At 46.6% G+C, this 72,089-nt stretch overlaps 2 pseudogenes; both read left to right on the forward strand.

Moving 5' to 3' along the window:
- Positions 1-18,511: 18,511 nt before the first annotated feature.
- On the forward strand, positions 18,512-36,556 carry LOC136481775 (uncharacterized; annotated as a pseudogene).
- Positions 36,557-65,861: 29,305 nt separating this feature from the next.
- Positions 65,862-66,859, forward strand: LOC136479686 (probable apyrase 3; annotated as a pseudogene).
- The last annotated feature ends 5,230 nt before the right edge of the window (positions 66,860-72,089 follow it).

A 72,089-nucleotide genomic window follows, 5' to 3' on the forward strand; every position in this document is an offset into this window, starting at 1 on the left:
TTTGCCAGAGACCTCGCCGTCGGCGAGCTTTCACCGGTCAGCGTTGTCCTCTACTTCTGTGCCAATGATATGTGGGGCCCATTGATCTACGGGGCCCAGCAGTCAGTCGCAGCGGGTGTAGTGAGTCGGGTGCACGTAGCGATTTCAACTTTAAATGTTTCCTTTATTTTTTTTAGAAATTGATTCAAGCTTCAAAAATTCATATCTAGATCTAGGAGCGTCCAAATTGAGTGAACCAATTTTTTTGGATTCATTATGAAGTGTACTATTTGATAAAAATATGAAATCTACTGTTTGGGATATTTTTCTGTGAGGGTTAAATTGAGCTAGATAAGTGCTTTTAAAGTTGTTTCCATATTGTAAAATACATATCTTGAGCTAGGGAAGTGCAAAAATTGTCATTCCAATTTTACTGGTCTTGTGTTGACATGATCTAGCTAGGAAAAATGCTAATTCTACACTAGGTATACTTGGAATATGGTCTTCCTATTTAACCTTGATTAATTGCTAGTTTCTAGTGAAAATAAATGAGGTAAAAATACGTAACTAATGATCATGCAAATTTTTACACAATGTTATTGTGCTAGGATGAAAGTAAGAAAAATATGAAATCTATTGTTTGACACTTTTCACTAGGCTAAACTATTTTTGCGAAAATATGCCAATGCAACTTGTCATTTTTGTAGAGATAGCTATACTTATCCAAATAGCATAAAATTTATACAGTAGACTTTTGGGGTCATATGTAGGCTACTATAATTTTCTCGGAATTTACTATGTACTTTTGATATATGTTCCTTATTTCACCTGAGTGTCCAAATGAATTAATAAAGGCATTTAAATAATTTATTTGGGCTTGACCATTATGCTTTCTAAAGTGTATATGATGTATATGAACTATTGGTACCATTGGTTGTGCCTAGATTTAATTGCTTGTATGCAGCAAAATATTAATTGCTCTATAATTCAATTATAGTGATTGTTTTGGACAGTTTCTGTTGTTAAGTAAATTGCATGGGTAAAATGATGTTTGCTGTGAATCTTGTCAATAACAAAGTTGTAGATAACTTACTTATCTTGCTTGTGTCAAATTTTCATGGTAATAGGCTAAATGGTTTGAGAGTTATAGCTGTTGGAAGTTGGTCTCCAGAAATGCTTATTCTTTGAAATTTCTGGATAGATCTGGGAAATTACTTTGTTTGACCTTGATAGCCATTGAATCATCTTGAGATGACTATAAGAAAGTTGTAGGAAGTTTTATAAGCTTTCCAGAAAATCCAATATCATAGTATTTGGTTGAGTAGAACTTCAAATATGGCCAAAATAATTAGTTGTTGTTTACAGTCCAGGAAATGACTAAGTCAAATTGCAATTGTTTGCCTTACATGATGCTTGTGTAGATGCTTAGGCTAATTGAGATGAGTTGTTAGCTATAGGTTCTAATCCTCTTACTGATGATGAACAACTTTACCTTAGGTTACTAGAACTTAGTGAGTGTATATTTCTTGTACTATAGAAGAGATATGCACCTACTCAGTAAAGATCTACTAGAAGAAAGTTATACATCTACTTGGTCAACGAATGTTAAACTTATCATACATCTTGCGGATAACCATGCTCATGAATATATGCTTCATCAGTTCATCTCATCTCTTATGTATTCATGATACTCATTTGTGCATATGCATGCAATAGGTTCTCCGGAAGGAGTGACGCTACTCGAGTTCGAACCCGAGCGTCAGGAGGAGCAGTAGTCAGCCTAGGAGCAGGAGGTTCAGGCAGAAGGAGGAGTCAACGTGGAAGATCTTTCTAAGTGTCCTGAGCACCAACCTTCCTCATTTCTAAAAGGCAAGCCTCCTATGTTTTTACAAATATCACTTGTGTCCTTTATGTTTGATGCATTAGGTTATAGGAGTTGATTGGAAACACTTGCTGCATATATTTTCCTTGTCTAGACAAATATGTCTTGAATCCTTTGTAGGTCTAGGATCGAATATATGCTTAGCCATGCTTAGTTCAGTAGAAGTCAGGTGATTTCCTATCACCTACAAGATATAGGTAGATATCTGATCATGGTTGGCTATAATTGCTATCATAGAAATAACCATGTGTTGATGAATAAAAAGGAGACCAGGCGGGATTGTGATAGAGACACAACAAGGCATGGAGGTCTTGGTGCCTATTTATCCCCATCTGTGTTGGTTAAGGACCAATTCGCTGTACGTCCTCATGTCATGTTGAACGCATGCCTAGCACTTAGTTGGCCGAATAAGTTGTTCTGACCACGAAGCCGAGTAGCTCAACTTAGGTCGGGACCCGGTAAGTGAAAGTGCGCACACTGAAAGAAGTAAGGATGTGTGGGGAGCCAGTGGTGTGAGTCCAAGGGCAGGCTGGGCCTGAACTTCCTGGTAGACTGGTAGTATCCCTGAAGGTGTGGTGCTGATCGAATCCATGACTGTACCTGAATTGTACCAAAGGTGACCCAACGCAACCCCAATGGGGGAAGTATGGGTTTGTGTTAGGAATAACTCCCTAGCTGGTTGAAATCGATTCGAGTCACCGTCTCTCCCGAATAGTGAGAACTTGACTGAGCAGCAGCAACATAGCATTAATTGATGGAACCTGATGGTTATGATGATGCTCAAATTAATACACCGGATATGGTTACTAATGCTTGTTATCTTAATCACGTGATTGCTCTAGGACAGGTGCTAATCTAAAGATGCTTAATTGAATAGGTATTCAATTTGATGCTAAAGATATTAAATCTCCAAGTTATATTACTTAAGCTTTTATGCAAAATGTTGTCAAGCTAACTCCATCGATAAAGCCTTGCATACTCCTTTGTGTCGTATTATTTCTGGTTTATGACAGATAAGTCTAGCTGAGTACATTCTCGTACTTAGGTTTATTCCCTCTTGTTGCAGATGATATGATGTATCATGGGTACTGTAAGAACTGCCTTCATCCTACCATGGATGAGGACTAAACCATGGGGCATGGTACTCCTAAGTTATCCTCTCTGTTATGCTTTTGCTAGAAATGACTGTGGTACTGGCATGTATTTGAACTAAGTGTGATGTTGATGTCAAACTACTTTGCTTCTGCTATTTGAACTTGGTTTGTAATAACTATGTGAACTCCGATGTATGTGAGATACTTGTGAACCATTTGTGAACTGTGATATAACATGTGACTTGTTATGTTGAATCATATACGATCTTGGTTTATATGTTGGTTGGTTTAAGATCCTTCGTGATTTCATTGGATTTCCGGATTTATATGGGCTCAAGTATGATGGTTGATCGCTTCGGTGATTGCTATTATACTTGTGCTCTTATAAATTAGACGGTTCTATTACAAAGCCAACATAGCCTAACACGTAGAGTGTTAGAATAGAGCAGCCAGACGGCGCCCAAGGCTTCTTCAGCTCCATGACACCACCACGGTCCACAACGCATCGCTGCAAGGCTGAAAGGTCCTAATATGGCTAGAGGGGGGGGTGAATAGCCTATTTAAAAATCTACAAATCAACTAGAGCAATTTGATTAGTATGACAAATAGCGTAATGCAAACTTGCTCTAGCTCTACAAGGGTTGCAAGCCACCTATCCAACAATTCTAGTTGCAATGAATACTTAGGCACACAAACTAGCTATGTAATTACTCACTAAGAGCTCTCAACCTTGCTACTATAAAGAGCTCAACTAGATGAATGTAAATAATAAAGCAAGCTCTCAATTCTAATTACACTAAAGAGCTTGTATCAACTAGTTTGCAAGAATGTAAATGAGTGAGTAGAGTGATTATACCGACGTGTAGGGGATGAACCAATCACAAGATGAATATATAGCCAATCACCGGGAGAATGACAAAGAAGAGAGACAATCGATTTTCTCCCGAGGTTCACGTGCTTGCCAACACGCTACGTCCCCGTTGTGTCGACCAACACTTGGTGGTTCGGCGGCTAAGAGGTGTTTCACAAACCTCGTCCACACGATTGGACACCGCAAGAACCGACCCACAAGTGAGGTAACTCAATGACACGAGCAATTTACTAGAGTTACCTTTCGGCGCTCCGCCGGGGAAGGTACAACTCCCCTCACAATCACCGAAGGCGGCCACGGACAATCACCAACTCGTGCCGATCCTTCACCGCTGCTCCAACCGTCTAGGTGGTGGCAACCAGCATGAGAAACAAGCAAAATCCGCAGCGCAACACGAATACCAAGTGCCACTAGATGCAATCACTCAAGCAATGCACTTGAATTCTCTCCCAATCTCACAATGATGATGGATCAATGATGGAGATGAGTGGGAGGGCTTTGGCTAAGCTCACAAGGTTGCTATGTCAATGAAAATATGCAAGAGTTATCCCTTGAACCGGCTATGGGGCTATAAATAGAGCCCCCATCAAATAGAGCCATTGTACCCCTTCACTGGGCAAAACATGCTCTGACCGGACGCTCCGGTCATACCGACCGGACGCTGGCCCTCAGCGTCCGGTCGCCCGATGGACGCCATGCGTCACCAGCTTCAAACGCTGTTTGTCAGATTTCAACGGCTACGAAGCTGATCGAACGCTTCAGTCAAAACTGACCGGACGCTGAAGCCCTAGTGTCCGGTCGTTTCCAGTAAGCTCCCCGAGGCATGTTTTTTTGACCGGACATGTCCGGTCCACCTTGACCGGACGCAGACCAGCGTCCGGTGCTCAACCCTACCCACTGTGCCGTCTGACAGCTCGACCGGACGCAGCCTTTTAGCGTCCGGTCGCTGAGTGACCCAGCGTTCGGTCAGTAGACCGACGCCAGCATCATTTCGACCAACTCCATTTCAACTCTAACTTCTTCACCCTTGCTCAAATGTGCCAACCACCAAGAATTTTGCATCCGGCGCAATAGAAAATAGACATTTCATTTTTCCAAAAGCGCCGAATCCCGCCGAGTTAGCTCAACCCTACAAACACCTTGTGTACATGTGTTAGCATATTTTCACAAATATTTTCAAGGGTGTTAGCACTCCACTAGATCCTAAATGCATATGCAATGAGTTAGAGCATCTAGTGGCACTTTGATAACCGCATTCCGATACGAGTTTCACTCCTCTTAATAGTACGGCTATCTATCCTAAATGTGATCACACTCACTAAGTGTCTTGGTCACTAAAACAAAATGGCTCCTATATTTTATACCTTTGCCTTGAGCCTTTTGTTTTTCTCTTTCTTCTTTTCCAAGTTCAAGCATTTGATCATCACCATGCTATCACCATTGTCATGATCTTTGTCATTGCTTCATCACTTGGAGTAGTGCTACCTATCTCATAATCATCTTGATAAACTAGGTTAGCACTTAGGGTTTCATCAATTAACCAAAACCAAACTAGAGCTTTCAAAGGCCCACCTGGACTTTGACACATGTAGACCATAGACTTGTTCCCCCAAACCACCATATACCTGATCTATCTCATTATATAAAGGATAAGGTCAGACCTAGGAGGGGAAAAAATGACCAACAATGAATCAGAAGAAGATAGATCATTCCATTCCTTGGCCTCGGCTCATCGTCGAGAGCAAGACAACCCACTGATGGGCACCGAGAGCTTCTCCACCACATCACGTTGTCTTCATCATCGAGAGCAAGACAACCCACTGAGAGGAAGGCACCACCAGTGGCGAGGCAACCTTAGGATTAGCACTGAGCTAACCCCTATTGAATCTCTCTCCAAAACCCTATTGTAACCCCTCGATTTTTGGTGCTTTTGAATATAAGGATCATCAGCTGCTGGACGTAGGGCACCGATTGGCTTAAACTAGGATAAACCCTTATGTTCTCTCTGTGATTCTTGTGTTCTTGAGTCCACCTGAGCCACCGAAGACCCATACTCTGACACCGATTCGAACAACAATGCTTGTCGTGGTTTTGACACCACGACAGCTGGCGTGCCAGGTAGGGGGCAGCGCCAAGTGTGATTTTGGCTCTACAGTGGCTAGAGCCACCCGCCTCATCGTCAGAGCAAGTGGCACCACCCAAGACGGTGATTTCTGCTTCCCCAATGAGTTCTCTGTCATGGTCGGTGCCTTCACTCTGGGCCAGGTCCTCAACTTTGGGAGCCTGACCTACGTCGTCCGTGGGGTTGCGCCGGTGGGCAACGAGCTCCCAGCATCGCCCACTCTGCCAGGGCTTCTAGGAGTAGATCTCGAGGTCCTAGCCCAACAAATCCGACGTGGTTTGGGCTTGAACCCCACCATGTCGGGCCACCACCGGATGTTTTACATGCTAGCCAATGTCCACCACCAGATCGCCACTGGTGAGGTGCTCCCGCCGCCTGACCGCTTCTGGCACTACCTCCTAGACCTGCCTTTTGGGATCTAGAGCACGACAGTGTCCTTCCAAATGGAGCTGGAGCACCTCATTAGCCGTGAGGCACCACGAAGTGCCATCCTCTTCGGTGCGGTGGGGACCGACGTACCTTCTCTACTCACCTTCCTCTAGATCCTTTTGGGGAGCGACTCGGAGTATGACTCCGATGATGTCAACTGCAGCGCCCCTCCACGCATGTGCTACCACATTAACACTGAGGTTCTTACCTAGGAGGCGCCCGAGCTCACGCCGCTGGACCAGAGTCCCCGCAGCCACACGACCTACCTCCACTAGAAGGAGGATCGCCTACGGGCTAGTAGGTGGACCTAGAGGCTGTCGAGGTAGAGCTCGAGTGCCAAAGGTAGGACCTTGCATGGCAGCAAGTCGTGCACCCTCTTGGCAACGATGACGATGCTAGCACAGGGGCTCTAGTGGCCTTTGCTTTCCCCGTGCGGCATACAACATGGCGGCTGCCACTTGTAGCCTGGAAGACATCTCCGACATGCTGGACCTGAAGACCAATGAGTGGTTGAATGAGGCAAAGGGGCTCCTTCGCATCGCCCTTGAGCAGCAGGCTGAGAGCTTAGTGTCCTAGTGTCACGCCACGCTCTCTCGGCCGTCCTAGATGATGGCCACTCCCAATAGGGTCTGCTCTAATGCTCACACCCCATAGGTAGGGGGAGCAGCGGTGACACCTCTAACAATAGCTCCGACCGGCCACGGACCCGGGGCGCCATGCGTGAAGGCGTGACCTTTCTCCTCGGCATCCCCCCATGCACCATCGGTTCAGCGATGACTGCAACATCCACGACACCATCGAGGCTAGGCACCATGCTATAGCAATGGGCCTAGATCACTTTGGCCCCCTAGTGTTTGGGACAGTGATCTGGGCGGCTGCCTACCCTAGGCGTTTTCGGCCACCGATGCACATGTCCAAGTATGATGGTGAGACCAACCCGAATCACTGGCTAGAGGATTACTACCTTGCCATGAAGGCTGGGGGATCAGACGACAACTTCACCATCTAGTACCTTCCTCTACTTCTGTCAAGCTTGACTAGAGCTTGGCTCGAGCAGGTCAAGCCTGGCAGCATCCGCTGCTAGGGCGATCTCCTCTTCGTCTTCATCGGCCACTTCCAAGGTATGTTCACTCGACCAAGGAACTCATGGGACCTTCACAACTATAGGCAAAGGCCCGATGAGACCCTTTGAGAGTACATCCAACATTTCTCTAAGAAGCACAACGAGCTCCCCAACGTCACCGACGCCGATGTCATCAATGCCTTCATCTACGGCATGACCTATGAGGCGCTCGTCCACTTGCTTAGTTACAAGACTCCATGCACGATGTGGGAGCTCCTGCATGTCACCACCCAATACGCCACTAGTGAGGAGGTGGTCCATGCCAACTTTAGCGGCAAAGCTAAGGTTGCCGGTCACCTCAGTAGAGGCAATGACGGTGATGATCTTGCCTCACCCTAGCAACACCGTGACAAGAGGAACAAGGACTGAAAGCGCTGTGGGGAGGTGATGGTGGCCACAGCCGACTGTGCCGCTGGACCTCAGCCCCATAGGCAAGGCACACTCCTAGAACACTTCAAGAAGGTGCTCGAGGCCCCCTGCCTGTTCCATGGGGGCATACAAAGCACCTACTCAAGGACTATGCTACCATGAGGGGCTACATCCATGGCACCCTCGACCAATAGGGAAAGGCCCAAAAGCCTATCCTAAAGGTCAACGACCCGGTGGGAGGCACCTAGGAGGAAGACACTGAGTTCCTAGAGGCCGAGCGCTGCCTCATGATCTTTGGGGGCTCCCATGCCTACAAATCCCGGCGACAGTGCTGCATCACCAAACAGGAGGTGAACGCCGTTCACACCCTCACCGCTCCGATGTGGCTTCGATGGTCCTAGACAGCCATCGCCTTCGACATACTCTACGCCAGCACCAAGAAGACCGCCCCAATAGTGTCCCTCATTTGGGGCGCTACCCACTCATGGTCACCATGTGCCTCACCAAGGTGCTAATGGATAGGCGCAGCGGACTCAACATACTCTACGCCAGCACCCTCGACAAAATGGGCATCCCTTGCAGCAACCTGCGCCCTAGCAAGGCATCGTGCCAGGGAAGGAAGTCATGCCCCTCGAGTGCATCCGGCTCAACGTCACCTTTGGCCACCAGGACAACTTCCGTAAGGAGCCACTCACCTTCGAGGTGGTTGACTTCCCTAGTGTCTACCACGCCCTCCTTGGTCGACCGTGCTTTGCCAAGTTCATGGCCATCGCCAACTACACCTACTTGAAGCTCAAGATGCCCAGTCCAAATGGGGTCATCACCGTCAAAGGGAGCTTTGAGCAAGCCTACTATAGTGAGCAGGACTGTGTTGCCCAAGCGGCCATGTTCATCATCCCCTATGACCCCAATGGCTCTGGCCGTGATGCAGGAAAGGTGCCGACGGAGGAAGCAGCCAAGGCAGCAGTGGTGCTCGATCGACTGAGCATCAGCAAGGTGTTCAATGTTCCTGGCGATAGTGGTGGCTCGGTTGGCCCCTTCATCTAGGCGCTCGACCCCTCAAAAGGGGTTGACCCAATCAAGGTGAGTTCTGACCTTTCCCCATGAGGGAAGGCCAACCTCGAGCCATCTGCCCAGAAGCATTGTCTCCCAAGCCATGACCCGCCTACCGACCTCCTTCACCGGCCTATCTCTCCAACAACAAAAACCAAGATAACTCCCATCCTCTTGACCCTCTTCCTTCGCTTGTGTCTATGATTGTCTCCTTTAACCAGAGCCACCAAAGCAGAAGCTTGGCTGCAATAGAGGATCAACTGAGCTAACCACCGGCTGACCTTTCTAAAGGATGACCACTGCAGAAGGTCCCCGAGCGAGGTAAGGATGGGACGGATGGAGCAAGAGGACTGGGTGAGGGATTGGCAAGGCACTAATGGAATGGCCCCGACCGTTGCATTACCAGCTATGTCATCTTTCTCTTCTCTTATGTCCATTCTGTTTTCTTTGTGGGTACCTGCCTGTTTCTTGATCATTCATTGGATCAAGCCACCCTACCACACGATGGTCTGGGGGGGCTAGAAGGGGCATCGCTGAAGGTTCTAAGGCCGGCCCATTGAGCTTCAAGACCGCCCAAAGCACCTAAAGTGCAAGGGATGCTCGGGAGATGAGCCGACGTGGCTGTAGCTGGGACACCCAGAAGCGTCCTGACCGTCTGTATGAGCGATGTCCGAGTACCAATTCCGATCTACTCGTGGTGACCCAACGAGGGAGGTAGCGAGCCCCCGAGTGCCGATAGACGGGCTTGAGAACTATATGAGTGGCTCGATTGGGAAGCCGAGGATCTCCCATCTAGGGGACATGACCAAGGCATGGAACGATCGTAAACCCAGGGTTCTCACGGACTTACCCACTAGCAGCACGGGTGCGGCGATCTTGGCCAATGAGGCCGTCATAGTGACAATCCATCGCAACGAAGGACAAAGTCTCTAAGCACGACTTAAGAGCAATGGGATTACAAATGAAAGTAATTTCATTCCATTGATTGGGAACGACCCGATTACAATATACGGCGGCAAAAACTTCTACCGATCCACCGCCATAGCGGCAAAAGCCGTGGTCCTACGGTTGGAGCTCCCAACTAAGCTTTTGCGGCACACAAAGATGCATAGTGAAGGTAGGACCGACCCCACCTCACCATGGTTAGGAGCTTGCCGAGGAGGAAGACGCCTTCCCAGCCGCTGATCTCCGTCCAGAGCCAATGGCACCTGACCAGGCTTCACCAGCGCAGAGGCCCAGCAAACCCCTGGACAGCTGGCTCTTCCATTGATAAAGCAGAAGGACCTCAGTGACATAAATCGTTGGGATCCTTCCCCTCTCCAAGGAAGACCAGTGGGATAGGAGCTCGGCGGACCCTGGCACAAGGAAAGCATTGGCACTGGCAGCACGTGAAGGGGGATTTGCTATTGCCTAGGCCACCGGCCGCATCAGAGGCGCCGGACTCCCGCCCAGCGCCGTAGTTCTGCATCCCCCTCCACGCCATGCCATCAACTTTGCCTCGGTGGGGTCCTTCCACCCTCAAAGAAGCAATCATCCAACACACCATGACCAGCTCACCCAGAGGGAAGCATCGTACTTCATCATTGCCATTACTGCCAATGAAGATGGATCTGAAAGGAAGAAGAGAAGGGGCCAAAGGAAGGGATTGAAGATGTCGCATCCCCCAGGGCTCCCCTTTATAGCCTAGACGATGCGCTATGAGCGGCTTTGGGCCCTTCGATCAGCCATCAATAGCCTAAAGGGGACCTGAGGAATCGGCCAAGCATCTCCTCAATCCCTGTAGCACGCCCCCCGACAGTTACGTGATGACAGTCGTGCAATAAAGGCAAAGTCGGGGAACCACTAACAAAGAGTCAAGTCTTCACTTCGCTTTCCACCACGTGCGCCGCCCACTATGCGCATGCCTCCTCTAAGACTTGAGGGGATCCGACTCCCCTTGGGCCCACCAGCTATCATCGATGGCCTGGATCCATGCACACCAAGTGCTATGGCTCCCCCTCCGCCAGATCTGCTCCATGTGGCCCCGATGTCCCATCACCCAAACGAAGTGGGACAGCGTGGGGGTGCATGCCTTAACTCCTCTAGGCACGATGGCCTGGACACCATCAACCACCTGTGCAAGACGTCAACAGAAAGGACATGCCTAGAAGCCGCCACTCTCACTGATAGGGAAGCCCCACAATGGTCTCGGGGGCTACGCCAGCTGCCTAGATAGAGCAACTCGACCTCCCGATCGACGGGCACTTGGGTGACGCATCCCCCGAAAAAGAAAACCAACCAACTCCCCGGAGTTAGGGCAGGAGCAGCTAAGCAGTGGGCCCAACGAGGGCCACCATCTAAGGCTCGACGCACTCTCTGCACCCCTATCTATGGCTATAGAGTGTGTAGAGGGTCGGCCCCAGAAGGTCGGCTCATGAGGATCGAGACCTACTACCACAGCCCATAGAAGGGCGTGGTGATCCCAATGATCAAATGGCCTTGAGCCATAGTCTAGACGCTCTCAATCACCCGACCCACGGCAGGCTCCGATCAAAAAGGAGGGTGCCTCTAGGCTTAAGATCAGCAACTCCCAAACGAGTTCGCTAAGCCCTTGCTCGAGTCGAAGACCTATATGATAGACTCACGAAGGGATGAGCACCATCATCACTTGGCCCCGACAGCCGAGCAACGCCCATCACATTGGAGAAGAAGGCCCCAAGCAGGACACAACACCCTTGTCAGTGGAAGCCATCCTCGCTAAGGAGGGTTCGGTCACTAGAAGATCAAATTTAGCCCTTCGTCGCCATCACATCGAGTGAGGCCACGAAGGGCTCGGGGGCTCCTGACGAGATCCTAACATATGGATATGCTAAGCCTCGGGTCCAGTAGTTCCCAAACGAAGAAGACCCCCTGACCGGCCCCTCCAAGATTGCTCGGGGGCTCGGGGGCTATACCCATTGGGTACGCTCGCGCACACCCTCTGGAGAAGAAACCATGTCGAGCCTGACTACGACGCAACCTCTGCTTTTGGCTCGAGGGCTCGATGCTAGCCAAGGCCCAGGAATAAGAAGACACACCCCTAGCTACCGAGGCTTGGGGGCTCCCCAGTGCTGCCCCTTGGGCACGGCATTGCCGGCCACTTTCCCGACAAGGTCACACATGAGGTAGGACACAAGAAGATAAAGCTTTCCCGTGGCCTACAGGGGATCAGAGGCCCCTAGGCCCGTGCGTCAGCCCCTGAAGCCAACCTCCTTCACCGCCAAGAAGACTCCAGAAGGTCCACCTAGGGGAGGCCGGTCCAAGCCGACGTAGCCTGACACGCAGAGTGTCAGAACAGAGCAGCCGGATGGCGCCCAAGCCTTCTTTGGCTCCATGACACCACCACGGTCCACACCGTGTCACTGCAAGGCCCTCCTAGACTCTGGCACATGTAGACCATAGACTAGTTCCCCCAAACCGCCATGTACCCAACCTATCTCGTTATATAAGTGATAAGGTTAGAGCGAGGAGGTAAAAAACGACTAACGATGAATCAGAAGAAGATAGATCATTCCATTCCTTGGCCTCGGCTTAGCATCGAGAGCAAGGCAACCCACCGAGGGGCACCGAGAGCTCCTCCACCACATCCCGTCGTCTTCCTCCTCTCCAATGAGGGGAAGGCACCACCGGTGGTAAGGCAACATTAGGATTAGCACTGAGCTAACCCCCTACCAAATCTCTCTCCACAACCCATTTTAACCCCCTGATTTTGGGTGCTTTTGAGTATAAGGATCATTAGCTGCTGGACGTAGGGCATCGATTGGCCCAAACCAGGATAAACCGTTGCGCTCTCTCTATGATTCTTGTGTTCTTGAGTTCACCTGAGCAACCGGAGACCCATCCTCTGACACTGACTCGAACAACAATGCTTTCCATGGTTCTGACCCCGCAACACTGAGTGTGTTTCTTCCCTTCACTATCCGTGGAAGTCATACTACCGGTCCTAACATAAAACCAATAATGCATCCAGTCCTTATTCCACTTATTCTTCTAGGCATAAGAAATCTCTAGCCTCTCGCCCTTCTGTTGCCTCCTAGGCATGAAAGAACAACTTCCATACTGAGCCAAAAGCTGGTCTTCGCCGACTCTCTTAGGCTGTCGTTGGAGCTCGCAATACTCACAGAAGGTACCAATATGTGGCTCCGCAACATAAGACAGGCAGGCCCAACAGAATTTGCTTAAAGTAATAATATCGTTGGGGGTAAGATGATACAACTGTACCTCAAAAGCTTCAAATACATGGTAGAGAAACCGTGCCGCAGGGAAGTGAAGACCGCAAGCAAAGACGTCACGGAACACGACAACGCCAGTAGCCTAAGGCCTAGGCATTGTTTCACCCTGCGGAGGCTTCGCCTTCCCCTTGCCAAAATAGCCCTCCTGCTCTAGAACCTTGACCACATCTGTAGTCATGAGCGAAGGCTTGAAGTCCCATGTCTTGCCCGCACCAACCATGTCTTCAGCTTCCTCGAGAGTGATAAGATCTCCAACGGAGGCCTCAACACCAGCAAGGTCCTCCCCTAATTCAATAGCCTCCATGCTGGCCAGCTTACACTCCTCAAAACGCTGGGACCACCTGCTAGCCCTAACATCAAGAAGGCGATAGTAGGGGCCAAACAGGGAAGCCCGACGGGGATGGGAGGCGGCAAAAGAAGCCACCTCAAAGCGCTATGGAAAGCACAAGGAAGCGAAAGCAGAGTGGAATCAGGCGAAGGCTAAAGTCAAACAAGAGCTTGGAAAAGCACAAGCAAGCGAAAGCGATGGCTCAGATGGGGTGAGGGAGCCTCCACCTAACATGCCCCTATATAGCCCTCGGACAGACGCTTCAACTTCCGCACCCAACTGTCACATCCCAGGGGGGAAGCCTCCGTGGAAAGCCTCCATGGCTCAATGTCAGCAGAGAAATTGAGGATTATGGCCCGCCTACATCAAACCAAACCCTCAAGGGGGAACTGTTGGGATAAAGACATTTGAGCCACGGAGGCTAGCCTGGGCCCTAACCAAAGTAACTAATCAAAATCATGAGATGTGCGTTTTGCAGGACTTTTCAGGAACAAGCCTTCAGCAGTGCCCTCTGGCTGGGTGAAGGTCTAGGAACGATGACGAAGGCCCTCGGAGACGGAGGTTCACAGCCCTGGAACGGTGCGGAGGCCAAGCGACGAAGGCGAAGGCCCGGGCGGCTCGAGCAGGCTGCAGGGCAAGACCGGAGGCATTGAGAACGAAGGTCCTAATTGGCGCAACGGCGCCTCCGCACATTCCAGAATGGAGTCATGATGCTAGCAGGCCACTAATGGGCCTACGGCTAGAGCCTAGGAAACAGAGGCGGTGGAGACAGAGGAGACCGAAACTACCCTCGATAGTTTAAGCTTGCACTAGGATATTCTTGGGAATATGCCATAGCTGGTAAATATGTAAAGGGATACCCAGTGAATGATGCCTTATAAAAGGGGGAGTTAGACCCCATGTAAGTTGGTTGGCGAATGCATTTATATAACCCTAGATTGGGCCTGAGCCCACTTGCTTCATCTCCTTCACTCTGAGCCTCCGTTCGAGGGAAGGCCCCATTCACTTACCCAGCTGGAAACCTACGTTTTCAACAGGTGCCTACAACAATCATGTTATTCCTTAACATTTGGGCCCTGATCGAGAAACATGAAAACATGCATGCGCATCGCCGTCTTGTGCAGCATTCAAGTCAGAGACAGCCCATGTCTAAGGTAACACATTATTAGCTGGGTACCAAGGACGACGTACAGCAAGTAGTAGCGCAAAAGTTTCAATTTTTGTTATGATCACTTGATAACATGCTCTGGGTTTGCAAGACTTTCAACGTTTTACCCAACGACAGCTTCGTGCTATTGCACTGTTTTGAGTGATGTACTGGGTACTGACCCCGTCTGTAGTGCAAGTAATTAGACTACGTGCTATGTTTGCATGCCATGTCTGTCGCCTCTAGTCAATAATGACCTTGAGACCTCTAGAATGATGTCGTTGAAGTCGGTTTAACTAATGTGTGTCCGTGGCAAGGACCAGGGTTATTAACTGGCATAATATCATTTACTGTAACAAACAATATATATCTTGATCCCAATTTCTAGTAAAAATAAAAACCGTAGAACCTCATCACCCTCACTAGAGGTCCAGTAAAAGATAGAGAGAATTCCTTATTTGACACCGAAGAAATGACCCGTTCCTTTCTTGGCCCTCGAAAAATTTTCGTTCCCTATTTGACACCGAGTTCAATTTTCGTTCCTTCCGTAACACTCCGTCGCGTTTTCCATTCGGCCACCGTTAATTGCGCTGTGAAAAGACAATTTTGCCCCTGTGGGCCCCACCACCCTTCTCCCTCCTCTCCTCCAGGCCGCCGTGTCCTCCCCCAGTCCGCGGCCGCACCACCTGAGGAGAAGGCCGCCGGCCGTCCCTGCCACCCATGGGCCCGCCGAGCCCATCCACGGGCAGCCGTCGACGCTCGCTGGATCCGCTGCCAGGGTGCATCCTCCACCGTCGAGCCGAATCCGGCTTCCCCACCAACAGATCCAGCCGCTGCCGCGCCCGTGCCCGCCCTCGATTTGCCGCCGGCGAGCTCGCCAGATCCGTGGGTGGATTCGCGCGCCCTGAGGCCGGATCCGCGAGCCCCGAGGCCAGATCTCGCCGGACTCCACCGTCGTCGTCGCGGCCGCCTGCTCCACCGCGCCACCGTCGTCGCCACTTCTAGTCCACCGCCGGTTGCCCGAGGCAGGATCCGCGCGCCCCGAGGCCAGATCCGTGCGCCCCGAGGCTGGATCTGCTGGATCCGCACGCCCCGAGGCCGGATCCGCGCGCCCCGAGGTCGGATCTCGCCGGACTCCACCGTCGTCGTCGCGGCCGCCTGCTCCACCGCGCCACCGTCGTCGCCGCTTCTAGTCCACCGTCGGTCGCCATCGAGGAGAGGGAGGAGCGCGGAAGGGAGGGGCGCCACCGCGCCTAGGGAAGGGAGGCGCACCGCCGCGCCTAGGGAAGGGAGGAGCGTCGCCGCGCCATGGGAAGGGAGGACCACCGCCGTGCTCGGGAGGGAGAGGGGCTCGGAATGGAGAGTTGGAGGGAGGGAGAGAGAGTGGAGAGAGGGAGAGAGTGGAGGGCGCCATCGGGAGGGACGGGCGCGTCTGCGCGACTGCGGGGAGACGGAGGGAGCGAGGCGACTGCCTGGAGGAGGAGAGGAGGGAGAAGGGTGGTGGGGCCCACAGGGGCAAAATCGTCTTTTCACAGCGCAGTTAACGGTGGCCGGATGGAAAACGCGACGGAGTGTCACGGAAGGAACGAAAGTTGAACTCGGTGTCAAATAGGGAACGAAAATTTTTCGAGGGCCAAGAAAGGAACGGGTCATTTCTTCAGTGTCAAATAAGGAATTCTCTCTAAAAGATACCATTTGGAACTTTCGGCCAGAGCATCTAACTTTCACCTTTCCCTCCAAATTAACAGCCTATTCACTTGTTGTTTTCAGCCAGAGCATATCAGCCAGTCAATAGTGTTTTTCTCTCACAACAAACCAGCACCAGCCGGGCTTATCGGTCCAGCAACCAACCAGCGAACGGGCTGTAAAGCACACCAATTGCATGCATGTGGTTGCAGTGCCTTGTGCTACCTGTTTAAGTACCTTGACCAATACGAACGACCCTTCATCGAAAAGGTCCTAATGGTCCTTCTCCTTCTGACGTGGCATGATTACTCGGCTTGGAGCCTCGTTGGCACACATGTATGTGCAATGAGAAGCCATTATGCCCTAAACCCCACAGGGAGAAGGACAAGTGCCCCGAAAGCCCTCATTTAGGCCCTGTTTGGCATGACTCCAACTCTGGGTGGAGCTGCTCCACTCCAGAACTCCAGGTGGAGCCAGCTCTAGGTGGAGTCGGAGCTCTAGGTGGAGTCGGAGCTGCAAAAGAGGTGCTCCAAAACTCCACCTCTATTTGCACTACAGCTCCATGGAGTTAGCAGCTCCATGGAGTTGGCAGCTCCATGGAGTTTTGGAGTTGGGGTGTTTGGCTGGAAAATTGGCTGGAGTTGCTGGAGTTCAGCTCCAGAGCCATGCCAAACACCCCCTTAACCCCTTCTTTTTCATCACTTTTTTTTTTGCATCATCAGATATAGTTTGGTCACCTAATAAAAGCCCAATTCTTTCCTTTGCAGAGTAGGTTTGCCAACAAGTAAGTGCATGCCAACATACCATGTGCAGAAACCTTCCCTTTGCTTCGTCCCTTTATGATCACCAAAGGCAAATGATCTATTTTTTTTCTTGGGGCAATTTGTACTACGGTAACAGCACACGCAACCACTGAAAAACTTACAAACAACTTCTGTACAAAAAGGATTACTTAAATACTGCATATGGACTGGAGAAATTTTCTCGCTATATCACTCAACCACTAAAAACCTACAAACAACATTATTGTGTACAGATCAGAGGTGCTTAAAAACATCTCAAGGACTCGGCTAAGTTTTACTATTTGCAAATGTATGTACATAACGAAAATTCTTGAAGCAACCACTACATACAAAGTCTCATTTCCTAGGTTAGAGAGAAGGGGGAATTTTCAGTGCTTACCACTCATTCATATGCTAAGCTGAAAAATAACTCTTAGTTTAGTGCATACAATTCATCATTTTGTTTTATCACCATGTACAATTCCTATGCCACCACCTTTTTTTCTAAAAAAAAGTCCCACTTTGGACTCTTTTGGCTCTCTTCTCCGTGCTTTGCTTTCTTTCCTTCTTCATAAAATACTCCATCTGTCTAAAAAAGAATGACATTGTAGCATTCATAATTTGTTGGACAAAAAAAATTGTCATTTCAGCATTACACCATCACGGTGGCCCCAACTCTTTAGTTTACCTTCAAATTATGCTACAGGAGGATACTAATTATGGGGCATCGTGCCAACTAATTGAATGGCATCTCCTTAATTATATGCATGCACCGGTAATATCTGGGAGATGGGTAAGCCTTAGGAATGGCAACTACTGACAGTAACAGATAGGGCACCCAAGTCATTTTTCTGGTCTCAGCTACTCCATCCATTCTAAATTACAAGACGTTAAAATATTTCATAATTTGTAATAAATTTAGCGTATTTTAATTTGGAACAAAAGGACTGATACTCTGTAGGAGTATGATACTATAGTTGCCAAAGTGATTGGCACAAGAGAGAAGTAAAAACTAACACACTCCGGCCGATTCGGTAAGGACCGTTATGAGTATGAAAAGAATTTCCCTTGCTGGCTGACCGACAAGGCCTCCATATAATATGCATACATGGCAAAACAAAAAAGGAAAAAAAATAGCCCATAGCTCCATCCATGTGATTCTCCCATGCATGCATTCTTCTCCATCCGTTTCCCCATGCTCTGCTCTGCCCCTGCTGCGCTTGCGCTTGCGCTTGCGCTTGACTCCACCACCGCCCTCTCTGTCAGCACTGCCGCTCTCCATGTGCCCCAATCACTGCATCTGCTGCCTCCACCACCACCACCTCCGTTTCGTCCCCAGCCTCATAAAACCCACCTCTATCTCAAGTCTCCATTCCTTCCGTTCCATTCCAATTTCCAACACCAACACACACCTTTCAAGCTTCACCGGCCTAGCCTATAAAGCTCCATTTATTTCGTCGTCCCTCAAATCTCCTCATCTCTGTCTCGCGTCACTAAAGAAAAGAAGACAGAAATCCGGCAGCAGTGCTCATGTGTTCCATATTTCCCTCGCATTCAGTCGTCGGGGTATCGTCGCAGGCGCAAGGCGGCGGCGGCGGCGGCAGTGGGTATCAAGAGCCCTGAGAGCAGAGCCAGCAGCGGCGGCAGCTCTCTGCCCTCCCCTTCTGCAGCACCTGCCTGCTCCAGATCATGGTGACATTCTATTCTGAGACCAAAATCATTTCGCATTCCATCTTGTCCATCTTCTTTTGTTCTTCCTAATTGATTACATATATAGGCCTATTCGCTCTAATCATCGCCTAAGTAAAGTAGTATGATCGATCACATAGCTAGCTAGCTAGCTAGGTGAGGATGAAGAAATCAATGTTTAATTACAGTGTTCATTCGATCACTTGGTGGTGGTCAAATGAAGTAGCCTGATGATGTGCATGCTATGCAATTAGGTCTATAAGCGAGGATTCGTTGCGGAGGTACGTGAGCTACGCGAGCGAGAGCTGCATCCAGGAGCTGCTGGCGGCGTCCGACTCTGGCCGCGGGGGCGCCGACGGTGACGGCGACGACGGGTGGAAGGTGTTGGTGTACCACAACGGCGTGGAGATATCCAAGCGGCGGACGGGGCCCGCGCACGTCTTCCGGAGCCGCTGGCTGCTGCAGGACGTCTCGCCGGAGCAGTTCATGGCCGTCGCCAACGCCGTCGACGCCGCCAAGGTACCATACCATCCTGCGTATATATTAATTACTCTACGATTTCTTTTTTCATTTCCATTTCAAGTAGCTAGGAGTAACTTCTTACTTACTTTAGGTCAAAAAGCTGATAAAGTGATCATTAACACAACGGAAGGTTTCCGCAAATCGAAGACTTTGGGTTCCATCCATATCTGGGCCATGTTTAGATTAAAAAAAAATTTCAAACCGATGAATAGTAACACTTTCGTCTTATTTGGTAAATATTGTCCAATCGTGGACCAACTAAGCTCAAAAGATTCATCTCGTGATTTCCAACTAAACTGTGCAATTAGTTATTTTTTTTACTTATATTTAATGCTCCATGCAAGCAGCTAAAAATTGATGTGACGGAAAGAGAGTGAAAAAACTTGGAATTTGGAGGTGATCTCAACAAGGCCCTATTTGCCATGGGCCGTGCTTGTGGTTGTGGTTAATTAAAAGCTAGCGACCTGCTTTAGGTAGTAACTTTGGTCGATCTAGGACTAGCACTTTATGTCCATGTGGCTTGGCTAATCAAAACCGCCTTTCGTTGAATGCAACGCGAGCACTATTTGCTTCATCCGAGTAGGAGTAATATACAAATGTACCCAAAGTCCCAAAGCCAAGTTTGTCCTTAGTTAAACATATTTAGTTTTGATCATACTTAGAAGAGCTTACTAGGACGCAATGTCCCAAAGCCAAAGTCTCATATTTAGTTTTGATCATACTTAGTTAAACAAAATTTTGTCGCGTGATGAGACTCAAATTTCAAAAAATAAAAAACCCTTCAATACGATGTCGGATGAAGATAATTTTTATATGTAAATTGTAGACCTCGATGAGATCTACAACTTTATAGTTTTGAGTTTTTTTTCATTTGAGGACGTTAAGATGCTCGAAAAAATAATATAAAATTTCGGTGTCTCCCGGAAATATCAAAAGTTACTGTTTATCCGCGAAACCGTCCAGAAGGTTGAAAGTTGAACGTTTTTTAGAGTTGGAGGGCCAAAGTTATCCGGTTTTGAAGTTCGAGGTTGAAATGCAGACTTTGGTGAAAGTTGAAGGGTGTAAATTAGACTTTACTCAAAAAAAAAAAAAGTAGTAGCATTTTTGCTGGTAATAAAAAGCTGGCGCCTGGCGGTGCCGCCGGTGAATGAAATACGGTGGTAGCTAGTAGATCAGACGGCAGTAAGTAAATGTGGCTCGTGACTCTTGCCGGTAAATAAATTAAATTAAATTAAAACGCATGCACTGTGGGCGTGGTGAAGGGAAGCCCTGCTGCGACGTACTACACCCGTGATTCTTAAAGCCTTTTTGTAGGGAATCTACGTAGCAGGCAGGCACCGTCCATCCCATTCAACGCCCAACAGTGACCCGAAACTACTCTTACCAATCACCTTGCGACAGCTCTCTTGTTACCTAGCGCCAAAAAAAAAAAAATTGGTTCCGTCCATCGGTCAGTTGTAACAAGAGTTTTGTGAGTGCCCTTTTCAGCTTTATTTAGTTATGGACACTTAGAATATTGTTGGAAACCAGCTTTATGGTGAAGAAACGGCGTTTAGGGTTACGGATTGAAATTTTCTTGTGCACAAAATTTGCAATAACAAATACATATGTACAGTACATGGTAGGGATTGTTTCTTAGCTCTTGTTCGTTGGTCTCGTTCCAGCGAACCAGCCGGCTGATTCTCCTCTAGAGATTCAGCCAGTTTCAGTCGCTACAGTGTTTTTCTCTCACAACAAACCAGCCGGAACAGTATTTTCAGCCAAGTTTTAGACCAGCAAACGAGGATGTGGAGTAAGGTCACTCCTAACAAAAGGCTAAAAGAAGAAAAAACAGTTAAAAACCGGCGCAATGACATGCTCAGCATCTGACACCTGTCCCTAGGGTAGTCGGGTCCCAAACGGCTACTCCTCCTACTTTGTAATAACTGTGTAATAATATAAGAAAACAAAAAAAAATTGGTGAAGCAGGGGTTCTGTTCTGCCGGTGCTGGAGTATTCAATTGGAACAGAGCAGCAGCAGCAGTGAGCATAGTACCAGAAAGCCGTTGTGGTATACCAGGACGGTGGTGTTTCGGAGCAGATGTGTGGGTGATTCTATTCATCACCGACGAGTAAATTTCTAATATTACGCGTCTAACTCGGATGGTGCGTTTAGAGAACACGCGGTTTATACTGGTTTGGGCAGAATATCACTACGTCCAGTTCGTCGCTGCTGCTCGTGTTACTAGCACCAAAAGTTTGTAGTCGGGGTTACAAACGGACGAGGAGGGATAGGTCCCAAGTCTGTAGTGGAAAGAGTGAACGGGTGCCGAGAGCTCGGTTGCCGCTCAGCCGTGTGCTTCTATTGTGTTCTGGTCGGTTCGATGGGTTCGTGATGATTTGATCGGGTCTGGCCTGGATCGATCATATGCCCGTCCTGGGATGTCCTGCTTTCCCTTTTATAGACCAAGGGAAAAATATGAGTTATAGTGGAGGAAAAGAGAAGAAACGAGAGGGAAAGAGCGGCCTTCAGGACCGCCGGATCATTCTTATCCTTCATGCGGGTCCCGCCGACCCTGTAGATGTCGACAGGGACGGCTCCACGTCGTGGCCCTGTCCGTCACTGGTGCCATGTGCAGGCGTCGTCTGTCGGTCATGGCGCTCCACTCCGTCCTGGCGGACGTCGTGGTGAACTGACACGCCTGTCAATGTTCATACGAGGGTTAGGCAGAATAGCACTGGTACGCCCAATGCTGTTCCTGATGTGAGTCCTCGGGTATGGCCCATTGTGACTGCGGGTTACATCGGGGCGTGCCGATCGCCTCCCTGGTGTCTGAGCTTTGACCCATGCCCATACACTTGGATCAGGAGTGGATGGCGGCGGCATGGGTCTCCGTCGGGTGAGGCGGAGCCTGTGGCCTTAGGGTCGGTTGAGGCGGAGCCCACGGCCTTAGGGTTGGGCAAGGCGGGGCCCTCTCCCAGAGGTAGGATGAGACGGAACATAAACCCAAGGGTCAGGCGAGGCGAAGCCCGCGGCCTTGGGGTCGGGCGAGGTGAAGCCCTCCCTGAGAGGCCGAGCAAGGCGGAGCGCAAACCCAAGGGTTGGGCAAGGCAGAGCCCACGACCTTGGGGTCGGGCAAGGCGGAGCGCAAACGCAAGGGTTGGGCGAGGCGGAGGGCAATCCCAAAGGTCGGGCGAGGCGGAGCCCGTAGCCTTGGGGTCGGGCGACGTGGAGCGCAAACCCCAAGGGTCGGGCGAGGCGAAGCCCTCTCCCAGAGGCCGGGCAAGGCGGAGCGCAAACCCAAGTGTCGGGCGAGGCGGACCCCACGGCCTTGAGGTCAAGCGAGGCAAAGCCCTCCCCCAGAGGCTGGGCGAGGCGGAGCGTAAACCCAAGGGTCAGGCGAGGCGGAGCCCGTGGCCTTAGGATCGGGCGAGGCGAAGCCCTCCCCCAGAGGCCAGGTGAGGCGGAGCCTTCCCCCGGATGCCGAGCGAGGCGGAGGCCAGGCAAGGCAGAGCCCGCGTGTCCGGGGGTCGGTTGGAGCTGTAGTCACGCTCTTGACTGCTCGGATGAATCAATGATGATGATCATTAGCTCCTCCTCTTCGGGTACCCTAGTATTGGTCCCCGACAATAGCCCCCGAGCCTACAGAGGAGTAGAATACTCCTTCGGAGGCTTTTCTGAATGGGAGGACTCTAATGGCCTTGGCCTTCCCTTGTCGCCCACGGCATGTCCTGGGGACAGCGAATCTCTTTCGTCGTGATCGGACCTCTCAGGGGTGTAGCCATGAGGTTTGGTGGTCGGAAAAGGTCTTTCCTGATTTCGAACCCTATGGGGGTCTGTCGTTCCACGACCGAGAGCTCGGCCTTTGTGCGAGTCCAACTTTCCTCGAGCCCTAGCGCGTAGCGAGGGTCTGGTCGAGGGCCGGCTCATTTTTGTGATCGTCACCCCGTCCGCGGTTTTTGCAACCGGAGGGGTTGAGATAACGTCACTTGTCTCGATGGCTAGAGAGACGCGCTCGGCCACCTCGCTAACGGGCATGTTCAAGTGGAATCCGAGTCTGTCGTTCATGACGGGGTCAGCATAGCCCTCATGTGGCATTCCACTGATCCTTAACCCACCTCCCGGTAGATGCTCGTGTTGCTCCGAAGAGCGACTCAGGTGGCCCACTGGCCTCCCCTCGATGGAGATTATGTGGGCTCAACTCAAGGTTAGGATCGAACGAGAAGGTTGAGATGATCCTGTCTGCTTCTAAGCGGGTTGGGCGAAGGCCGTTAGGGCTCATCTGTGTTTTCTCCCTTAGCTCTGTTCGACGCGAGGTAGCCTCGATCCCTTCATGGGCTGGCCCTCGAACCCCGATCAGTTAGATTCCTGAGCTAGGGTTGGGCAGCTTGAGCACTCGAGCCCTATTGGCCTCGGTAGGGGTCTGCCGAATTTCGTGCGTCACCCCATCCGTGGTTTCTGCAACCGGAGGGGCTTAGCAAACGACACTTGCCTTGATGGCTCGAGTATCGCGCTTGGCGAGCTCACTAACGAGCATGTTCAAGTGGAATCCAGGTCTATCATTCGCTGACGGGGTCGGCATAGCCCTCATGTGGCATTCCACTACTCCATAAGCCGCCTCCCGCCAGATGCCCATGTCGCTCTAGAGAGCGACTCAGGTGGCCCGCTGGCCTCCCTTAATGGAGATTCTGTGGGGTTGGCTCGAGGTTAGGATCGAACGAGAAGGTTGAAATGACCCTGTCTGCTTCTACATGGGTTGGGCGAAGGCCGCTGGGGCTCATCTGCATTTTCTCCCCTAGCTCTGCTCGACGCAAGGCGGCCTCGAGCCCTTCATGGGCAGCATTTGAACCCCTATCAATTGGATTCCCAAGCTAGGGTCGGGCACCTCGAGCCCCCAAGCCCTGTTGGGCTCAATAGGGGTCGGCCAAATTTCGTGCGTCACCCCATCCATGGTTTCCACAACCAGAGGGGCTGAGCGAACGACACTTGCCTCGATGGCTCGAGTATCATGCTTGGCAAGCTCGCTAACAGGCATGTTCGAGTGGAATCCAAGTCTGTCATTCGCTGATGGGGTCAGCATAGCCCTCATGTGGCATTCCACTGCTTCTTAACCCACCTCTTGGTAGATGCCTGAGTCGTTTCGGAGACTGACTTAGGCGGCCCGATGTCCTCTCCTTGATAGAGATTCTGTGGGCTTGGCTCGAGGTTAGGATCAAATGAGAAAGGTCGAGATGTTCGTGTCCACTTCTGAGCGGGGTCGGGCAAGGGCCACTAGGGCTCATCTCTGTTTTCTCCCCTAGCTCTGTTTGACTCGAGGCATCCTCAAGCCCTCCATGGGTCGGCCTTCGAACTTCGGTCGATTGCCGCTCATGTCGAATGAGATGACTACTGCTTCGTGATACGACGCGAAGCGTTGAGATGCAATAATTGCATATGTAATGCTTGGATGTATGAGATGAATGTATGAATGCATGCATGAGAATGGATGAATGAATGCTAATGTACTAGAAAAGTAAAGTGGGGGTCGCTAAAGTTACCTTGATGGCTCGAGTGACGGGTTCGGGGAGCTCCTTACCGGATATGCCCATGCGGGGTCTGGGTCCATCGTTCGTGATAGAGTTGGCATAACCTGCATGGGGCATCTTGCTTCTTTGTACCCGTCTCTCAACAGTGGCCCGAGCCGTCCAACCGACTTGGGTGACCTGCCAGCCTCTCCTCGATGGAGATTCCACTGGTGGGTCCCTCCAAACCCTTCCACGGAAGGCAGAGGCTAAAGCTCAGGGTGCGGGGACAGAAACTCTAATCATGCTAGTGAGCAGAAACACCGTAGTCACTGGGGTGTAGGTTTCTAGCGGTCCAACCAGTTTTACTCAGAGTTTGTTTCCGCACACCTTGCCTCTAGGTTTTAGCATGAGAAAGGGGTCAGGCTTAGAGAATGTCTACCGAACAGACACTCCTGCCAGCCCCTGAGTGTGGCCCAACCCCTTACCGTTGTTGGGGTCAGGGGCTTGATAGCGAAATTAATAAGAGAAAACGTGCGTAAATTAAGGGCGAACCATCTCTCGGTAGTGGCCTAAACCATCTGATCGACTTGGGTGACCCGCTAGCACAGGACTTACCTCGATGGCTCGAGTGACGGGCTCAGGGAGCTCTTACTAGATATGTTTGGGTGGAACCTAGGTCCGTTGTTCGTAACAGGGTCGGCATAACACTTGTGAGGCATTCCACTGCTCCCTAACCGTCTCTCGGCAACGGCCCAAGCCGTTTGAGTAGCTTGGGTGACCCGCTAGCACAGGGCTTTCCTGTGTAGATAGAGGATGAAAACGTCCCCCCAAGAATTTAGTTAGGCAGATGAGCCAAGCGGCGAACTTCTAATAAGTGGACAAGATCTTAAATTTAGTTATGGCCTAACAGATTTTTAGCTATTCTCCCCTTTTTGTATAAAAAGGTTTATGCATTCCGACCCTTTCCATCGTTGAGGCTGTAAAGCTTAGGGTGCGGGCGAACAAACTCTGATCATGCTAGTGAGCAAAGACGCCGTAGCCGCTAGGGCGTAGGTTTCTCGTAGTCTGACCAATTTTACTCAGAGTTTGTTTCTGCAAGCCTAGCTTCTAGGTCTTGTTGTGAGAGAGGGTCGAGCACAGAGAATGCTAGCTAGGCGGATAGACTCTTAAACGCATATCGACTCTTTCCGTAGCTAAGACCAAAAAGCCCAGGGTGTAGAAAAAAAACTCTGATCACGCTGGTGAGCAAAGACGTCGTAGCCGTCGAGGCATAGGTTTCTCACAGTTTGACTAGTTTTACTCATCGTTTGTTTCTGCAAACTTCACTTTTGGGTCTTAACATGAGAAACAGTCAGGCATAGGGAATGTCTTCTGGATAGATACGCTCTTACTAGCCCCTGAGCAAGGCCCGACCCCTCGCCGTTGCTGGGGTCGGATGTTAATAAAGATCGGGGAGTTTGAAAGCAAAACTGATAAGAGCAAGTGTGTGTTTATTACGGGTAAAAGTGACGTACCTGCTTGATGTTCCAGGCATTGATGAAGACTTCACCATCAATGGCCTTGAGCTTGTATGTGCCCGATCGGAGAACCTCCGCGACGACGTACGGTCCCTCCCATGGTGGAGAGAGCTTGTGGCGGTTCCTGTTGCTCTGGATGAGGTGGAGCACTAGGGCCCCAATGTTGAAGGCCCGACCTCGCACTCAACGCCTATGGTACCAGTGCAACGCTTGCTGGTATTTGGTTGAGCGGAGGAGGGCGATGTCGCGTGCTTCGTCTAGCTAGTCCATGTCATCTTTGAGGGACGCCTCGACTCCCTGTTCGTCATACGCCCTGACCCTTGGCGCTCCATAGTCGAGGTCGGTTGGGAGGATAGCCTCGGAACCATAAACCATGAAGAATAGTGTATAGCCGGTGGCCTGGCTAGGGGTCGTCCTTAGGCTCCAAAGCACCGTGGGAAGTTCTGCAACCCATCGTCCACCAAATTTGTTCAACCGATTGAAGATCCTAGGCTTGAGGCCTTGTAGGACCATGTCGTTCGCGCGCTCGACCTGCTCGTTCATGCGGGAGTACGCCATGGTGGCCCAATCGTCGTGGATGTGGTATTCATCGCAGAATTGGAGGAACTTTTTTCTGGTGAACTGCGTGCCATTGTCCATGATAACAGAGTTCGGGACCCCAAAGTGATGGACGATGTCGAGGAAGAACAGCACGGCTTGCTCAGACTTGATCATGGAGATCGGTCGAGCCTCTATCCACTTTGTAAAATTGTCTACGGTGACAAGCAAGTGCGTATAGCCCCCAGGCGCCCTCTTGAGAGGTCCGACCAGATCGAGCCCCCAGACCGCGAATGGCCATGTGATGGGGATTGTCTAGAGTGCTTGGGTCGGCAGGTGGGTCTGCCGGGCATAGTACTGACACCCTTCGTAGGTGTGCACAATATGTTCAACGTCGACTACCACGGTCAACCAGTAGAAGCCTTGTCAGAATGCGTTTTCAACTAGGGTTCTAGACACGGCATGGTGACCGCAGACCCCACCATGGATATCACTCAGCAACTGCTTCCCTTGCTCGATGGGGATGTTGTGCTGCAGGATCCCGGTGTGGCTCCGCCTATAGAGTTTGCCATCAACAATGGCAAAGGACTTGGCACGACGTGCGAGCCACCGAGCCTCCGTCTTGTCCATTGGTAGCGCCTCACAGAGGAGGTAGTCGAGGTAAGGCGTCCTCCAGTCGGCCAGAGGATCAGGCTCTGTCACTAGATCCTCGTCAAGCTCCATGACCTTGGGGTCAAATGGAGCTAACGATTGGTTAGCCCCTAAGCCCAGGGCAAGCGGCCTGTCACTAGCCCATTCTAGCTCCTCGTAGCGGATCGAGGGCTTATGCTGATCGCTGGTGAAGACACCCATTGGCACTGGCTCTCGGCTGGATGCCACTTTCACTAGCGCATTGGCCACCTCATTGAGACGCCTTGGGATGTGGTTGAGCTCGAGACCATCAAACTTGTCCTCCAGCTGGCGGACTTCTTAGGAATATGCAGCCATCTTGGCGTTGTGGCAGCTCGACTCCTTCATGACTTGATCAATGACCAGCTGGAAGTTGCCCTAGACATCGAGGTGTCAGATACCCAACTCGATGGCGATGCGTAGGCCATTGATGAGCATCTCATACTCGGCCACATTGTTGGAGGAGGGGAAATGGATGCGAACCATGTACCTCATGCGTACCCTGAGGGGCAAAACAAAGACCAGCCCCGCGCTGGTGCCTTTCTTAGACCATGTAGAGCAGAAGCGGTTCTCCGTCGATCGGAGGGACCAGGATCAAGGCAATCATCAGTAGCTGCTTGACCGCGTCAAGTGCCTCCTAGGCCTTGGGTGTCCATTCAAAATGGTCGGCCTTCTTTAGAAGCCGATAGAGGGGGAGACCTTGTTTGCTGAGGCGCGAGATGAAGCCGCTGAGTGCAGCGAGGCACCTTGCAACTTGCTGTACCCCCTTTACATTCTGAATCGGGTCCATCCTTGTGATGGCGAGATCTTCTCCGGGTTGGCCTCGATGCCAAGCTCGGAGACAATGAAACCTAGTAGCATACCCCTCGGGACCCCAAAAATGCACTTCTTGGGGTTGAGCTTAATGTCATTTACTTGGAGTTTTGTGAAGGTTTGCTCAAGGTCGGCTATGACCTGGTCAGCCCATTTGGACTTGACCACGATGTCATCCACGTAGGCCTCAATGGTTTGCCTGATGAGGTCCCTAAAATACTTGAGCATACAATGCTAGTACATAGCTCCCGTGTTTTTTAGACCGAATAGCATTGTGACATAGCAGAACGATCCGAATGGGGTGATGAAAGATGTCGCGAGCTGGTCGGACTCTTTTATCGTGATTTGATGGTACCCGGAGTATGGATCAAGGAAGCAAAAAGCTTCACACCCTAAGGTTGAGTCGACTACTTGGTCTATGCGTGGCAAAGGAAACGGATCCTTTGGACATGCCTTGTTGAGACCCGTGTAGTCAACACACATTCTCCATTTCCCACTCTTCTTTCGTACAAGAACGAGATTGGCTAACCATTCAAGGTGGAATACTTCCTTGATGAACTCGGCCGCCAAAAGCTTTGCAATTTCCTCGTCGATGGCCCTACGCTTCCCCTCGTCAAAGCGATGTAGGCGCTGCTTCACCGGCTTGGATCCTAGCCTTATCTTCAAGGCATGCTTAGCAACTTCTCTTAGAATGCCTAGCACGTCCACGGGTTTCCACGCAAAGATATCTTCGTTGGTGCAGAGGAAGTCGGCGAGCGCGCTTTCCTATTCAGAGGAAAGCGTGGTGCTAATGCGCATCACTTTGCCTTTGGAGCCGCTGGGGTCTATGAGGACCTCCTTGGTGCCCTCCATAGGTTTAAAAGACCTGGCCGACCGCTTGGGGTCGGGCGCTTCTTCAGTGACCCCCTTCTTGATGCCTGCAAGCTCCTTGGAGGCGAGGATTGCCACGACGTGTTCACAGCACTTGACCTTGCACTCGTAGGCGCGCTAGAAGGAGGTGCCGATGGTGATGACCCCGCATGGTCCCGACATCTTTAGCTTTAGGTAGGTGTAGTTGGGGATGGCCATGAACTTCGCGTAGCATAGATGTCCCAGGATGGCGTGGTAGGTTTCATGGAACACGACCACCTCGAAGGTGAGGGTCTCCGTCCTATAATTGGATGGATCCTCGAAGGTGATGGGCAGATTGATCTACCCAAGTGGCATGGCCTGCTTTCCTGGGACAATGTTGTGGAAAGGAACTCGGTTGGTCGGATGCGCGATTGATCGATGCCCATGGCATCGAGTGTTTTGACATACATGATGTTGAGGCCACTGCCTCCATCCATCAGTACCATGGTGAGCCGCTTCGTGCTGATGATTGGGTCGACCACAAGTAAATATCTCCCTGGTTACGGGACGCTCTCTAGGTGGTTGGTCCGATCAAAGGTTATGGTAGACTCCGACCATCGGAGGAAGGTAGGCGTGGCCGACTCGATCGTATAGACCTCGCGGCGCGCAAGCTTCTAGCGGTGCTTGGAGTCATACGCCGCTGACCCTCCAAAGATCATGAGGCAGCCATCCAGCATTGAAAAGCCGCCGTCATTCCCCTCGGCATCATTTGCGGCCGGCTTGGGGTCCTCCTTGTGCTCCCCCTTGTTGGAGCCTTCGGACAAGAACCACTTCATGAGGGCGCAATCCTTGTAGAGATGCTTGATGGGGAAGGCATGGTTTGGGCATGGCCCTTCGAGCAGCTTCTCAAAGTGGTTCGGGATACCTTCTACGGGCTTCCGACCCCCCTTGTGGTTGGAGGCGCCTTCACCGGCGTCCTCGTCCCGCTTCGTCTTACCCTTGAGGTGGTTGAAGATCGCCCTGGCTACCTCCTCGCTCAAGGTGTGGCTAGTGGCGATGTCGAGGAGCTCCTTGATGGTTCGTGGGCCCTTATGTCCTAGCTTATGGACTAGGGACTCGCAAGTGGTCCCAGATAGAAAAGCTCCTATGACGTCGATGTCGGCGACGTTAGGCAACTCGTTCACTATCGGGAGAAGCACTGGATGTACCCCTAAAGGGTTTCCCTAGCCTTTTGTCGGCAGTTTTTGAGATCCCATGGGTTCCCAAGACTCTTGTATGTGCCCTAAAAGTTTCCCACGAAGATCTCCTTTAGGTCCGCCCAACTCTGGATTCTGTTGGGCGAAAAGTGTTCCAACCACGTCCGCGCCAAATCGGCCAAGAATAGTGGAAGGTTGTGGATAATGAAATCATCATCATCCACTCCATCGGCTTGGCAAGCAAGCCAATAATCCTCGAGCCACATTCCAGGGTTCATTTCCCTAGAGTATTTCAGGATGTTGGTCGGTGGTCGGTACCGTGGTGGGAAGGCGGCGTTGAGGATGTGTCAGCCGAAGGCCTGAGGTCCCGGTAGGCCAGGGCTTAGACTTCGGTCCTTGCCGCTGTTCTAGCATCCACCACGATGAGGGTGGTAGCCACGGCTAGCTCCCTCCCTCGCATTGCTACGGGCACGCCTACGGGCATCGAGGGTGTCGCGCGCGTCACGATGGAGGCCAAGACGCTCATGCACTGGGACCGTGGCGCGCGGCCTGCCGCCTTGTGGCGCCGGGTGGACTGACGTGTCCTTGTTGGGTAGCTCTGAGGGCGTGCACTGGCTAGCATTGAGCTCATGTCGTCGACACAGTGAGCTCTCGGCCTATTGCGCCACCGCACGCTCAAGTAGCGTGTGAATCTCGTGATGGGCCTGACGTTCTTTCGGCATCGCGGGCCCCAAAAGCCCCCGGAGCAAGGCGACCACAGCATCGATGTTCTGGCTTGCCCGGCGAAGTGTGGGAGCGCTTCATCATCCTCGATGATCCTCCGGTTCACGTCGCGGGCCATGGCGCATGTGCGCCCACCATCTCCATGGCACTCGATCTCTCACGTTCCTGCTCGAGCTGGAGTCGCGCTTTCTCGAGCTCTTGGTGTTGGGCATTCAGTTGCTCCACCCACAAGCGTGGTGGGGCCCCTGCATCCCTCTTGACCTCATCGTTGAGGTCGTTCGTTGGGGTAGCCTCATCCTCATGGATGCTTCCAACGTGTCCCTCAGTTGTACCTGCCATGAAACACTCACAAGAGGGGTGATGGCTCCCCCTGTTGGAGTCAGAGGTGGAGGACGACTACGTTTCTCTCACGAGGAGGTCGTGAAAAGATTCCGCAACATATGCGGCCATCCCCATGAACCCGTCGTTCGCGAGGGATGGAGGCGTGCGTTGTGCCACAAGGTGGCCATCAGTCTCTACGGCATTGCGGAGACTGAACGGGAGCGTTGTCGGGGTGCTACGAATGAGGTATTCCAGAGAGAGTGGCTCCCCTCTGGCAAGCTACACCATGACGCTGGCGAACGAGAAGGTGAGGTGGCACAGGTCCTCCTAGGACCATCGGGGTCCTAGGAAGGCGCCGAGCTGGCGCTCTAACCTCCCATAGTTGAAGGGTGTGGGCCTCCATTGCGTGCAGTTGCAGCTCCTCAAGCGCCTTGGCAATCGCGTCGAGGACGGCGGCGGGAGCCATCGCCAAGTCTCCCTCTGTCGTGATGATGAAGCCCAGGTCCCTAAAGCGCACGTGCGCACCTGGGACCTAGCTGAGGTTGTGACTAGCCATCCGAGGCCTGGTGTGGATGTTGAGACGAGCAAAAGGCCCCTACCTAGCGCACCAACTGTCATTGTTTCGAGTCACCACCGATAAGTAATTTCTAATATTCCGTGTCTGGCTCGGATGGTGTGCTTAGAGGACACGAGGTTTATACTGGTTCGGGTAGAATGTTCCTACGTCCAGTTCGTCGTTGCTGCTCGTGTTACTAACACCGAAAGTTTGTAGTAGGGGTTACAAACGGGTGAGAGAGGGACAGGTCCCAAGTCTCTAGTGGAAAGAGTGAACGGGTGCCGAGAGCTCGGTTGCCGCTCAGCCATGTGCTTGTGTTGTGTTCTGGTCGGTTCAAGGTTCGATGGGTTCATGATGATTCGATCGGGTCTAGCTTAGATCGATCAGATGCCCATCCTAGGGCGTCCTGCTTTCCCTTTTATAGACCAAGGGAAAACACGGGTTACAGCGGAGGAAAAGAGAAGAAACAAGAGGGAGAGAGCGGCCTTCAGGACCGCCGAATCCTTTTTATCCTTCATGTGGGTCCCACCGACCATGTAGATGTCGACAGGGATGGCTCCATGTCATGTCCCTATCCATCACTGGCGCCAGGCGTAGGCGTCGTCTACCGATCATGGCGCTCCACTCCGTCCTGGCGAACGTCGTGGCGAACTGACGCGCCTATCAGTGTTCATACGAGGGTTAGGTAGAACAACACCGGTACACCCGACGCTATTCCTGATGTGAGTCCTCGGGTATGGCCCGTCGTGGCCGTGGGTTACATCGGGGCGTGTCGGTCGTCTCCCTGATATAAGATCTTTGACCCAGGCCCATACACTTGGAGCTAGAGTGGTTGGCGGCGGCATGGGTCTCCGTCGGGTGAGACAGAGCCCGCGGTCTCAGGGTCGGGCGAGACGGAGCCCGTGGCCTTGGAGTCGGACGAGGCGGGGCTCTCTCCCAGAGGCAGGATGAGGTGGAGCGCAAACCCAAGGGTCGGGCGAGGCAGAGCCCATGGCCTTGGGGTCGGACGAGGCGAAGCTCTCCCCCAGGGGCCGGGCTAGGCGGAGCGCAAACCCAAGGGTCAGGCGAGGTGGAGCCCACGGCCTTGGGGTCGGGCGAGGTGGAGCCCTCCCCTAGAGGTCGGGCGAGGCGGAGCCTTCCCCTAGAGGCTAGGCGAGGCGGAGCGCAAACCCAAGGGTCGGACGAGGCGGAGTGCAAACCCAAAGGTCGGGCGATGTGGAGCCCGCGGCCTTGGGGTCAGGCGAGGCAGAGCGCGAACCCAAGAGTCGGGCGAGGCGGAGCCCACAGCCTTGGGGTCAGGCGAGGCGGAGCCCTCTCCCAGAGGCCGGGCGAGACGGAACGCAAACCCAAGGGTCGGACGAGGCGGAGCCCGTGGCCTTGAGGTCAAGTGAGGCGAAGCCCTCTCCCAGAGACCGGGTGAGGCGGAGGGCAAACCCAAGAGTCGGACGAGGCGGAGCTTGCGGCCTTGGGTCGGGCGAGGCAGAGCCCTCCCCAAGAGGCCAGGCGAGGCGGAGCCTTCCCCCGGAGGCCGGGAGAGGCGAGGCCCGTGCGTCTGGGGGTCAGATGGAGCTGTAGTCGCGTTTTTGACTGCTCGGATGAATCAATGTTGATGATTATTAGCTTCTTCTCTTCAGATACCCTAGTATTAGTTCCGACAAGATGCATAAATTATTATACAAGTAGCCGTAGATGCGTGCCCTGATGCAGGCGTGCATGTGACTGCACGTTGAGCCACATGCATGTGCTCTCTGCATTGCGCGCGTCTGCCCGCCACCCCCAAAGCTCAAACATAACGAAACTAGACACGGTGGTTTAGTTAGGATCAAGATATCAAAGTACTTCTTTGACCAAGCTTATTACTTCTTTGTAATGTGGACGACCGGCCGGTTGACTTTGAATACCTAGATACTAAGTAAGTACCCCCTCTGTTCGAAATTTTTAATTTATAAGTCTTTTTTGCATTTCTATGTAGACAACTTTTATTATATATCTAGATATATTTTATATCGAGGTGCATAATAAAGAACTATTTATTTAGAAAAGCCGAAACCACCTATAGTTTTGGATAGACGGTGGTATTATCCTTGGACCACTGTTAGTAGTACTCTGTTTTCGAAGTTTGAACCATGGTGAGCTCACTCTAACTTCTCCAACATTTTAAATAAATAGATAGTGAACTCGGATGTTAGATTCTCCGTAGAATTTAGTGGAACTAATTTGTATAAAGTTTGACCACACTAGAAGTTTGACTTAATTAAAACAATGCTAAAATAAACTATAATTTAAAAAGTGGTAATAACAGGAAATGCATGTCACCGGCTGACAAAAGGAGGAGCACCGGCTGTGTAGTGGTCTCTTTTGTTCTGCGACTTAGCTTTGCTTACATATATGATCTTTGCCCACCACTCGGACTCGGTATATCTTCATTCATATATGTAACAAGAGCGCACTGCTAATTAATTTCTGCACGTTGTGAAAACAACTCCACACACACACACACACACACACACACACACACACACACACAGCTGGGAGCTAACTAATCATTTTCAGTACTGATGAATGCCAGGTCACGCTAGACCTGACACCAAAGCATACTTACAAGATACTAATAACGTGCATGTGGCAGGGGAATGACCGAATGAGTACACTTGGACTCGCAACGTTTTGTGTGGTAGAAACTTTTTGCTTGCCACTTGGGAAATGAGTGTACATATTGCTGGCACGTAGTACTAGCCAGCAAGGCTGGGCCGGTCTCGATCTGGCGCGAGGGCCTCTTACCACTTTTGGGGCCAGTACCTAATAACAGGCCATATGCTCTGTCGCATTACCCGTCCATCTATCGAGCTACTCTCTAGGTAGGATAATTAGGTTAGTCTCGGTGAAAGTTTTATGGGCTCTGCTTCCAAGACTCTCTGGTATTGGAAATAGTGTAAACAAGTTTTATCCCCATGAAACTCATTTTATCCGATAAAACTACTTTCATCTCTCTTCATTTAAACCATGCCACATCAACTTATTTAATGTATATAAAACTCCCATTTAGACTAACCTTAGCTGGTAGATCGCTATGTTAGGAACGCTACCAGTCACAAACTGTAATAGCTGTCGGTTGCTAAGTCCTAAACTATTGTGTGAGTCGTTTATATAGGGGAAAAAATTCCGTGGATGCAGTATCCACCGACACCCGTGCATACCACCGCTAGATGGAGGATGTGTGGATGTCGTACGTTTGCCCGCGCCCGAGGGACTCGGAGCGCCGACATCATCACGAGTGCGCGCAATTTTTTCCCTATACGTAGGCTCATGTAATAATAATAATAATAATAATCTTTTCTAAAAAAAGGCTTATGTAATAATGTGTAATAAGTAGCAGGTACTCCTTAAAAAAGAGTTATTTTCACTTCCTAAAAAGTCAACAATTTTTAACTTTAACCGAATATATTTAATAAAATATTAATATTTATAGTATATAATTAGTATTATTAGATAGATTTTTGAATATATTTTTATAACAAATTTATTTAGAGATAAAAATATTGCTCGTTTTTTCTAAACCTAATTAAAGCTAAAAAAGTTTGATCTGCACGGTCTCCTAGTGACTCGTTTCTAGGGACGGAGGGAGTAGACAGGTAGCGAGGCTTTTGTAGTAGCTGTGCCTGCGTTCGTGGTTTCGTGGGCCAAAAACAAGCCTACCCACTCGAAAGTGCATTCGATAGGCTTGGACTCTTATTTTCATCCCTCAACTGTATCGCGCCAGAGGGCCATATTACTTTTTACCGAGACTGACCCAACTTGAAATACTTTGTTTACAATACTAACATGCCCGCGTTTTGTGTGTGTGTGTGTGCAAGTGCAGCAGTGGGAGTCGGACCAGCTGGTGGAGTCTTCGTACATCAGGGAGCTCGGCGACGACCTGAGCATCATCCACCTCAAGTTCGGCGACGCCTCCTCCTCCACCACCACCAGCCGGCGTCCCGCCAGGCCCGCCCGGCGCCGGGACCTGGTCGTCTACGAGCGGCGCCAGGCCATGGAAGACGGCACGCTGGTGGTCGCGGTGGCCGCGCTGCCCAAGGAGATCGCCGCGGGCCTGCTGCCGCCGCCCGCGCCCAAGGGCGGCAGCGGCGGAGGCTCCGCCGTCGTCGGCCGCAGCCTGCTGCTGCAGTCCGGCTGGGTCGTCGAGAGGCTCGACGGCGACGCCGGATCGTGCGTCGTGACGTACGTCGTGCAGCTCGACCCGGCCGCTGGCTGGCTGCCGCGCTGCATCGTCAGCCGCCTCAACAGCAAGCTCGTCATGGTCATCGCCAAGCTCAGGAGGATCGCGCAGGCCACCGTGCCTGCCGCCGCCGCCGAGGTGTGATGTGGCTGCCACAGAGAGTTTAGCATCGCCGTCGGTCAGCTGCTGCACGCGTAGTTGCATTGTGTGTGCTTAAGTAAATAGATATATACGTACTATGTTATTTTTTGTAGAAACGCAGTGCACTCGTCGATCGGGGATGTACGTATGGTACTGCTCTCAGACTGTCAGTGAGAATTACTATGTGTGCACGTTTGTAGAAACTGTTATGAATTTGTTGTCTAGAATCTCATGTCAATCTTCTAATTAATTCAAGCATGCATCCAATTTTTTTTCTCGAATACGCAAAAGATTTGCGTATCATTGTAATTAAGAAGAAACGGGGTTTAACCATACATACGACACGCTTCTAATGAGCACCCTAGGAGGTCTTACAGTTTGACTGGACCTTCCTAGTAGACTGTTTCAAACTTCGATATTACATAAAAACAAACAGCCGAACTACGAGCAGCGCAGTAACTACGGAGCTGTGCCGCTAATGGCCGCGAGCATGCATCCAATTTAAACGATACACTACAATCTTCTGAAATAAGCAACATGTAGGTGTGAATGTGTCGTCTGTTCTAGGTAGGATCCTCAGGTATCTGCATGGTAGCAGAACAACATCATTATCTTGTGGTGATCTTTTTGGTGCAATATAATTTATAACGACATGTACTAGCATAGTACAGTGTTTAGTAGCTTAGTAGTGTCTGGCCTGTGCGCCTCGGTGGTTTGGAGTTTCGACTCAAAAAAAGCCTTTTTGTAAATATTGTTTTGTTTCTTTTTTCCTCGTCTAATAAGAATCTGGCAACCGCCTTTCTAAAAAAGCTAGATAGTACAGTGTAGAGCAGTGCTACTAAGCTAGCAGCCAAATAAATTTTTTTGGTGGGTATTGTTGTTCAAATTATGTTGGATTTCATTACTTTTACTATTATTTTCTAAAGAGAGATAATGAATTATTGTTGTGGATTTGGAGCCGGTGGTGGAGCGATCCCTGTGATTTGTTCCACTCCACATTATTAGAGAGAATCGGATTGTAATCAAGCAGGATCAAATATAACACACACACGGACCGAGATCATATCTATCAGGGATTAGATAAGACAGATTCCTTTTAAGCCCTTTATTATTTGTTTATTTTTGTATATTATATATATAAGAAAAAGGAGACTATGAGTCCGTCTGGGAGCTAGGGCTTTTTTGTAGCAGAATTTATATTAGAGATTAATCGGCCTGTTCGCTGGTTGGTTTCTGGGCTGGTTTGGGCTGGCTGAAACCAACAAGCGAACATGGTGTTGTGCAGCGTAGCTCTTTCTACGTGTAGCTCTTCTACATGTTTGGGAAAAAAAAAGAAAGAGAAATGACTTCACTAGCTCTGAGAGACGTTTTGGGTGTATTTTGGTTGCTCGATCCATGGTTCATATAGACCCGCATCATATATAGTGGGTGGGGAAGCAGGATGGGGGGCTGCAAATTCTCAGAAAAAAAGTTTTGGTGAGGTCCTATGAGTAGATATAAGAAAAGTTAGTAATGAAATGTTGTCTGGTAATTTGCATTAGCGCATACTCCTTCCGTCCCCCAATATAAGACGTGATTTGACTTGATGCGGTCTTAAAGAATATATTTCGATCTATTTCTCTTGTAATATATAATTTATAGGAGCAAAATTAAGTTTGATCATTAGAAAGTATTTTTTATAAATACAAATCTAATGTAACTAGCTACTTTTGTAATACAAACTTTTTATATAATTAGGCTAATTGTTAGTAAAAGATATACAACAAACTTTGAATATTGAAATTCGTGCAGGTTCTTATAATTAGCCTGCTCGGCTGGTGCTGATATGATCGTGGATTATTACTGCTGGCTGATTTGGTGTGAGAGAAAAATATTGTTTTAGCTTATAATTCACGATCATTTACGACCAAGCGAACAGGCCACGAATTATTATGTGTGTACGGTCAATCGGGGATTTTTTAGATAAAGGATATAAAATCTGACACTTATATCCACGCAAGATATATGTAACCAAAAGGTACACGAGCTCAAACCCTCAAACAAGAAAGACAACATATCCCATCAAATATTTGACACATGCATAAAGTATTAAATACAGACTAAAAAATAACTAATTACACAGTTTGCGACTAATTTGTGAGACGAATCTTTTAAGCCTAATTCGTCCATGATTTGACAATGTGGTGCTATAGTAACACATGTGCTAGTGACGGATTAATTAGGCTTAATAAATTTGTCTCGCGGATTACCGACGGATTCTGTAATTTATTTTTTATTAGTATCCAAACAATCCATGCGACACCCCTATGTGGCACCCGATGTGTCACCTCGAAATTTTACACTCTGAATTTAAACAAAGCCTGACACGGAAAAAAAAAACTTTTTGCCGCCATGCCTTCGGAGCCCACCACTGTTGAAGTTACCATGCGACGTATATGCGCTACCACTGAGCAGATCCAAGGACATAGCCACGGATAATGCTGCCCCAAGAGTGGGTCCATCGACAAATAGGTCGTCGTCATCGTGTTAGCCTTGGCCACCGCTGCCACCATAGATGCACATCTAGGCTCAAGCCACGACGTTTACACTGCGTTGCCGGGTGTGAGTGCCAAGGACGTTGCCGCTCACCCGAGCCCTTGCCAGAGCCTGCCGAAGGACGCATCGGGATCTCCATGACACACCACGTGGCCATCGTCTGCCACTGCTACAGGCTCAAAAACAACTGAACCAGTAGCACACCAGATCCGTCGATCCCAGACGTGCATCCGGCCCACCACGCCGCCAGCACGTATCACAGCCACCGGGATTTGTCAACCGCCCATGCAGCACACCCCCACAACCAATGTCTTCACCTAGCGCCACACCGCAATGCTGGAACAAGCCATGGGGGTTGGGGGAGTGGACGGATCCACAAGCCTAAGCACCGGATCTGGCCATGGAAGCACCAAATTCGTGCTAAGCCGATGCGTGATGCTAGATAATTAGGTATTTTTATGGTTAATTTAATCCAGAAATAAAATATCAGTAGGTTCATGACGACATATATATGCATGTATATATCACTAACAAACGCTACAGCATGCAAGTATGACATACTGATCGATACAGTACGTGCGTAAAGTACGGTAATCACAGAGTTAAGAGTGTACCTAGCGGAGGGATCCATGCCGAGGGCATCGGAGGCTCTAATCGCACCAGACATATAGTGCGTTGCTCGAAGTCGTGGACCACAGTCGATGCAGGAAGGTGCTCGTAGTGCAGTCCCACGAACGGTCACCAGGAAGAAAACACCTTGTTGTTCTGCGAGCGATCACCCGGAAGAAGACGTCGGAGGAGCAGTCGCGGAATCGCTCCCCAAAAACCTAATCGCCGTACACCCCGTGCAAGGTTCGCAGGCGGACGAGGGTTTCGGAGGCACCTGCTCTCCCGCTGCTCCATGCGCGTAGAGGTATGTGACGGGGAAAGCCAAAGGGCGGCTGAGATGTGGTCTCTCGGAAGCGAAGGGGGGAATTGGACTGACGGAGAACTTCTAACTTATGCCTGCGGTGGGTAGGGAGAAGGCCAGCGGAGAAACTCAGGAGATGGAGATACGAAGAGACGGTAACTAGCGCAATCAATTCGCCTCCAACATAAAGGAGAGAAACTCCCGTAATTATATGGAATAAGTGGCAAAACCTGGCCACGCCCGCCCGTTCGCTCGCTCGCCGCCCACCTGCCACGGCCACGGCCATGCCCACGCCACGGCCCGGCCCGGCCCGGGCGGCGGCGGCGCGCGCGCGCGTGTGGCACTCATGTGTCCTTTTCTCATCTTCTCAATTAAGATGGATAATTTTCAACCAAATAAGCTGAGTCAACGTTCAGTCAAAATCTCGTACGGTATTAAATCATACAACGCTTAATGTTACGGACCATAGAGTTTTATTTAATTTATTAAATATTATACGGGCCAAGCCCATAATATATCCAACAATCCCCACCAAACTCTAGGGTTTGTAACAAAGTAATCTCAGAACCACATTTCTTTTATATAACAGTGTTTCGATGGAGACTGTTAAATTGAACATCCATCTAGAGCAATAGTTTCACTCAGCCATAACTGAACAATGGACTAAGCCTTGAATTGATAGTTTTGTGTGAGGTGAATGTCACTAAAGTCCTTATCTAATACTTGGCTGCAAAAGGCATCCCCTCTATTTAAAGCATATAAGTTATACTTCAGTGCCTTTCATGAGTATTTAGAGATCACTCAAATCTCATAGACTGTGACCAGCAGTCTGACTCATATAGGTGTGTTCCTCAAAAGATGTTCTGTAGGACAACATCTTTGCTTTAGCAAGCCACTTGGAACATATTAAGGTAAAAACCAACCTGCCTTATAGAAAGAAAAGATATGCATCAGAAATAAGTCTTACTAAAGATCTTTCCTCATAATTTACTACTAGCTTGTTTCATCATCCTACTTTACGGGATCTCCGATCACATAGAACAGGTTATAACTATAGTAAATTTCATGTGGGTCTCAAACCTATCTCTCTCGATGCACTTTCTATCACATTGTGTGACAGACCCTTATTGAATTGATCTACCAGATTGTTAGACGTGTGAACATAGTCCAACGCTATTACTCTGGAGTCTATCAATTTTCTGATAGATTTTAGTCGTCTCTTAACATGCCTTGTGGACTTCATGTTATCCTTAGAACTGTTAACCTTCGTAATCACAGTCTGGTTATTATAGTTTATAGAAATAGCCGGTATGGGTTTTTCAACAACCGGTAAATCCATAAGGAGATCACGAAGCCACTCGGCCTCAGAGCCAGCGGTGTCTAATGCTGTGAGTTCTGCTTCCATTATAGACTTCGTTAAGATAGTCTGCTTGTAAGACTTCTAGGAAATAGCACCACCTCTAAGCGAAAACACATATCCACATGTGGTATAAAGCTCATCAGCATCAGAGATCCAGTTGGCATCACAATAGCCTTCTAGCACCTTCGGAAGTCCGGTATAACGAATACCATAGCTCATAGTGCCTTTTAGATAGCACATCACTCTCTCAAGAGCACACCAGTGATCATCTTCCGGGTTTGATACAAACCGGCTCAGCTTGCACACAGCAAATAAGATGTCAGGCCTTGTTGCACTAGCAAGATAAATGAGCGAACCAATGATCTAGGAATATCTCAATTGATCCCTTGCTATTCTCCAATTTTTCCTCAATAGCACACTAGGGTCATAAGGTGTAGGAGCAGGCTCACAGTCACTAAACCCAAAGCGACTCAGCACCTTTTCCACATAGTGGGATTGTAACAGAGTTACCCCACCATCACCTTCTCTCAGAAGCTTGATATTAAGAATAACATTAGCCTCTCCCAAATCTTTCATTTCAAAATTATTAGATAAAAATTCCTTCACCTCCTCAATCACTTTGAGGCTAGATCCAAAGATCAGTATGTCATCAACATATAAGCACAAAATAACTCATTCACCCCCACCATACCAATAGTACACACATTTGTCAGCTTCATTTACAACAAAGCCAGCAGATGTTAGAGTTCTGTCGAACTTCTCATGCCACTGCTTAGGAGCTTGTTTTAGGCCATATAATAACTTTAATAATTTACACACCTTGCCTTCTTGACCATTTGCTACAAACCCTTCCGACTGATCCATATAGATCTCCTCCTCTAACTCTCTGTTTAGGAAAGCTGTTTTAATGTCCATTTGATGAACGATAAGACCATAAGAGGCTGCTAGGGAAAGCAAAACTCGAATTGTAGTCAATCGGGCAACCGGTGAATAAGTATCAAAGAAATCCTCACCTTCCTTTTGAGTATAACCATTGGCCACAAGTCTTGCCTTGTACCTCTCGATAGTACCATCAGGCCTAAGCTTTTTCTTGAACACCCATTTGCACCCTATAGGTTTGCACCCATAAGGACGATCAACTATTTCCCAAGTTCCATTAGACATAATAGAATCCATCTCACTCTGTACTGCTTCCTTCCATAAGTCAGCATCAGGAGAGGAATATGTCTCTTCAATGGTCGTTGGTGTGTCATCCACAAGGTACACAATATAGTCATCACCAAAAGACTTTGCAGTCCTCTGTCTCTTACTTTTTCTAGTGACTATAGTGTCATCCTCCTTAGGATTTTGCATATAGGGTTCCTCAATTTGTTCTATCGGAGTAAAATTTTCATGTTCATGGGGAATTATAAATTCATGACCAGTCATGCTAGGTGAATTTTTTATGGGAAATCCATTCTCAAAAAATATAGCGTCTCTAGATTCCATGATTGTATCAACAGCCATCTCAGGAACACTAGAATTTATAATTAAAAATCAATAACCCACGCTGTGAATAGCATAACCATGAAAAACACAATCAACAGTCTTTAGTCCAAGCTTTCGTTTTTTGTTTATTGGCACATTCACCTTTGCCAAACAACCCCAAGTTCACAGGTAAGAGAGATTTAATCTCTTCTTCTCCCATTCCTCAAATGGTGTAATTTTTTGTTCTTTGTGGGCACCCTATTCAGGACATGACACGCTGTTAATATAGCCTCACCCCACTATTCCTTAGATAGTCCCGCAGTTGAAAGCTCTAGTTTGGTTTTGGTGAATTGATGAAACCCTAAATGCTAACCTAGTTTATCAAGTGATCATGAGATAGGTAGCACACTCCAAGTTGCGAAGCAAACAAAGATCATAGCATGATGAAGATGATGACATGGTGATGATCAAGTGCTTGGACTTGGAAAGAAGAAAGAGAAAAACAAAAAGCTCAAGGCAAAGGTATAAACCATATGAGCTATTTTGTTTTAGTGATCAAGACACTTAGAGAGTATGATCACATTTATGTTTGATAGCCATACTATTAAGAGGGGTGAAACTCGTATCGGAATGCGGTTATCAAAGTGCCACTAGATGCTCTAACTCATTGCATATGCATTTAGGATCTAGTGGAGTGCTAACACCCTTGAAAATGTTTGTGAAAATATGCTAACACATGTGCACAAGGTGATACCCTTGGTGGTTGGCACATTTGATCAAGGGTGGTGAAGTTTGGGAGCAAGGGTAAGAAACTCCACCGGTGGAGTGTCCGCCCGTAGAGTGCGGACAGTCCAACGGTGCCACTAGCGCCCTAGATAGAAAAGACGGAGGTCACTGGAGGTGACCGGACGCTGGCCTCGGTTGGACCGGCGCATCCGGTCAGGTGTAGCAGCGAAGATGCTGGCGTCGGTCAAACGACCGGACGCTGGCAGGGTGCGTCCGGTCAGTGCTGACGTACGCTGACGTAAGGCGCACAAAGGAGACGTTGAGTGACCGTACGCTGGGTGAATCCGGTCGGGCATGACCGGACGCGTCCGATCGAAGAAAATCATTTCTGGAACCTTACTGGAAATGACCGGACACTGGAGGCTGAGCGTTCGGTCAGTTTGTGTGCTGTGTTCGGTCAAGGCAGATGACCATTGAAGTCGAGACACGTGGCTGACTACGAGCGACCGGATGCTGGGGGCTCAGCGTCCGATCAACTGACCGGAGCGTCCGGTCAGCCCGCGTTATGCCCAGTGAAGGGGGTATAACGGCTCTATTTCGTGGGGGCTTCTATTTAAGCCCCATGGCCGGCTATAGCTCATACCTTTGGCCATTTTCATTGACATAGCAACCTTGTGAGCTTAGCCAAAGTCCTCCCACTCATCTCCATTATTGATTCATCATCTTTGTGAGATTGGGAGAGAATCCAAGTGCATTGCTTGAGTGTTTGCATCTAGTGGCACTTGGTGTTCGTGTTTCGCTGCGGGATTCGCTTGTTACTCTTGGTGGTTGCCGCCACCTAGACGGCTTAGAGAAGCGAGGATCGTTGAGCGGAGGGTGGTGATTGTCTCCGGCTCCGATCGTGGTGATTGTGAGGGGTTCTTGACATTTCCCCGGCGGAGAGCCAAAAGGTACTCTAGTGGATTGCTCGTGGCTTGTGTGATCCTCATCTTGTGTTGGTTGTGCGGCACCCTATTGAGGGTTTGGCATGTGAAGCCAATTAGCGCGTGAACCTCCAAGTGAGTGAATCGCCACAACGATGAGTAGCTTGCCGACAAGCAAGTGAACCTCGGTAAAAAATCATTGTGTTCATCATTGATTCCGAGGTGATTAGTCTTCATTGTTATTCATCCTTGTAATTGATTGGTTCCTTCATCTACACGGCGGTATAACTTTTTTGATCACTCTCTTTACATTACTGCAAACTAGTTGTCAAGCTCTTTAGTGTAGCTAGTTGTGAGAGCTTGCTTGGTTGGTTGGTGTGGCTCTTTAGTTAGCCTTTGAGAGCACACTAACATAGGGTAGTGTCCTAGCTATTGTGTGAATAGATACTATCCAAACTAGAATTGTGGTATGTGGCTTGCATTTTGAGTAGGCTAGCGCATCTCTTGCTTCGCCTTATAATTGTCTAATCTTTTTGTTAAGTGTTGTTGTAGAAATTTTTATTAGGCTTTTGACCCCCCCTCTAGCCATTTGGACCTTTCAAGTGGTATCAGAGCCGAGGTCACCATGATTTAAGGCTTAACAACCTTTGGTGTAAAAATGGCTCAAATCAACAACACCAAGAAGCCACCCCAATTTGATGGCACAAATCATCCTTATTGGAAGTCAAAGATGACCACACATATCAAGTCAATCAATAGAAAGGTGTGGAAAGTGGTAGAAACAAAAATTGAGATTGAAGATCCAGAGAATACCACCATGGCTGAAGAAGTGCTTCTCCAAAACATTGACATTGCTCTAAGTGACATTCATGATGCAATTGATGAGAGAACATTTGAGCAAATAAAAAATATTGAGATGGCTCATGAGGCTTGGAAGAAGTTGGAGGAATCTTTTGAAGGCACTCAAGCCGTGAAGGGTGCAAAGGCATACATTCTCAAAGAGAAGTTTGCAAGCTTCAAGATGAAGGAGGATGAGAGTGTGCCGGAGATGTTCCATAGGCTTCAAGTGCTTATCAATAATCTCAAAGCACTTGGAGAAGAGGTGAAGGACAAGGACTTCTCCCACAAGTTCTTGAGATGCTTACCTTCAAGATTTGGTACATTGGTCACTATTCTAGTGAGGAGTGATTTGGACACCATGACACCAAACCAAGTGTTGGGAGATATAATGACCGATAACACATATAGAGATGATGATGAGAAGGAAGAAAAGAAGGAGAAAAAAGATGAGAAGAAGAAGAGCATGGCATTCAAGGCCACATCATCCAAGGGTAAAGCTAAGCAAGAAACATCTAGTGAAGAAGATCATTCATGGGATGATGATGATGATGAGAAGATGGCTCTCTTTGTCAAGAGATTTGGCAAGTTCATGGTGAAGAAGGGCTACCATGCTAGAAGAAAGAAGTCTTCATCCAAGAACAAAGAAGAGTCAAGAAGGTGCTTCAAGTGTGGAAGCAAAGATCATCTTGTTGCTCAATGTCCATACAATAGTGACAATGATGATGACAAGAAGAACAAGAAAAAGGACAAGAAGGAAAAGAAAGAGAAGGACAAGATGACCTTCAAGAAGAAGAAGGGTGGTTCATATGTGGTCACTTGGGATAGTGATGCTTCCTCAAGTGATAATGATGACGATAGTGATGATAACAAGACCACCAAGAAGAAGGTTCTAGCAAGCATTGCTATCAATAAGAAGCCTTCTCTCTTCGACTCTTCATCATACTTCATGGCTAAGGCCACTAAGGTACAAACTTGTGATGATGAAAGTGATGAAGAACATGATGATGATAATGAGAATGAAAATGAAGATGATAGTGATAGTGATGATGATGAACCTACTAAGGATGAATTAATTGACATGCTAGAAGATGCTAGAGAACACTTTGACATCAAGAGAAAGGAATGCAAAAGCTTGCGTAAGGAACTAAAAGCCCTTAAGCAAGCCTTTGATGAGCTCAATGCATCTCATGAGAGGCTAGAGGAAGCCAATGAGAAGCTTGGCAAAGCTCACAAAAATCTTGAAAAGGTTCATTCCTCTTTGCTTGATGAGCAAAATAAAAAGAAGCATGTTGATACTTGTGATATAGGCTTAACTTGTGATTTAATTGATGAATCATTATCTATGTCTATTATTGTTCCTCCCACTAACCCTTCTTGCAGTACTTCCACTTCCACCTCATCTAGTAGTGATGGTCTCACTTGTGATGCCTCACTAGTGGTTGAGAATGAGAATCTCAAGAAGGAGGTTAACAAGCTCACTCACACTTTGGCTAAGGCCTATGGTGGTGAGGACCGCTTGCTTATGTGCTTGGGTAGCCAAAGAGCTTCTCTCTACAAAGAGGGATTGGGCTATACCCCCAAGAAAGGCAAGGCGGCCTTTGCTCCTCATAAGACTAGTTTTGTGAAGAACAATGGTCGGTTTTGCATTAGTTGCAAGCAAGTGGGTCATAAAGTGCATGAATGCACCAACAAGAGCAAAAATGCTAATGTATCCTCCCTTAAGCTTGATTCATGCTATATGCTTACTAAGGGCACAAATGGTGTGAAGGCTAAGTTCATTGGTAAACCATGGATGGGCTCAAAGAAGAAAGTCATTTGGGTACCAAAGAGCTTAGTGACTAACCTTCAAGGACCCAAGCAAATTTGGGTACCTAAAAAGAATTGATCTTCTTTTGTAGGTAAATTACAAAGCCGGAGGAAGGCATTGGGTTCTTGATAGTGGGTGTACTCAACACATGACCGGTGATGCAAGAATGTTCAACTCAATCAACACCAATGGCAAATGATGGTTATGATAGTATCACATTTGGTGACAATGGCAAAGGCAAGGTCAAAGGGCTTGGTAAGATTGCAATATCCAATGACATGAGCATATCCAATGTGTTGCTAGTAGAGAGCTTGAACTTCAATTTGCTATCCGTGGCTCAATTGTGTGAACTTGGATTCAAATGCATATTTGTGGTATATGATGTAGAGATCATAAGTATAGATGGCTCTAACTTGATCTTCAAAGGCTTTAGATATGAGAATCTATACTTGGTTGATTTCAATGCTAGTGAAGCTAGATTATCTACATGCTTGTTCACTAAGTCTAGCATGGGTTGGTTATGGCATAGAAGGCTTGGTCATGTTGGAATGAAACAATTGAATAGATTAGTTAAGCATGACATGGTTAGAGGCTTGAAAGATGTTGTGTTTGAAAAGGATAAGCTTTGTAGCTCTTGTCAAGCTGGCAAACAAGTTGGAAACACACATCCTAAGAAAAGCATGATGAGCACTAGTAAATCATTTGAGTTATTGCACATGGATTTGTTTGGGCCAACACAATACACTAGCATTGGTGGAAATAAATATGGCTTTGTGATAGTGGATGATTACACTAGATACACATGGGTATTCTTTCTAGTGGACAAAAGTGATGTGTTTGCAACATTCAAATCATTTGTCAAGGGCATTCACAATGAGTTTGAAACAACCATCAAGAGAGTTAGAAGTGACAATGGTAGTGAGTTCAAGAACACTAGAATTGATGAGTTATGTGATGAATTTGGAATTAGACATCAATTCTCGGCCAAGTACACTCCACAATCAAATGGCCTTGTTGAGAGGAAGAATAGAACACTCATTGATATGGCAAGGTCTATGCTTAGTGAGTACAATGTGAGTCAATCTTTTTGGGCCAAAGCTATCAACACGGCTTGCTATTGTAGCAACCACCTTTATTGTCACCCATTGAAAGAGAAAACACCATATGAGCTCTTGAATGGTAGAAAGCCCAACATTGCATATTTTCAGGTCTTTGGTTGCAAATGCTATATCTTGAAGAAAGGCACTAGATTGGGCAAGTTTGACAAAAAATGTGATGAAGGATTCCTACTTGGTTACTCCACTACAAGCAAAGCATATAGAGTTTGGAATTTGGATAGTGGTACTCTTGAGGAAGTTCATGATGTTGAATTTGATGAAACCAAGGGTTCACAAGTAGAGAATGAGAACTTGGAAGATGTTAGAGGCATTCAACTTTCAAATGCTATGAAAACATGGATATTGGTGAATTGAGGCCTAGGCAAGTGAATGATGATGAAGATGATCAAGTGCAAGTGCTCTCCAACTCAAATGTACAAGATGATACAAATCAAGCTAGTGTAAGTGGCTCTCATGATAATAAACAAGAACAAGTGGCTAGTACATCATCTCAACCTAATGATCAAGCAAGTGCAAGCAATCAAGTTCCAATACTCCAACCAACAAATATTGCAAGGGATCATCCATTGGACACTATCATTAGTGATATTTCAAGAGGTGTGCAAACTAGATCAAGATTGGCTTCATTTTGTGAGCATTTCTCATTTGTGTCATCCATTGAACCAAAGAAGATAGATGAAGCATTAAAGGATGTTGATTAGGTGAATGCTATGCATGAAGAATTAAATAACTTCACAAGAAATCAAGTATGAGAATTAGTAGAGAGACCAAAGGGACACAATGTGATTGGAACCAAATGGGTCTTTAGAAACAAGCAAGATCAAGATGGGATAGTAGTAAGGAACAAAGCAAGATTGGTAGCACAAGGCTATACACAAGTTGAAGGTCTTGACTTTGGAGAAACATATGCCCCGGTTGCTAGATTGGAAGCAATTAGAATCTTGCTACCCTATGCTTGTGCCCACAACATCAAGCTCTATCAAATGGATGTTAAGAGTGCATTTCTCAATGGTTACATCAATGAAGAAGTATATGTTGAGCAACCTTCTGATTTTGAAGATGATAAGAAGCCCGACCATGTGTACAAGTTGAAGAAGGCATTGTATAGATTGAAACAAGCACATAGAGCATGGTATGAGAGATTGAGGGACTTCTTTCTCTCTAAAGGGTTCACAATGGGCAAGGTGGACACCACTCTTTTCATCAAGAAGATTGGAAAAGATCTATTTGTGTTGCAAATCTATGTTGATGATATCATTTTTAGATCAACCAATCAAGACTTTTGTGAAGAATTTGGAAAAATGATGGCTAATGAGTTTGAGATGTCCATGATTGGAGAGTTAAGTTACTTCCTTGGTCTTCAAATCAAGCAATTGAAGAATGATACATTTGTAAGTTAAGGCAAGTATATCAAGGACATGATCAAGAAGTTTGGTATGAGTGATAGCAAAGCTATTAGTACACCAGTGGGAATAAATGGCAACTTGGATAGTGATGCAAGTGGCAATATGGTGGATCAAAAATTGTATCGGTCTATGATTGGAAGCCTACTCTATATGACCGCATCAAGGCCAGATGTTATGTTTAGTGTATGCATGTGTGCAAGATTTCAAGCCTCACCAAGAGAAAGTCATTTGAAGGCTACAAAGAGAATATTGAGGTATTTGAAGCATACACCAAATGTTGGTTTGTGGTATCCCAAAGGAGCAAAGTTTGAGCTAGTTGGTTACTTTGACTCGGATTATGCGGGATGCAAGGTTGAAAGGAAGAGCACCTCAGGCACATGTCAATTGTTGGGAAGATCACTTGTTTCATGGTCATCAAAGAAGCAAAATAGTGTTGCATTATCAACCGCCGAAGCCGAATACATATCCGCCGGTAGTTGTTGTGCACAAGTACTTTGGATGAAGGCTACTTTGAGTGACTTTGGAATCAAGTTCAAGAAAGTGCCATTGCTATGTGACAATGAGAGTGCAATCAATCTAACCAACAATCCGGTTCAACATGCAAGAACAAAGCACATTGATGTCCGCCACCATTTCATAAGAGATCACCAACAAAAAGGGGACATTTGCATTGAGAGCGTAGGCACCGAAGATCAACTTGCTGATATATTCACCAAGCCATTTGATGAGAAAAGGTTTTGCAAGCTAAGGAATAAGTTGAACATATTGGATTTCTCAAATATGTGTTGATGCACCCCCCCACTTATATGACATGCCTCTCCTTCGAGCAATCTAAGGTAAAAGTTGATTGGCATGACATACATCCTTGCTCAGGACATGTTTAGTGCATCTAGTCTTTTTCACATTTTATTAGGCTCATTCATGAAAATCAAATGAATTTGATGATTGTATGGTACCACTATTGCTTCTATGCTTATTTTGATCTAGTGGTAGCATATGACATGTTTGTGGGCTTGTAAACATAGTGTTTGATCTAGAAAATGAGCTCTAAGTGTTTAACTCAACATGGTACAAGATAACCCTTATTTGGAGGTGTGAAGAAGCTTGTCCTTGGATCAAACCGAGTTAAATATCTTTGGTAAATGATCTAGATTGGACCAAATTTGGGAAAATGATCCTCACCCCATTGATTGACATTGATAATCCTAACCTATCTATAATTTAAGTCTTTATGGTCATTGATGACAAAGGGGGAGAGAAACAAAGATATAAGTGATAGGGGGAGAAATAACAAAGAAATTAGTACATGGGAGAGAAACAAAAGATATTAGTGTACTAAGATGGTGAAAAGACAACAAAGGGGGAGAGATATGACAAAGAAAAGGGATCAATTAAAATTTTGAGCACACAAGTAGGGGGAGCAAGCTCATGAACTTGTATGGTGCATTTGAATGTGCATTTCATATGTTTGCTTGCATGACACAAGTTTTAAATTTCGATATCCATGCTTGTGTGGTGTATGCAGTTGTAGGATTGAATGATGAAATGAAACACTAGCATGCGTAGGTTATATAGTGATTTCATTTTCAAAGTGTTGTTTCCAAGTGGTATCAAGCTAACCATGATGCTAAGGATGGTATAATGGTGCACTCCGATTGGTATCATGCTTCAAAGGTCCATCTTTTATACCTTAGCATCATTTGGTAGACATTGTCTCCTATATTTCCTATCTAAGTATATGTGCAAGCTACAATCCAAACTCATAGCACATATGTAGGGGGAGCAATTGCTACCATTTAGGGTTCATGAAACTTGTCCATATCCTTTTGCAAATGGTAAATATGCTTGGGCAAGCAACATGGATTCAATTGAATTTCAATTCATATCTTTGTGAAAGGGTTGTCATCAATTACCAAAAAGGGGAAGATTAAAAGCTCTAGTTTGGTTTTGGTGAATTGATGAAACCCTAAGTGCTAACCTAGTTTATCAAGTGATCATGAGATAGGTAGCACACTGCAAGTTGTGAAGCAAACAAAGATCATAGCATGATGAAGATGATGACATGGTGATGATCAAGTGCTTGGACTTGAAAAGAAGAAAGAGAAAAACAAAAAGCTCAAGGCAAAGGTATAAACCATAGGAGCTATTTTGTTTTAGTGATCAAGACACTTAGAGAGTGTGATCGCATTTAGGTTTGATAGCCATACTATTAAGAGGGGTGAAACTCGTATCGGAATGCGGTTATCAAAGTGCCACTAGATGCTCTAGCTCATTGCATATGAATTTAGGATCTAGTGGAGTGCTAACACCCTTGAAAATGTTTGTGAAAATATGCTAACACATGTGCACAAGGTGATACACTTGGTGGTTGGCACATTTGATCAAGGGTGGTGAAGTTTGGGAGCAAGGGTAAGAAACTCCACCGGTGGAGTGTCTGCCCGTAGAGTGCGGACAGTCCGACGGTGCCACTGGCGCCCTAGATAGAAAAGACGAAGGTCACTAGAAGTGACCAGACGCTAGCCTAGGTTGGACCGGCGCGTCCGGTCAGGTGTAGCAGCAAAGATGCTGGCGTCGGTCAAACGATCGGACGCTGGGTCGCTCTATGACCAGACGCTGGCAGGGTGCGTCGGTCAGTGCTGATGTATGCTGACGTAAGGCATACAGAGGAGACGTTGAGTGACCGGACGCTGGGTGAGTCCGGTCGGGCATGACCGGACGCGTCCGGTCGAAGAAAATTGTTTCTGGAACCTTACTGGAAATGACCAGACGCTGGAGGCTGAGCGTCCGGTCAGTTTGTGCGCTGTGTCCAGTCAAGGCAGATGACCATTGAAGTCGGGACACGTGGCTGACTACGAGCGACCAGACGCTGGGGGCTCAGCGTCCGGTCAACTGACCGGAGCGTCTGGTCAGCCCGCATTATGCCCAGTGAAGGGGTATAACGGCTCTATTTCGTGGGGGCTTCTATTTAAGCCCCATGGACGGCTATAGCTCATACCTTTAGCCATTTTCATTGACATAGCAACCTTGTGAGCTTAGCCAAAGTCCTCCCACTCATCTCCATTATTGATTCATCATCTTTGTGAGATTGAGAGAGAATCCAAGTGCATTGCTTGAGTGTTTGCATCTAGTGGCACTTGGTGTTCGTGTTTCGCTGCGGGATTCGCTTGTTACTCTTGGTGGTTGCCGCCACCTAGACGGCTTGGAGCAGCGAGGATCGTTGAGCGGAGGGTGGTGATTGTCTCCGGCTTTGATCATGGTGATTGTGAGGGGTTCTTGACCTTTCCCTGGTGGAGAGCCAAAAGGTACTCTAGTGGATTGCTCGTGGCTTATGTGATCCTCATCTTGGGTTGGTTGTGCGGCACCCTATTGAGGGTTTGGCGTGTGAAGCCAATTAGCGCGTGAACCTCCAAGTGAGTGAATCGCCACAACGAGGAGTAGCTTGCCGACAAGCAAGTGAACCTCGGTAAAAAATCATTGTGTTCATCATTGATTCTGAGGTGATTGGTCTTTATTGTTATTCATCCTTGTAATTGATTGGTTCCTTCATCTACATGGCAGTATAACTTTCTTGATCACTCTCTTTACATTATTGCAAACTAGTTGTCAAGCTCTTTAGTATAGCTAGTTGTGAGAGCTTGCTTGCTTGGTTGGTGTGGCTCTTTAGTTAGCCTTTGAGAGCACACTAACATAGGGTAGTGTCCTAGCTATTGTGTGAATAGATACTATCCAAACTAGAATTGTGGTAGGTGGCTTGCATTTTGATTAGGCTAGCGCATCTCTTGCTTCGCCTTATAATTGTCTAACCTTTTTGTTAAGTGTTGTTGTAGAAATTTTTATTAGGCTATTCACCCCCCCCCTCTAGCCATTAGGACCTGTCAACAGTCTCTAACATGGCATTAACCAAATCAGTTAGAGTGTGGTTCTTTCTCTCTGCAATTCCATTGGACTGTGGTGAGTATGGTGGTGTCCTCTCATGAATAATTCCATACACCGCGCAAAACTCATAAAATTCATTTGAGAAATATTCTCCCCCACGATCGGACCGCAAACGCTTGATTTTCTTCTCAAGTTGATTTTCTACCTCAGCTTTATAGACTTTAAAATAATGCAACGCTTCGTCTTTAGTTTTCAATAAATACACGTAGCAAAATCTAGTACAATCATCTATAAATGTCATGAAGTATCGTGTACCACCTTTAGTCAATTCGCCATTTATCTTGCATAAATCAGAATGAACGAGTTCTAATGGTGTCAAGTTCCTCGCCTCAGCAGCCTTGTGAGGCTTGCGCGGTTGCTTTGATTACACACACACATGGCACTTAGAATCTTTGACTAAGTTAAATTTTGGGATTAAATTCAGATTTGCAAACCGCGTGAGACAGCCAAAATTAATGTGACAAAGTCATGAATGTCATATATTCGACTCATCCGAAACATTGACATTGTTCACTACTTTATTACACACATCATCAAGCAAAGATAAGCGGAATAAGCCTCCGCAATCATAACCTTTTCCAACAAATGTTCCATGTCTCGACACAGCACACTTATTGGACTCAAGCACAATTTTAACGCCTTTGCGACATATTTGAGAACCACTAACAAGATTCTTCTTAATAGAGGGGACATGCTGCACGTTCTTTAATAGCACCATCTTTCCCGAAGTAAACTTCAGAACGACCGTACCAGCACCAAGAACACACGCATGCGAACCGTTTCCCATCAGCAAGGCTTCAGTCCTGCCGACCTGATAGGAAGTAAACAAAGAAACATCAGCACACACATGAATATTAGCACCGCTATCCATCCACCACTCAGGTGACAGACAAACTTAAAGAACAAAAGGTAAAGAATTACCATACCCAGATGTTTCTCCTCCAGTCTCGCTAATCACCACGTTTGCTGACTTCTTTTCTTGCTTATATTTGCGATCTAGGCACGCACTTGCCCAATGCTCATCACTCCCGAAACAAAGCAACATTCACCTTTCTTGTTGTTTTTCTTCTTAAACTGAGCAGTTTGCTTAGGCTTTGTATTGTTGTTCTCTTGCATGTTCTTCTTCTTTTTATTATGGGATGCAAATGAGTTTTTCTTCTGCACCATATTGGCAGCTGAAGACTCAACTCCTTTTCCACGGTTGTCTTTTGCTCTCGCCCTCTCCTCAACATCAAGAGATCCAATAAGCTCAGCCACGCTAAACTCTTGTCTCTTGTGTTTTAGAGAAGTAGCAAAATTCCTCCAACAAGGTGTCAGCTTAACGATTATATCGCTGGCCACAAACTTGTCGGGCAACAAACATGAAAAATGTTCTAGTTCCTTTGCTAGCGCCTGTATCTCATGAGCCTATTCCACTACAGAATGGTTTTTAACCATTTTGTAGTCATACAGCTGCTCCATAAGGTACAGCTCACTACCAGCATCAGAAACTCCAAACTTTCCCTTAAGAGCATCCCATAATTCTTTGCCTGATGTGCAAGATATATAGTTTTTCTCATACTTACTATGAAGTGCACAAATCACGGCGCCTCGAAATAGGTTATCGGCAGCCAAGAACTTTTGCTCCTCCTCAGGAGTAAATTGTTCAGACTTCCCCTATGCGGCGTGATAGCAGTTCATAGCAGTCAACCACAACACCATCTTGGCACGCCATATCATGAAATTCTTGCCATCAAAATTATTTGGCTTCAAAGCAGCAGCAAAACCACTGACAGAAAATTATCTAACATTAGGTTTTTGGATTGTTATATAATTAGGCATTTTCATGGTCAATTTAATCTAGAAATAAAACATCAGCAGGTTCGTGACGATATATATGTGCATGTGTATATCACTAACAAATGCTACAGCATACAAGTATGACATACTGATCGATACAGTAAGTACGCAAAGTACGGTAATCACAGAGTTAAAAGTATACCCAGCGGAGGGACCCATGCCGAGGGCATTGGAGGCTCCATTCGTACCAGACATAGTGCGTTGCTCGAAGTCGTGGACCACAGTCGATGCAGGAAGGTGTTCGCAGTGCAGTCCCATGAACGGTCACCAGGAAGAAAACACCTTGCTGTTCCGCGAGCGATCACCAGGAAGAAGACGTCGGACGAGCAGTCATGGAATCGCTCCCCAAACACCTAATCGCCACACACCCCGTGCAAGGTTCGTAGGTGAACGAGGGTTCCGGAGGCATCTGCTCTCCCGCTGCTCCGTGCGCGCAGAGGTACGGGACGGGGAAAGCCAAAGGGCGGCTAAGATGTGGTCTCTCGGAAGCGAAGGGGGGAATTGGACTGACGGAGAACTTCTAACTTATGCCTGCGGCGGGGAGGGATAAGGCCAGCGGAGGAACTCAGGAGACGGAGACACGAAGAGACGGTAACTGGCACAATCAACTCGCCTCCACCATAAAGGAGAGAAACTCCCGTAATTATGTGGAATAAGTGGAAAAACCTGGCCACGCTCGCCCGTCCGCTCGCTCGCCGCCCGCTTGCCTGCCACGGCCACGGCCCACGCCCATGACCTGGCCCGGCCCGGCCGACGGCGGCGGCGGCGCGCGCGCGTGTGGCACTCCTGTGTCCTTTTCTTAGCTTCTCAATTAGGATGGATAATTTTCAACCAAATAAGCTGAGTCAACGTTCAGTCAAAATCTCATACGGTATTAAACCATACAACGCTTAATGTTATGGATCATAGAGTTTTATTTAATTTATTAAATATTATACGGGCCAAGCCCATAATATATCCAACACGTGACTGGTGATTAGAACTCTGAGGGTGGAGGAGGGAGAAAACGAAGTAGAGAGGAGGTAGGAGATGCCCTGCCGCCACCTTCCTCACGGACACCGAGGTTCCAGCTGCACGCTCTGGCGACGACTAAGGCGGAGAAGAACGGGGACGCTGGCATGAGTGGCGCGGCGGTGTTTCCCAGAGAGGACAACGCAGGGGCCCGCGAGACAAAAATATATGCCTATACTTATTGAAATTCAATCTTTTTTTACTTCTCCAAATGACCTCGGCTAGAGAAATGATCAGAACCAAAATTATATATCTCAAAATGATCTAAAACATTGCAATTGATAACTTTTATATTTGAAATATCTTTGATCCCAAATTCAATTTGAATTTCTCATATTTTGAAAGTTAAAATTTTCAAACAACCCCATATATAGAAACGACCGATGAAGACAGGCCATGGATGACTCTGGTGTACTCCCTCCGTCCCAATACAAGTGCACACCTCGCATCCCGAGGAGTCAATTAATATTAAATTTGACCAAATATATATAAAAATAATATTGTTTATGATCCTAAATAAGCATCATAGGTTAATTACATTATATATTTTAATGGTACAAACCTATTCAGATATAAATGTCGATACTATTTTCTATAAATAGTCAAATTTAAAATTAGCTCACAACTACTCTTCGATGGTCACCATCTCTCCTAGCTAGTTCTGGATGCCCAGTGTCCACCCTGTGCCTGACACACTTGACACACGGCGCAACCTGAATTATATACTCAGTCCACCTAAAATAAGTGTTATCTTGAGTTTTCTGCCGATCAAACTTTCTTAAATTTAATTAGATTTATAGAGAATATTAGCATTATTTTTTATCTTCAAATAAGTTTATTATAAAAATATATTTAATAATTAATCTAATGATATTTATTTTACATCATAAATATTAATGACTTTTTAATATATTTAGTCAAATTTAATATTATTTAGCTTTTCGGTTAGTGAGAACGACGCTGAACGAATTTGAAGAAGATGACTCAGAAGGATGCAATGGGAGCAGAAACCGAAAAGTCGTGAACCGGACTGACGCTTCACTGACGCATCTAGGGGTTGTTTGCTTCACGCCCTCCCAGGCAAGCTGCCCGCCATGCAGCAATCCTGGTTCTAGGCGCAGGAGATCGGATGCCTGGGAGCAGTGCGTCGCCAGGCAAGCTTGCCAGCTTGGAGACAAAGCAAACATGCCCCTAATGCCACTACCTATTCAGGGGTGGATCCAAGGGTATTCCCCAATATTCTCGGGAATACCCAACTATTTTGGTACACTTTTATATGTGTATATACTCATATGTATAATGTATATTGGTGTTAATTCGCTGTTTTTGAGTAGAAACTCAGCCCACAGCTACCTATTCATCGTCTCCTTTCCTTTCCAGCTGTATGCATTGGATTTAAAACCTAGGCTGCTATGTATTGGATTTTTTTCGGAAGCGGGAATACCCAACTTCAAGATCCTGGCTCCGCCACTGTACCTATTGGCCATGAGATACATACAGTAACCGATGAAACTTTGCAACAATCTAGTGGATGAATCTCTGGAGGCTGGAGCATCTACTCTTTCACTGTCCTTTTGCTTCAGAGTGCTGGCACTGGCTAAGCTTTGAGATCCCGCATTAGTCTAACTTATACCAGAACTTAGAAAGTTTCAAAATGCAGCAAAGGACCCCATTCTTCATGGAGATTTTCATCTTAATGTGTTGGGCAATGGAAGGTTAGGAATGGCTTAATATTTAAGCAAATTCAGCCGTCCTTGGAAGATGCAAAAAGAACGTTCAAGACAGAATTTGTACTGCTCCTCTGGCGTGCAAAGAGAAGATACTTTCCTTTAATTGAGCAATGGTAAAACAATCTTGTTTAATCTTCCTAGTTTCCCTAATTTTCTTTCTTTCTTTCTCTGTCTCTTGAATCCTCCTCCTGTATTAAGCTCCTGTTTTAAACTCATGTTTTAATAAACCTCACAGTAGGGGTGCGCCCCTCCTGTTTTGCCTAAATAAACTTGAACTCGATGAGTTAAAAGTCCGTCTGGAAGTTAGTGTTGAATATAGGTGATGTGACACCATGAGGAGCTAGAAAAATCTTAAATGTTGAATATAGGTGACGTGGCGGCATCAGATGCTAGAAAAATCTTATAGTGGGGATCTCCTACTTAGATATAATAGACTAAGACAGTGAAGTCGCTACAAGCATTGGCCAAGAGGCAAACAGGCAATGACTAGGCTCTTGGAATATCACTAGTCCAACCGAGAGAGGGGCATCTTCAAGAGTCCTAAATATTGTTCCCCTATATCCTAACAAAAAAAAAAATCCTCCTTAAATATTTATCTCCTCTAATATTTTCTCGATCTCAAATAACATATGTGGTGGACAATTTAACAACATAAATTTGATAGAGAAGCGAGTAATTTAGGATACCACTAAGGGTCTGTTTGGATCCACCAACTAAACTTTAGCTAGCTAAATTTAGCTGCTAGAGATCTAAATGACCCAGCTAAAGTTTAGCTGAGTTCAGCTACTTCAACCGAACTAAACACAGCTAAAGTTTAGTTGAGTCTATTAGTTGGATAATCCAAACACCCTAGCTAAAGTTTAGCTGGGAGATTAACAGGCTAAAGTTTAGCTTTAAAATTTTAGCTAGCTAAACTTTAGTTGGGTGATCCAAACAAGACCTAAATATAGGATGTCCTATAGGGGTTGAAGGGTGAATTTTGTTGCATATATAAAACTAAATTTTGACTTTAAGAAGTTGAATAGAGGCACTCTTGAGATGCTCTAAGAACTAAACTAAGGAGGACTCGTCATCGATTGTCTAGCAAGGAATAAGGAAGGGGGCGTTCCAAATGGAAAGTCATAAATATAACGGAAATGCTATAAACAGGACGTCTGACGCCAGACTCCCCTCCGAACGTATAGCGTAACATGCACCACAACTTTACCTCACTGATTATCGAAAAAAAATAAAACTTTACCTCACTGCCGCATGCACCGCTGGCCTAAATAAATAAAAAAACAAAATCAACTCCTTGCCTTGCCTCGCTCCACTTCGCTCCACACGCGCCGCCTACTGAACGAGCTCCTCTCTCTCGTGCTTCCCTGCTACTCCTCTCTCTCTCACACACACACATACTCTCTCTCTCTCTCTCTCTCTCTCTCTCTCTCTCTCTCGCCCACCCCATCGTGCGCCCTCCCCCACCCCGGCATCCTCCTCCCCCATCCTGGCGGCTCCTTCCCCCACCCCAATGGCGCCCCTCTCCCCCCACCTCGGCGTCCTCACCCATTGGGAGCCCCAATGCCACAGATCCGGTGGCCCTCTCCCCCACCCTAGCAAGATCCATGACGGTGTTGTAGGGGAGTGGGCGGCTCTCCCCCACCCCGACGCGATGCCCTCTCTCACCTCGGTGATCGAGCTCCCCTACCCCGACGGCCATGGCGCTCCTCGCCCCTGGTGGCGGTGGTGCTCGCACACAGCCGCTCGCCGCCGACTCTGACCCCGATGACTCGAATCGAGGCCTAGCCTTCCCCTCCCATATGTTGCATACGTATGTTTCAAGCGTTTCAGGCGTTTCAGATGGATGTTGCAAAAGTAGATCGGGGATGTTGCATATGTTGCAAGTGTTTTGGAGGCATGTTGCAAGCGTCTGTTCAAAATGCTTTATCTGTATTCAGACGCATGTTGCAATCGTTTTGATCTATATGTTGCATATGTTTTCACACATATGTTGCAACAATATTTTCCAAAACGTTTCATCTGTTTGCCTTCTGTCGCAGCAAGTGTTTTAATGTTGTTAGTTGCATGTGTTCTATCTAGATGTTGTATATGTTTTCACACATATGTTGCAAGTGTATGTTCCAGATGTTTCATCTGTTTCAGACGTATGTTGCATCCAAGTGTTTCATGTTGCACGTGTTTCATGCTGTTCGGAGAGTCAGGGCCGCCGCTGAGCAGGCAGACGGTCCTCACCTGTGGTCAGACGGCGAGGAAGACATCAGGGCGACACGGGCCCCGCATGGGCATACGCAACGAGCCAGTGCGAGAAACATGGTGCAGGAAAACGGGCTAGCATGCGCGGGCACCGGGACGCCGGCGTCCGTCCAAACGTCCAGACGCTAGCATCTCCGTAAAGATAATGGCTATCAACCATTTTGGTACAAAGTGATTTTTATGGTCTTCCGGTTAGATACACACAAGAAAAGTATCTGGGTGTCCCACGATTAGGGATGAAAACGGTACGGATATTTTCCGACCGTATTCGAAACCGAATCCGTTTAGAGGGGTTGAGATCTGTCTGTATCCGAGTCCGGATATCCAACATCCGATGCCGTATCCGTATCCGAATACTCAAATCGCATATTTATGATGTCGATATCCAATCGTATCCAATCCGACATAGTTGACACTATCCGTATTCGAATCCGAATCCGAACAGAAATATGAAAACAAATGTAATATCGGTGATATCCGTCCGTATCCGATCCGTTCTCATCCCTACCCACGATGAGGGCCTAATCGAGTTTCACGTGGTGAAGCCCTCCCAGACCAACGGAATAATCCTTAGAGCACCGATCCATCTATCCACAAATTAAAGGAGAGCGTGTGATATAAATAGGGAATATATGCAACTTCCACAAAAGAGGCCGTGTGGTGAAGAGGGCAGCTCTTTCAACAAAGTCGCGATCTGATACAACTGCTGTCATTTTCCTGCTTTGTGCTTTGGGCGATAATTGAAATCTACTGTAGCAGAGAGTGGGGGACAAGGAAAAAGTGAAGCAGATGCCACTATTGATCATTGGCCATGTTCGTTTATCTTATAATCTATCTTTTTCAGCTTGTTTTTTTAGTTAGAACAGTGTTTTTCTCTCCCAACAAATATTTTTTTCAGCGAAGCGAACGGGAAAAGTGAGGCATATGGCTCCAGCAGCGTCGCATTTGAAGAATCGGTTGCAGTTGGAGACTAATGTGAAATACAACCTTGGTAGTGCTTCTGTAATGGAATCTCCAACCTTGGTACCAACCTGGGCCGCTACGAAGTTATAGATTGTATTAACAAACTGCAACCTTATATACCATGTCAACATCTGAGCTAGTTTGAAAATTTTAAATTTCAAAATCTGAGAAAGAAGAACTTATATACCATGGCAACATCTGACACAATTGTAATTTTCTAGATCCATGTTCTTCCTCCTTAATAGGTTCCTTGTGTTGATTCTATCCCTCAGCAAGAGCCAAAAGAAAAACTTATGTTTACCAAGGTTGCTGGAGGCCCGCATCCAATTGAAGAGTGGAGAAGTTTCTCTGCGGCCAATCATAATTTTGTAAGCCTTCTTACTACTGTACTTGCATGATCCCCAAGAATAGCACCATATGTCCTTTGTATCTGCATTCCAAGTTCTCTACTGAATGAGAGTTTGCAGTTCTTCTAGCTGATTTGCAGCTTGTGTCGACAAGGGCATGCTAAAAATTCTGCTTACATCTTGATCCAGAAAAAATCGAATGGAACATTTCTTCTTTCTGGTAAAGGAGAATAGTTGAGGGTACAGGTCTTGGAACTTTTGATCTGACCATTTATCAGCCTAGAAAAGAACAATCCTTCCATTGCTTGGATTACAGTTGGCAAAATCTCTGAATTTATGAAAAAGAGTCATAATATCTTTCCACCAAAAGGATCAAATTGGACTCCTAGCATGTGGTGGTGTCTGAGAATTAGAGTAGAATTTGGACCATGTCATGGATACCCAGGGTATTTCTACCTCATTGTAGAATTTGTCCAAAAATTTTATGAGTAAAGCATTGTTCTGACTCTTAATGTCAATGATACCTAGCCCACCTTGATTCTTTGGTTTACAAGTTGTTTCCCAGGCAGCAAGACAAGTTCCTCTCCTGTTGATGTCACCCTTGCTCCATAAGCAGTGCCTTCTATAGATATCTATTTGCTTAATTACTTGAACTTGGATTTTAAGATTGCACATGTAAAATGTAGGAAGAGCTAAAAACACAGAGTTCACTAGAATGGGCCTTTCATCATAAGATAAGTGTTTACTGACTCCACAAAGTCTTTTCTCAATCTTTGTCAAAAGAGGTGTGAATTCTTGCAGAGTAGGCTTGGTTAGTCCAAGTGGAAGCCCCAAATATGTGAAAGGCATAGTTCATATGTTGCAACCAAAAGTTCTTGCTAAATGAATGACCTTTTCATCTGCTAAGTTAATGGGCACCAAGAAAGACTTCCTAAAGTTCACATGTAAACCACTGGAGTCAGAGAAAGATCTCAATAAGCACTTGAGATTAAAAAGGGTTCTAGCATCTCCAGGCAAGATGAGAAGAGTGTCATCAGCATACTGTACAATTGGGAAGTCACCTCCAAAGATGTCACTAAGAGGGCGCTTGAGGATGCCCATCTGCCAAGCTTTGTTGACAACAGATTGTAGAAGGTCAGCTGCTAAAACAAACAACAGGGGTGAGAGTGGGTCACCCTGCCTGACCCCTCTTTTACACTCAAATCCTTTTCCAGGAATACCATTCAGTAGAACAGAGGAAGTACCTGACCCCAAAATGTTTTGAGTCCAACTTATCCATCTTGAAGAAAATCATTTGTATTTAAGGATTTGCAAAATAACCTCATGCTCTAGTTTGTCAAAAGCTTTTTCAAAGTCCAGTTTGAGAATTATGACTTCCTCTTTTGAGTGATGACAGAGATGAAGGAATTGGAATGCCCATGCAAGACAATTTTGGATTGTTCTTCCTTTGATGAATCCATATTGATTGGTGTGTACTAGTTGTAGGATCACAGATTGCATCCTAGCTGAAAGTAGCTTTGTGATGCACTTAAGAGTGTAATTCAGGAGAGAAATGGGCCTGTATCATCAATTGTTTCAGGGTTGTTCTTTTTAGGGATTAGGGTAATGAAGGAGGAGTTCACACTCTTTAAGTCTATATTCCGATGATAAAAATCTCTGAACAATCTTATGAAGTCACCTTTGATTATATCCCAACTCTTTTTAATGAACAGTCCATTAAAACCATATGGTCCAGGAGCATGGTCGTTTGGTAGAGATTTGATGACAGACTCAATTTCAGTTTGACTGAACTCAGTGTCTAGATAATCAAGATTATGCTCTACCAATAATGTGCTGAGATCATAATGTATGTTAGAGAATTCACATATTCCTAACCTTTGCTTATAAGATTCCCATAGCAATTTTTCTTTTTGTCCATGCTCTGTGACAACAGTACTATCAGGCTTTGTAAGAGAAAAAAATGAAATTTCTCTTATGTGCTATAGTAGCCATAGTGTGAAAAAGCTACTATTTTCATCCCCAAATTTCACCCATCTAATAGTGTTTCTCTGTTTCTAGTAGATCCTTTTAGATTCCAGTAAAGATGCAAGGTGATCCTTGACCGGCCTTTTGAAGGCCTTTTCTAGATTTGAGAGTTGTCTTTGCTCCTCAAGACCATCCATGAGCAATAGAACCCAATTGCAATTATAAATGAGCTTGCTTAGCTTGGAAAGGTTCTTACTCCATTTTCTCAGACCAGCTCTGACATGTTTGAGCTTTGAAGATAGATTTTTGGATGCATTGGCATATATTGTTGAGTTATTCCAATGAAGAGCCACGGTGTTTAGAAAATCAGCATGATCCACCCAATAATTTTCAAACCTAAAAATATTTGATTTGGGGATTGAGCTTCCAATGTGTAGCATATAAGGAATGTGATCTAAAATTGGCCTTGACAAAGGTTGTACATGTGTAGCAGGATGGGAGAGGGTCCAACTAGAGGAAGTAAAAGCCCAATCCAACTTGACAAGGAGGGGGTCAGATAGTGTAGTTTCTGCCATTGAAAGGTATTTCAACTAAGTCCAAGTCAGAAATAATTTCATTAAAAAAAGTTCATTTCTGATAGATCACCTCCTGGTTTGTTCCTATTTTCAGGTTGCCTGATCAGATTGAAATCCCCAGCAAGTAACCAGTCATCAAACTCACCAGGTATCAAAGTTCATCAGCCAAGTGGCAAAAGCTTGCTTCTGGTTGGACTATGAAGGGCCATATATGTTTGTAATATGAAAACTCTTGTTATCCAACTTGTTTATCATCTTAATAGTGATGGCATAGGAATTTGTCTGAACTACAGAGCCCTCAAACACACTGTTGTTCCATGCTGTTAAGAGACCACCTGCAGCTCCAACTGAGGGAGAAAAATCAAACTGATAGAAATTTCTGGGATAGAATTTTTTAATGTAGAAGATGTCAAAGTTCTCCCTTTTTGTCTCTTGTATACAAATGATTTGGCAAGCACTCTCTGTAATTTTCCCTCTTAAAGCATCTCATTTTTCCTGAGAATTAATGCCTCTGATATTCTAAAACAAAATTTTATTGTATCTTCTACTATCCATAAACACAATCTATGTAAAAAAGACAAAGTTTGTTCATACAAATGACAAACTGGATCAGCCATCTTACGTATCTGTGGGGATGTGAGTGAAGCATTTGTAGGTCTGGGTAAAAAACCATGCAGCCAACTCTGTCATTTCGACGACTATTAACATGATTACAGAGGATGAGAGTAGAGGGCATTGTATTTGTATCGAGACTCACATAACCAGGTTCAGAGATAGGAATCAAGACCATAAAGAAATGAAAAGCAACATTAGCATTAACAAGGAACACAAGCATAAGAGACAGGTAACCCAAACACTTCCCAGGATTATTAAAATAGCAAAGGATGCAATAGTACATGATCTTATTGTTCCAGTACATAGACTGGGACCTGGGACTAGACAACCGACAGACATCTAAACATGGATAACTTTGGAGCAACAAAAGCACCTTAGCAGGTGCACATAGAGACAAATCTGTGATACTACTCATCTATATTGTCTTTCTCAAGAAGAGCAACAGAAGCAGCCTCAGGCTGGATCTGTAGGAAAACCAGTTGCATTTCCTTCCGGAATCTCTTTGGAGAGATGTGGTGCAGCTCCATAGTTGGAAGGTCCTGGAATGATGGCCAGGGGGTGGGATCAACAACAGCTTCCTCTGCAGTGAATGTCTCCTTAACTTGATTGGTTGCCTTGGCACTTGCAGCATCCTTGTAACCTCCAAGTTTGTTTGCAATTCTTCTGCTACGCCTCAGAAAGCTATCATCCAACTTCTCCTTAACCTTCAGGCTCTTTCTCTTGCGTGGGGTCTGGAAAACAGCAGGAGCTTCATCCAGGATCTCAACTTCTTCATCCTCATTTTCAGTTTCTGCTTCAGCTTCTCCAAACTCTGCATCAGCATCCCCCATTGTTGTATCAACCTCTTCTTCGTCAGAGGTGACGTAGTCCAAGACAATCTTCTCAAGAGATGATCCCCCAATCTGTGGAGAGAGAAGAAAGGCGACATGTATGAGGAGACGTTGATCATTAAAATAGGTAGGAATCAATGTGCCATGATCAATAACTAACAGATTCAGAAAGGAAAGAAAGTTAGATGCAGGTGTGATAGATATGAAATTCAGTACCTCTTTCAGAATGGATGGAACCACTGCAACGAGGGGATCAGAGGGCACACTGGGACTATAGATCTCTGATCTAATCCTTGGAGCCGGGAACTGTACAATTGCATTAGCTGGAGTGGGGCTTGGCAGGTTTTGAAAGCTGCTCACTTGAATTGAACCATTATGGACACTGATGGCTTCAGTTTGTTGCTGCACAACCTGGGCATTCTGCACACTCTGTATTTACTCGATCGAGAAAAAAAAAGATCATTATATTCTGCATAGCATATTCGAAATCAGTGCTGCGAGTGGTCATCCAGGACCTTGTCCTTGCAGTTACCTGCGCTACGGTGCTGTTGCATCACGCCTAGAGATTCTGAAGGCGAAGAACGGGCCATTCAGTTTCTGCATCCTCCGTGGGTTTAGTGGTATGCTTTTCTTTGACAGACTTTCACACAGATGTTTCCAAGGGCATCCTTGGGGCATGAATGATTAGCTCTCCTTTTCTCCATTTTTGTGAAGGTAAGTACAGCTACCATGGTGAGGAATATGATGCAACTGCGGCGCCAGAAGGCGCAGTATATGACAGGTGTAGTCAAGAGATTGCCAAGGCGCTGAAGCTGAACGCACCGTGCAAGACGAAGAACTGCACATTTGACGGCGTACGTGTGGAACGGGGGAGGCGGAGCAGGGCAGGACACCATCTACGCCGCGTCGGCCTTCTACTACCTTGCCGCAAATGTTGGGTTCATAGATAGCAAAGCTCCCAGTGCCGAGGTCACTCCTGCCATGTTCAAAGCTGCTGCATGCAAGGCTTGCCGGTTGAGCGTCAAGGAAGCAGCAGTTGAATACCCGAATGTTCGCAGCGACGATGTGCCTTACACATGCATGGATCTTACATACCAGTACACTTTGCTTGTTAATGGATTCGGTAGGTGGCATCGATTCTCTTTGTATTTACAACTATACACACTGACAAGTTCTTTTTTTTCTTTCTGATTTCTGTTGTTAATCACTCATGTTGATATGAACTGTTTGCTTCTGCTGTAGCATTGCATCCAATGAACAGGATCACATTGGTGTCCAAGGTGAAGCGTGGCCAGTACTTCATTGGAGCCACATGGCCTTTGGGTAGTGCTATTGAGGCCATCTCACCCAAAAAGCATGTCCAAGACCAGTAGGGTACTCTATTGAGGCTTGGCCGGCCGCATATATGTATCACTCTATGGACTATGGAGTTAATTAGCTCTCCTATCGAATATAATATCTTCATACCCACTGCATAACTTCATGGCAATTAATGCCTATGAAAATTGGGCATTAGCTTGTAGTGTTAATCATGTCCTGAAATCGAAACAGTGGCAAGAAAGGAATCCATGGGCTCACCGAGATAAAATTTGAGGCCCGCATGTACGGTGCATTATTTAGAACATGAGGCCCGGGCCTGCTAGGATTGCCGGCCCGCGATGTACCCAGGCCACTCTTCCCTCCTGATTCTGCTGCAGGTGGCTAGGAAACGCTGGCCTGACTTACATCTGCCCATGACTGCACCTCCTAACATATGCAGTTCTAGTACTATGCCGGATGCTGATAGCACCTACTAATTAATGTACTATACGACGTTTTCACCAAACACACTGTATTTGCATGCGCATTCAGCTCTGTTCGTGCATGCTATGAGCACATTCTCACTGACCCTGTTGATATTAAAGTTGATGAAATCACCAAGCGTGCCATGTCATAACATACACGCGGGATCGTACTAGCAAAATCTATGGCCTTGCTCTAAACTCTAAAATAGGCCATAACAATCTAGAACATAGAACGATAGTCACATATAATGCTCCCATGGCACTAACCTATAGCATTGATCGAGTAGTTAACAAAGAAATAGTTTTCTTTTTTTGTTTTTGCGAATGAACAAAGGAATATTTTTCAACGATAATACAAGGCAAATAGTCAATTACCTACAAATCATTAGGAACTAGGCTCTTTACTCGTTGGGTGCTAGCCTCCAAGTAACAATCGTCTCAAATTTTCGATGGATCCATGGCACTACGATAATTGGGCACTCAGCCGCCGTCGCCAACGCATTGCAGTTTGCACTCTGATGTTTGCGGTGTACATACTAGTGGACTCGAAATTATATTCCTTGTCTGCCAAGCGGAGATGGTGACTCGGTAAGTTGGATCGGGATGGGGTAGTCAGTGGACGGACAAACGACGATGTAGATGGAACTGCAAAGTGAAATATAGAAAGAGATGTAGCGATTCTTAGACAGAGATGACACCTAGTTTCCTTTCTCTTTTATTGCATTTAACATCACAAAATCATTCGAATAGTAATTTTGATCTCTGAAAATGCATATATGTGTAATGAACTTATGCATTTACTAAACTATGTTATATTTGTTTGGCTTGGCTTTATTTATTTAATATGGTTGTGGTGGTAGTGAATAAATATGTATAAGAAGTTTTTTTTTTGTAATGGCAGTTATGGGACATTTAGAAGTATGCGTAGATTGATGTTGGTTAATTTCTCTTAATATTAGTGGTAGGTAATTTATAAATATTATTAGAGGTACGTAGATTTGGTTTCTTCTGTGTTTTTTTTTTTGTTTTCTCGTAGCCATCTAATTTTTATCTAACTATTTACGTTGAAATTTTTAGACCTAGCTTCTAAGCAAACGTGGACGCCCTACGCAGATAACAAAGATATCGATTGAGGAAAATAAAGGCTTGCTAAGGATTAGTGAAACAAAGGCTGTCGTGGCCTCCGCCATACCATCTCTTTCTGCATTCTTGGAGATATCACTAGCAGAGAAATGAGCTGTACTTCTGGTTCTCAACCCCTTCAGTCCCAGTTTTGGAACCGGGAGTACGAATCCGGGACTAAATGGCCCCTTCTTTAGTCCTGGTTTCACGTCTGAGACTAAATGTCCATCTTTAGTCCTGGTTAGTAATACTAACTGGGACTAAAGAGGCCTCTCGGTCTGACCACGTGGGTCGTCCCTTTAGTTCCTGTTGGTATTACCAACCTAGATTAAAAGTTTTTTTTCTTTTTTTTATTTTTATTTTCAATTGATGATTCGTTTTGGTTTTCGAATACGCATTCTACGCTGCTAATAATATACGTATTCTACACGTTTATAATGTTCGAACATTTTGTACAAACTAAAGTATGAAACTAACGTATATATTACATGTATATACATATATTGTACGTAATTTTATGGACATATAATATGTGTGTGTGTGTGTGTATATATATATATATATATATATATATATATATATATATATATATATATATATATATATATATATTACAAATAAAGCTTGCATTGTATATTCTATCATATCCTTGGGATAATAAATTCACTCCATCTGGTTTGGCTTCCATGTTTCGTTGACGTCATTGTAGAACTCGCCGGCAGGGTTGAGGACCTGGTCATTAAGAAATCATGCTATGGTCTCTTGAATTGCTTTTAGTTGGTCACGTCGTATGACTTTTTCCTTCAACCATAGAGTCTTCAATAAAAGTTAAAGGAAAAGTATTAATATATATATATATATATATATATGTGTGTGTTGGTCACGTGATTACTTATATATATTAGCAATAAAAGAAATTATAAATATATGAATATATTTATATAACGTACTTTGAGGTTCTCTTCAGGAGTTCTTTTTGAGTACGCTATGATGAACTCGCAAACATAGTATCCGCAGTAGTTGTTCCCCCTGTTCTTGCCTCAGAACCCACTTTTACGAGAAAAAATATCCGATGAATTGAAAGCATGCATGGTGTTAATTGAATTATATATATATAAATGTAGCTGGTACTTACTTTGTGTGCGATTACATCCAGTGACGCTTTGCAATGTTTTATGTGTTGTTCCTCAATGAAACTTTTTCAAACACTGCGCCCAATAAAATAAAAAAATTAATTTGGCCTTTAATAATTATTGCAGTTAAGAGATCAGGGTACATATAGTTGCTAGAGAGACCAAATTACCCTTGGATAATATCAATCATGTCTTGGTACTCTGTTTGCCCTTTTCTTAATGAGTCTATGATGTGTAACCGACTATTGGCCATATCGATGACCATCAATATCCAGTGATTGCTGCATATATTTTTTTTACATAAATATGATCGACATTAACTAGAGTCAACATATGTATATGTGGGAGATAGCTTAGCTAGTAAGCAAATAATTGAACAAATGTCCATATGATCGACATTAATTATTTAACACTCACTTAAAGTTGTAGGGGAATAGTATGTCCTTGTTTTGTTGGTTCACTAAGAACCTCATGAGATTTTTCTCAAGTCTAGCTTTCCATCCAGGTGACGGGGGATCAGGGTGTTTGAATACGACATTTGGATCAACGAAACCAACATCGTTATCCTATCTCTTTCTGAGTTCTGTCATCTCATATCTGCATATATAAAAATATAGTGTGAGGATATATAATTTATATATATACATGTAGCTTTATATATATACACTTTAATAGTAAAAAATAATCACACTTACAGACAATAGCAGCTAATGAGACTTTTGTCGAGAGAGTCCAGGTGGCATAGTTGGTGTAATTCTCCAAACTCGACATATATAACGTCATTGCCATGGAAGTAATGTTGGTTTCTAATTCTGACAGAAACAAAGTTCTCTCCCCGTTTACACGCCGCCATGTACCACTTGTTTAGCAGGTACATTTGCGTACCCAGTTCACCTAAGGCCTCAGGGTTGTATAGACTCTTTCCATGTTCAAATTTCTTCCAAGGATCCACTTTCTGAGCAGATGGTCCTTCGGCCAGCACTTGGGCAAGGTCAAAACCTGTATCCTCGTAAAACTGAACCAGTTCCTCAAAATCGACGTCCGGTAAGTCTAAGTTTGAACCATATTCATTACAAATGACAAGAGGGGGGACTGATTGTTGCGATTGTTGTCCGAGTTGTGCAACACCTTTCCATGCTCTAGTCTTTTTCTGTGCCCCCTCAAATGACTTGGTGAGAGAGCGGTCGTAGTCCAATTTTGACCGGGTCTTTTGAGATTCCTGCTTTTTCTGGTCCACCTTCTTTCTTAGAAGATCTAGAGCTAGGTAGAAGTACGGTTTTTCTGGGTTCTCCTTCGCTTGTCGTTGCTTTCTTACATTTTCGAAGAAACTTTTCACATCTTTTTGTACTTCAGCCTTTAATTCCTTTTCACTTTTCTCGTAAGATAGTTTTCGGGGAATAACTAGATTAGATGAGACTTTCTTCTTTGCCGACTGGTGGGCCAATGGCTTCGTTTGTGGGACGGACCTCTTAGGAGCTGGAGACCTCCTTGGAGGCGTTGGAGACCTCCTTGGAGGCATTGGAGACCTACTTGGAGGTAGCGGCGGTGGAGACCTCCTTGGAGGCGTTGGAGACCTCCTTGGAGGTGGCGGCGGTGGCAGCGTTGCATAATCATTGCCCGGAGCACTATGATGATCTAGAGATTGAATAATTGGACTTAGGTTGGCGGAGGCCCTGCTGTGTAATTACAAAAAAGAATAATTAGGTATAAGAAATTGTTATTATTAATCATGCATGTTAATAGAAAATTTGTGAAAAAATTATTTCGTTTACTTTTGTCCTCACCTATTATCTAGCAGTTGAGGAGGCGACGGTGGACTAGAGACCCCGGGAATAATGATGTAGCGCTTGCGCCATAGTATGAATGTCTTCTCTGCTTCTCCTAGAGTCATCTCCTCATCACCTCCTGGAATGTCAAGAGGCAGATCACTAAAACCTTTGTTAATTCTATCCACTAAGACGCTAACATATCTAGGTGGTATTATTGCCCTATGGATTCTTGGTGTCTTAGTAGGATCTGGAGGAGAAAAAACACCGAGAGCCACCATGATTGTGGCATTCTCTTTTGGAATATGTAGTTCACATGATGTAAACGGTGTAGTAATATCATCCACGGGGAAACGTAGCATTGCGTCATCTTGATTTGGCAACTCCATGGAAGCACAACTGCTTTTCAACTAATCAGGGGGCTAATATTAATGTTGATTCCTAGATCTGATGCGTGCCTTTGGGCACTCATTGCTATTTGCACTTGCTTTCTGATTTCGTCATGCATTCTAACTTGCATGTCTTGTTCGCACTCCTATGCTTGAAGCAATGCCTCCCGTGACTCATGAACCAATTCCTCCAACCTGTTGATCCGTGCTACATCCTCATCCTTCCTTCTCTATCGGCTTCTGTAGGTATCTCTGTCATTAGAGAAACCATGCTCCCAAGAAATGTTCCGTCCTAAACCTCTCGTTCGGCCACTATGTTCAATGGTCCCGAGGGCATACGTCAGTTCATCCTTCTCTCTATTGGGCCTGAACGCACCAATAGCTTTAGCTTGTAGAGCATAAGACAATC

This window comes from Miscanthus floridulus, chromosome 9, assembly GCF_019320115.1.
Source record: "Miscanthus floridulus cultivar M001 chromosome 9, ASM1932011v1, whole genome shotgun sequence".
Classification (NCBI taxonomy): Eukaryota; Viridiplantae; Streptophyta; class Magnoliopsida; order Poales; family Poaceae; genus Miscanthus; species Miscanthus floridulus.